Here is a 62,996-nt window from a genome sequence, read left to right on the forward strand (position 1 = left end):
AATTGATCACATCTAGAACGGAAAGCGTCGCCATGTTATCAACCCAAAAACGCAGCTGCTTCTACTGACGTCAGGCGAACACAGTTTTGCATTTTAGCCATATATGTGTGAGTATAAGGGACGCGACATCGTGTTTTCTGGTTTGTCTAACAAGGCTTATCCCACAGCTTCGTAAGAATTCCAGATTAACATTTGGTTAGCAGAGCTACCCTGAGCACGTCAGAAAAATTGACTGTGGCGTATTAGATGCGTTTCCACTGTTCTTCCGAAAAAAGTAATTATTTGTTGTCTGAATTCTGTTTTAAGATAACTGATACAGGCTTTTACACGATCGTTGTTTGTACACTAAGTGTATTTTGCAAGAAAACAATGTGGCTACAATGACATAATCATACAGGTCGTTGGCCTAATGGTTAGAGCGCCTGCCACGAAGCCTGGGGACCTGGGATCAAACCCGGGTCGGGTCATACCAAAGACCTTAGAGATAGTACTTGTTGCTTCCTCGCTTGGCGAACAGCACTGATCTTCGACATGATACGTCTGTAACGGCAGTACTTTGGCGACATGGACCTACCTGTCGCAAGACGAAACAGTATATGTACACACACTTGTTGACTTCTCGTTGTCATATGACTGAAATGCATATGTCATGCGACTTAAAACCCCGAGCAAACAAGAACGTAAATCGATGGGGAGTTCGTATACAGGCAAACCTCTGTATTAAAAGTCAGTTTATTTCAGGACAAAAGTGTTTTGACATAATGCCATTGCAATTACCCCGCGTGCCATGAATTGACAAAGAACTGTCATAAAAAAAAATTGGCATGTAACTGGCGTGTTTTACTCAATGTGATCATAAATAAGTGGATGGAATCTCTTACAGCACGGCTATGTGTAAACTTGACCTAAACTCCACTGGGCCAGCCTCAGTGTGTGGCGTGACAATTTCAGTCAATGCCACAAGCCATTACTACAAAATCCAGTGTGTCAAGAATGTTCCATCACACGCCTTCACTACAATTTTTTTTATAAAATTTACCCAGAGTTCAGTTCTCTGGTAAGTAAATCAACGGAATATCCTTGTATGGTGCACTGTTTCATAAATTTTGTGTTGAATTTGGCTTCGGCCAGAGGACCGTATATCCATCCCCTTTTATCCAAATCGTCACGTTTGATATCAGAGCAATTGCATTTAATGCGAAACTAAGAAAAATATTTTGAGGAACGACAACTTATAGCCAACGTGGTTGGGATACTGATTACATGTATGTGTCTAAAACGTTCCATGCGTCTTTCCGGTGTCATTGAGAGCACTGAAGTGATTCACTTTATAGGAATGTCTTAATTAAAAACTGGTTTGCTGGTTTTTTTTGCGAGTATTGAACGTTGTTTTTAAAGTGTTATTAATGCTACGGAGCATCCATTATTGCTGGCGGATGTCACCTACATACGGATGTCTCTTTCGACAATTAATGAGTGGCCCGTGAACAAAGTGATTCATGACGTCTTCTAGTCGAGCTTCCACCGCGGTCAAGATATTTCACAAGCATTCGCAATCGGTTCCTCTCGGGTGAGTAAAGTTTCCTCGACCCATAAACCCGTGAGCCAAATATCCTTAAATAAGACGTAAGGCGAAGTGAAATTAACGAAGAAATGACTGATTTACGGTGCTTATCTGTCATCGTCCTAGAGCAAGCAACAACTTGACTGCTTCTCTTTTTTTTTCTAATTTCTTACTTGACATACTGTCTTGTTGACAGTTGTTCTGGAAGTAAATTTTGCTATTATTGACTCGAAAAATCCATAATTATGGACGGCTGATATACGAATACCTGTTTACACTCAGACGAGATTCCCAGAGCTTCAAACGATGACAATGGCCAGACAGAACTTAGTGTCGTAGATCATGCTACATCTCATCCTCAAAGTGTGCAGGTATCAATGTGGAGTCGCAGCATCCTGAGGGTGATCTTGGATTTGCCCCGGGCTCTGACCACTTTCCTTCCATAATAACGCTGGCCTCCGTCTCATAAGTGAATCATTCTTGAGTACGGCGTAAAAAACCTATCAAATAAATAAATAAATAAATAATGTGGCGGTATCACTGTGATGTACACGTGCTTTCCTTTGAAGCGCCACTCTGTGACTGTTTTACTGCATTGAAGTCTGATGACAGCACAGCATTTTGAGTATTTCTAGTCCAGTCACGTCTAATAAATTGCACTTGCTGCAATTAATTTGTGCTTCACTGGTTACCTCTGACCATTTGCCAACCATCACACTGTCGTCGGTGCTCTATTTTTACTTCATTTATTTATATGAGATTGTGAGGAAATAAAAAATCCAAAATATGTATCTAGAAGAATCCTGGCTTTTATTTAAGGGAAGTTTTAATTTTTAGGTGTTGCTCTTCCTTGAATTCGGCCCATGATATGAATATTTGACAACCGCATTCTTAATCTTATAACATATAGCTAATCTGCATGGGTTTAGCTTAATTTGATTTAGAATAAAGGTTTCATAATCTTGATCATCTTTCGGCGACATGTTGTAGGTGGACGTCATTGTTTGCTGATTTTAGCTTGCTTTTTACTTCTGAACATTTAATGACATGTCCGATTTCTCAGTTCCTATAAATGGTGATATGTGTACTTATTGTGGCATGCATAACGGCCTATGTAATTTTTATTTGCTTTTCACTACAGCGTGAGCAGTGTATACCGTAACTCGGTTTGCCGAAGGTCAAAGCCAATACCTGGAGTGGCCTCCTTGACTCGTTCGCACCGTGCCACGAGATTCATAAGAAGCAGACACATCCGACTTCCTGTTTGGTCATGGGCAATATCGGCACAACATCTGTTACAAATACGGTACATTGCACCAGGTAACGTCCTATCGTTATAGCCTACACAGCTGGCTTCAAACGCTCCCAGACACATTATAGCGTTAAACGCAACAGAGCGAAGTCCATTTGGGAAGATAAAATAAGGGACTGTTCTTCGTAACACTTTTTCTGAATTTCTTAACAGGATATTTTGTTCAGTCAAGGTTCTTCTTGGTGCGTTCAAAAGGCGGATTTGTCACTTATTTGCCTTTCTGTGGGCAGAAATGTAAACTGCCTATTCGTTTGCATTCTTGCAATGCTTTGGTTGTGCCTGTAAATTGCATTTGTAGCATATCAATAGCCTACCTTTTTTATACTGAACCACCTCTGTTGTTGTAATCTTACTGGTCCAGATGATGAAATCCTCCATATGCATAGATCGAAACGTCAGCCTACTCTGAGCTTGCGTTTGAGAACAGTTTGCATTTGGGCGATATGACGCCAGCTATCCATTTTCAAGGCGTTGTTTGTTCTGGGGGCTTATATAAGCCTATCTGGTTTATCTCAATGCATTTGAATCAAGGCGTCGATACAAACATTCGTATACTAGCCGTCAACCAATAAGGACGTTCCAGGTCAATGGTGGCATGGTCAATTCCCAAAAGGACGTATAACACAAACCACCAGAGAACAAAGACGTATAGAAATAGGAATATAAAGTAAGAAAATAGAAGTGGGGGTTGTAAAAGAGAAGCAGTCAACATCGACCCCACAATGTTGTTTTAAATATCATGTTTTCTCAATTTAGGATATTTCCATTTATCCTACGATTCTTCCTGTGTGTTCAGAGGACGGATTAATGGCTTATTTGCCTTTTTGATGCATAAGCAAGACAATATACAGAGATTTTTTTATTTACATAGGCATATATAAAACATATATTGCTACATGTACATGTGTAACACTTTAATACATACCTGTACTGTGCTCGTCCTACCAAGTAAATTAGATTTTCTAAATATAACCATGATAATAAACAGAGCAAAAGTAATCGAAACCATTCTGAGTATTATACAGTATATGCGCAGATGGTTGATTACCATGCATGCCGTGTCAAACAATTAACAAACTCATTCGCTGTTCTCATTCACTTGTAATACCCTCTACTATCGAAGATTTCTTTATTTTTCAAGGCGTTCTTTGTTCTGAAAGCTTATGGAAATCTGTGTGGATAAAATGATTATTTCCACTTTGGATCTGAACACATTCGACTGACTAAACCTCAACTCAAAGGCGTATTGAACGTAAAACCTCGTGATTTGTCAGTCTAACTAAAGGTAGGCTAATACCACACATTAACGTCACTGTATTATTGAGCAACCTGGATGAAATGCACAACTCATATTTCGTCCTATAACCATTTACGTAAGCCACAATCAGGTTGGGAAACATGTATCATTCTTCTAAGAAATCGTTCTTATTTCTAATATAACAAGATCGAAATATTGCTCGACAACATAAATTCTGACTATGTTATTGCACAACAAATTCCAGCTAAAGTAACAGAATGGAACATACCAGATTTAATCATTAAAAATTTGACTTAAGTCTAAGATCGCTTCGTGATCCCGAGGCCAGGAGTTGGTTTCATGAAGCTTACTTAGTGTTAAGTTGCCCTCAACCAAGTGCACTGTATATCTCTACAACATGTCAAGGGTACTCTCAAAAAACTAGTCTGGTAATTTTAACAGGAAGTTTGTTGTCTGGGTGATGCTAGAACGTAGTCTGCTGCTGCCGCACACTGTTCTATTAAATACAAAACACATATCCTATTAATTCAACATAGACTATTAGACTAACAAGATATTATGTTAAATATCACAGAATATTATGTTAAATATCACAGAGCATTTCGTTATAATAACAGAATATATTCTAGCATCACTCAGACAACAGACTTTCTGGTAAAATTAACAGATTCATTCTTTTGAGTGTCATCGCATGAGGGGCCTCCGTGGCTCAGTTGGTTGCGCGCTGGCGAGGCGTAATGACCTAGGGGCCTATCCCCAATGCGGCCGCTGTGAGTTCAAGTCCAGCTAATGCTGGCCTCCTCTCCGGCCGTACATGGGCAGGTCTGCCAACAACCTGCGGATGGTCGTGGCTTTCGGCTGGACTGTGCCCTGTTTCCTCCCACCATAATGCTGGCCGCCGTCATATGACGAAGAAACACATATAAAGGCAGGTTTACACTAAACCATGCTTGAGACTGTCTATAAATCTGATAGCCTTCCTGTGAAATAATCTTGATATTCAAAGCACTGATTTTTCAGAAACACCATGCAGCTTAGATCTCCATATTTCCAGTCTAGCTATATTTAAGATATTACAAAATAACCCCCACCTGAATGAGTGCAACCGTCGTATGTAAAACATAGAAAACATATATGGGCTTATTGAATACTAGAATTATAGAATAAAATGTTTTTATTTCTACAAATTCCGAAGATCGCAAAACAGACAGGAAAATGCTTAGTTATTAAATGTTATTAACCTCAAACATCCTTCCATTTGTCCACCCTGCCTATAGCAGTTCAGCTGTGTTTCCCCACAATGTATATACAGGAGCCTAGACGATCACATTTTCTTGTCGCACTGACCAACTATATACCCGGTGGGCATAAAAATGGGCCGTACTTTGATGCTGCATTGCTCTATTATCCTATGTTCAAACCCTTTCAAACTTTAGGCATTCAAATGGCATGATTTTGTTAATATACTGACCAATTTTCAAGGTCATAGCTTGAGCAATCTGTACACAGGGTTAATATAAAAAAATAGCCTCAAAAACGCACGTTCTGGTGACCCACCTTGCATCACCTGTCAGGTGGCATGAGTAGAGCGCGCTGCATCTGTGTGACACGGGTCAATCAAGTGTCGTTTGGAAGAATTGTCTTGCTCTAGTGTCAGAGAAAACCTTCTGCCAGATAGGCACAAGTTTTGCTGAATTAAGATGCTTTTCTCTGTGGCGGAAAAAGGAATTGATCGCCTTTTTACGTAAAACAAGGTAGAACATCATTTTAAAATGTACGGAACATGTGTTTTGGTCTGTTTACTTAGGACATGACGGCTTTTGAGAGTGTAAATTTTTAGAAGTTGACGTAAGAGGGTTTCGGAGATATTGAATGTCAAAGTACGGTCAATTTTTTAAGCCCACCCGATATATACATATACCAGAGTACAGCGAAATTTCCCAACAATGATAATTTGTTGGTTTATTCAGACTTTGCTAAACTTGAAATAACACTAATTTTTCACCAAACATATCTGTGATAAGTGCGCCTTAAAGATATGCGGGTCCAAGTCTATTGTCTATTTTTGCCTTTGCAGTGACTTTCGTGGGCAATTTTGTAACGTTGTATTCATGGGAACTAGAAAAATGCCAATGGTCACGCTTAGACCCGATTGCGTGGGAAAAGGTATACTGGGTCTATCGGGGAGGCTATATTTAGGCCTGTTTGATACAAGCCTTGCTACAATTAATCATTTTCGTATCGAACTATCGTGCCTTTTTGTATTAAAACTGTGTACACTATTAGAGAAGGTTATAGCACCTTAAGTACTGCAACTGTCGGTGTGTGATTACCAGCAAACGGCTTTACCACTGTGCAAGATCGTCTGTCATTCAAAAAGCCTGACCACTTTAGCTAAAGCTTTCATTTACAAAAGCCGTGACAGGAGTGTTTATTCAATCAGCAATAGCCGGTGAGTTGTCTATCTATCGGGATATAATTACTCTATTTCATACCGACTGACACGGGAAGGAAATGCTATCATGGTCGATTTGTTGGCGACAAATAATCGATAGGTTCCCAGGCACAGAAAGGTTTTGAATGGAAGGATTTTATGGAAATTAATCATCCACAAAGTGCATTTTAGTAAGATATGAGCGAGAAACATGTAGATATGGTGGTGATGGAGTACTAGATGAAGGTACATGCGTATGCTCACAGTTTGGTTATGCACAAACCTATAGCATCAGTACACCGTGAAGAGACACTTTTATAGACAAATTGGTTAATTGCGCATCCAAACAATTCTTCCTGCAGACAAAAAATTTACCCTTATTTTAAGGAGTTTTGAGGCTCACGACTATCGTGGCGAAAAGCAAACCTCACATAGCCACCTCACTGAGAACACCTTATTTCTAATTGCAACAATTTGGTACCCTCAAGAAATTAATCTGTCTCAAAGACGCCAGAATGTATGCTGTTATTATAACACAATATTGTGTCACATTCAGTTTAATATCCTGTTAGTCTAATAGAAAGGTTATGTTGAATTAACAGACTATGCGTGTTGTATTTAAGAAAATGATCTGCTGCAAAAACAAAATACTTTCTAGCATCACCCAGATAGCAGACTGTCTGTTGAATTTAACAGATTAATTTTTTTGAGTGTATCATCACTGTCACAGTATACATGGAGGCTTGCATCAAGGATACGCAGACCACATATGTACCTACGTTGAGTGTATTGCACATTGTAGGTCTCGTAATTTCCAAAATTAAAGACCTTGCTTGGAAGATGGAAATAACCTTTGTGTTGCAAACCAAACAACCCTTGTGTAATATTTGAACAACTCCGTCTTGTGTTGAATTAACGCAAGTTCTTGTCGGATGTTTTACACAATACTTGTGTCAAAATACAGAATGTTTTTGTTGTATTGCATAAATTACATGTACATCATTTTGGTTCAACACAAGTGTTGTTATTTTGTAACACAAACATGTGTACTTCACATTTATTTAACACATGTTTGTGCTGGGACAACACGTCTTTGTTAAATGAAAGCAACACGTTTGCGTGCGTAGTGGCATTTTTTAGCTCAGTTCTTTTGGAAATTGAGGTTTGCTCACAAGGCTTCGGCAAGCAGTGAAGTATCTGAGGTTTCTTGTGTCATTGTTCACTCCGGTTATTTTTGTTCCATCCACCGGTAAACCGGACACTGAGAATCTAATAATATACAGTATATAAATAAATTCATGTTTCTGACACCTTCACAGCCCAACGTTAGGCGACAATTATACACTTGTGCCTTCTTTGTCCACATTTTCAAAGTCCAGTTTTAAGACAATATTGATTATCATGCGGTTGCCTCCTATACTGGCGAGCCTATCTATAGACAAGTACGTGTTGCACAAACTTATCACTTTAGGAATTTAACCCAGCCTTGAGTCAGCTTGAAAAGCGTAGTTCTACTTCAAGTTCAATTTCAGGAGGTGAATTGTCTTTCATTCTGATTTATGTGTATTTGTTGCTTTGCGAAATACTCAATTTTGTATTTTATTGGTGTTTTATGACGTAAATAAAATTATCTCACTTATAGGACGCTGATTTGTACCATGGAGGAAGTAAACCAGAATGAGCGGGGGAAACCAATAACCATCAGCTGATGGTAGACCTTTCCACTAAAAACCAGAGGCACTAAACTGAAGAATTTTTCACTTAAACGATTTCGGCATGTCTTTAGGCAGGTGAAATCCCAGTACCCGGAATACACTGATCTTGGCCGAGATACGGGCGATCTTTTCTTTCAGTTTGGCAAATACTTGCAGCAGTTTTAAAAAAGTAAATCATTAGAGATTTGCATGTTTAGGGGTTTACGATATAGACGCACATGGTGGGTGGAGGAAACATTGGAAAAATACAAACACATACTGTGTCACTGTAAGGTATGTAGGACATTATAAGATGTTTACCGACCAACTAAAGAGTATTTCACTTGTATGTCAGGGTTATGGTTGGAGAAATGAGAAGAATGCTGTGCAAATCATGGCCCTTTGCAAAAAATCCGACCAAAGATTCTGGCTAACACCAAAAGTGGACCAGGAAAGCCGGATTTGAATCTTCGAACCAATTGGTCTGATGCGTGGAAGCCATCGAGGTCTTCCGGCACCAATTACGCCGTGTTCAATTACATTTAACTTACAAGACAACGACCAGCATTGAAGAGGGAGGCAACCGGTGAGACCCAAGACCACTCGCAGGTTACTAGAAGACCATCCCACAAACGACCGAAGAGGACGATTGTCTGACGGAAACATTTTGATAGACAGCGGTATTGTGGTAATCATTAACTGATCATATAAAACTCATTATTTTTCAGAGCAATGATTTTATTTACACATATCAAATAGACCGGTTGTATGCTGACGCCATTATCTATAAACGCTGTGTGTTGTGACATTAGAAGCTAGGTAAAAGTTAATTACAGGCTGAAGTGCTTTACACAGAGACTAAGTTGACAATGTTGTCGCTAACCCACTGTTCCGCCTTGAAACTTCCCTTCTGGATTCCATATAGGCAGAATATATTTCCTTCTACTTCGGAAGTACAGCTTTAACAGTTTGTCTGAAATGATTCTTCCAATGATGTGCTTCCAGTACGCAATATCCACGCATTCCTGGGTTCACTGCCCTTGGAAAATCGCTTGCACTCTTTATCCAAACAATGAAGGAACTGTGCAATTGAAGTCCTAATGAACTGAAAAAGCTATCTGTAAACACCTGTCGGAAGTTATTTTTATTACAGTTCGCTGAAAAAATCAATATGATGGCTCTTGCCCCTCTTGTCGGTGCATTGTCGGTGTAGGTAGTGACGTCATCATGTAACAGGATTAAATTTTCTATTTCACAAGGAAAGATATCACCTACATACAAACATTTGGGATGTACAAAACGCTAAATATGATGATATAAATGTAAATCCAGATTTTTAACGACTTCATTGGTTGTTGATTTAAAGGAATGCATCAATTAAAAAAAGTTAAATATGTACATATTTATAGTGATAAATAGAATATTTACACATCATTCCACGCTCAGTACCATATTATGTGAGCAAACACACATATTAATAAAGGAAATATGTTTCACTTGGAGAAAATAACAGCTTTGGAACAGTTACCTTGAGCAGTAATACTTTGGTGTGTAAAGAGGTCCGTTGAGGGAGCATTTTGTCTAAACATATGCAATATGGCTCAACAGCTTATCAAAGTTACAGGAATTCAAACATATACTTGGCTCAAAATTACACAGCAGGCTGATACTATGCTGGTGGATGACACTGATTTCCACATTCTCTTCAATTACATGTACACGTTACCGTCCTGTATACAGGTAAATCTGTACCTGTGCAAACACAGCTGCCCTCAACGTGGATACCCATTGACAAAAAGCTCCAAGAAGCACTCTTCATTACAACATGTGTGACATTTGACACCTGCGGGTAATACCGTCTGATTAATCTGGACCTTCAGATCAATATATTTATCCACTTCACACAGACAACACCAGACGGGGATGGTGTCGCTTGCTTCTGTCTCTGTCACTGATAACAGTAATTCTTCTCAATGCATTTACCCATTTTATACACCAGACCAGCATTGGATGGATAGGGTATAGGTTGCTTCTGTTTCACCCTAATGATCACAGTAATTCTGGTCATTGCCTTTATCCATTTCACACACCTTAAGCGTAACACCAGACCAGTATGATATGGATAGGGTATAGGTTGCTTCTGTTTCACGCTGATGATCACAGTAATTCTTGTCATTGCCTTTATCCATTTCACACACCTTACGTCTAACACCAGACCAGTATCAGATTGGTTACAGGGTATATTTTGGTTTTATTTTGGTCATTGACAACTGTAATTCGGTTCAATGCGTTCATTCATGTTGCACACCAAACACCTGGCCAGCATCAGAAGTGACATTTCGCTTGACTCCATCTCACTGCATTGTTGGTGACTGTGTAATTACTTCTGCATAAAATATTTCACGCAGAGAAAAAGCCAGAGAGGGATGTGAATGAATACCCATTCACATCTTAAACAGTAATGTATCTTTGGTCACTGTAACTGTACGTTGTACGCAATTATTCCTACAACTAAGAACCTGTCCACCTGCTCCTGTCTACACACCTTCAGTGTTCAACAGTTAATCAGGTTCCAAGACAAGCCAACCGATAAATGTGTTACAGAACTGTAAAGCTATGTCAATTTGAAGTCGACAGGACACTTCACTGAATTTGCTACTGAGCAAACAGTTTGAGCATTTCGATTCATGATTAAAGTTTGACCAAATTGGAACAATCTTGACAAGCCAACACAAGACTATGAAAACGCCTTGATAATCCAACAAAAGGCCATAAAACAGCCTTTTCAACCCAATGAAAGGCTATAAAACAGTCTTTTCAACCCAACGAAAGGCTATATAACAGCCTTGACAATTCAATACGACCATTAAATAGTCTTGATAATCCAATGCAAGACCATGAATTCAAACAGCCTTGACAAGCCAACACAAGACTACTAAATGGCCTTGACAATGCAAGATTATGAATCCAAACAGCATTAACAATCCACCATGTGACCATACCGAACAGCCTTGACAATCCACCATGTGACTATGTGAAACATGGCTATAAAACAGCCCTGACAAGCCAACACAAGGCTATAACACAGCCTTGACAATCCAACAAGACTACTAAATAGCCTTGACAATGCGAGACTATCAATTCACACAGCCCTGACAATCCACCATGGGACTATATGGAATAGCCTGGACAATGGAACATGGCTATGAAACAGCCCTGACAAGCCAACACAAGACTAGAAAACAGTCTTGACAAGCCAACATAAGACTACAAAACAGCCTTGACAAGCCAACATAAGACTACAAAACAGCCTTGACAAGCCAACACAAGACTATAAAACAGCCTTGACAAGCCAACATAAGACTACAAAACAGCCTTGACAAGCCAACACAAGACTATAAAACAGCCTTGACAAGCCAACATAAGACTATAAAACAGCCTTGACAAGCCAACATAAGGCAATAGAACAGCCTTGACAAGCCAACACATGACTATAAAACAGCCTTGATAATCCAACACAAGACTATGAAAAAGCCTTGATAATCCAACACAAGACTATGAAAAAGTCTTGATAATCCAGTAGACCTATGAGCTTGCATGTATGTAAATCTCCTCTCTTCACACTTCTCTTCATAGTCCCTCCCCAGGCCATGACTTCTGTGACGGTACGGGAACATTTGGTAGTTGTCGCTTGACTCGTAACTGACTAGGTAAGGCTAGAGCAGCCCTTGATGTGGGTACTCTGCTGGTTACACCTGAAACTCCAGATGCCGGTCTCAATGGTTCATGGACACTTGGTCTGTAAAATCCAAGAGAAAAATGTATACACTTCAAAAGGAACAGCAACATGTTTAATGTTGGTACTGTTACTCTAGATACTGTAGTGCATATGCAGCTTAAATTGCAAATGATTGACTGACTGAATAACTGGTGTTTCTACCCCTCTTGCACTAGGCACGACAAACAATACACACTTGGAAAAAAAATGCTGATGGGTATCTTCATTTCTCTTATTTTGCACTCTTTAAGAAGTCAATGATTTATTTTATTCGGGCTTTTGCAAAAATATTTCAGAATATAACAACTAAATCGCTGTATTTAAAACTGAAGGTGATGCAGCAAGACTGCATCTGCACACATGACCTCACTGGTTTAGGGACAATCATGTGCAGCAAAATCGAGTGACAAGTTGTACTGTTTACTCGAGGATTTTTTCACTTTATCTAATGACGGTCAATTTTATGCGTGGAGAAAATTTGAGTGCACAGAGTAAACCACTGACCTATGGCCACTTACTGACCAACTTTGTGACATGTAACATACATGCACATCATTTTAGTGGAAGACAGGTGGTCTTCAATGTACATCGTAGATCAATTATTGTCACCAAGGTCCCTCACGCAGCGACAGTGAGGGAATGTACAAATTCCCTGTCCAAGATAAAGTCTGAGCCTGCACCATAAGCATATTAGTGATTGAAAGGCAAGCGCCTGCATCCAGTAGACCACAGCCTGTATCCAGTAGACCACAGCCTGTATCCAGTAGACCACAGCCTGCCCCAAATCTGCCGATAGCACAGAGTTACATATATTGCTCAGCGGTCAGCGGAAACAGTGATCAGCCAACTGATCATTCTTTCAGTCTTCCATATTCATTTCATAGACCAAAAAAAAAACCAAAAAAAAAACCAAAGGTCTGTCACTGGGTTGCCTGCATGTTAAACCTGGTTTTCACAAACTACTAGTTACATGTAGTTTGTAAAGCTACATGTACTAGTGTACCACATACCTTTCTCTGGTAGAGTTCTTTGGGATGGAAGGCACTGGAGGCTTGGTTGGTATGACTGATGGGATAGGGCTTTGATGGTTTACCCCTACAGAACGGACACTGCAAGGTGACGGTTGCCTCAATGTTCTCAGGTCAGCTGATACTCCGTCACCATCCTCAAATGATGGCCCCTGTCTGCCCTGGGGACGAGGCGCTGCAGAAGCCGTAGGTTGGTGAGTGTCTGTCTGGTGGGTGGGGGTGTGGTATCTACGAGAACGGAATTCTGGAGTTCTTGGTCTTCCTGCACATTTAAGAGTTAAGAGAAAGGAATGAATTTGTAATGCATACAAAACAAAATGACATTTATGCTTGTTGTTTGAAATTTTATTTAATATAAGCAGCAAATGAAGGAGCTCACTGTATTCCCATGAGCCTGTTTTAGACCAACCACACTGTGCCAATTTTTAACCTTGCTCCTATTATTAGATCATAGTGCTGCATTAAGTGTTTGAACCAAACCGGTAAGAGCATATTGTATCATTACAAAGACAACCTCTTTCACACCAAATAAACAAAAGTCTGATAGCATAATTTATGAAAAACACTTGCTTCTGAACTTTTTTGTACACCAAATCATTAATATTGGTTGTCTATTTTAATACACTAAAACTTTTGCTATATGTGCATGGAGTCAGAACTACTGCCTTCTTTTTGAATGGAAGTGCATTTTTTCTTTTGACTTAAAGGAGAAGAAAATTTAAATATCAGTCAAATACCATTGAAGAGAGTATGTAATTCCTCGCAGGTGCATACCATAAAAAATTCTAACATGTACCTCAAGTTGATAAATTATAAATAAAGTCAGCACCAAAATCCGCTGTGGGCGACTCCATTTTGCCTAAGAACTAGTCCTGAAGTCTTCTGTGTTAGGAGGAGAATTGCTGTCGGAACCCGGAAGTGCAGTTCGTACATTTCCGGAAGAACTCTTCTTCCCAGAAGGTAGCGTACAGTACAGTTCGTTTTCAGCTTGACGACCGGGAAGCCAGAATGTTAGACCTAGGTTCTGAGTTTACACGAACACTTTGACAGTTTTAACGACTCCCATTGGCTGAGAGGCAACACACCCCCAGCATAAATTACAGGGTGTTAAAGATGGAGGACGCCATGGACTCAGCGATTTATGCCAGTTTTCCCTTTTCCAGGTTTTTACTTGTATGGCGAGGAAAAATCGCAAAATTATGCAGCTGGCACCACCAGATCTTTGCAGCCTATAGTGTCCTGTTTTTAAGTTTTCTTCTCCTTTAAGTATAATAAATATACAACTGAGTGTAAAACTATAGCTATTGTTTTTCTTTGTATCTGTATTCTCTTTATTCTTTGCTACAACTGACATTAATTCAAACCTTCAATTCACAGACCCTGTCAAATACATGTGACTTGTCACAGACAATGCAACAGTCTGCTTGAGGGAAAGCACCATCGCATTCCACTCTCAACATATTATACTTGGGTGTATGAAGTGAGACGCCCTTTGTGCCTTCGATCAGTTCAAGAAATCCCTTCTCAAAGAATGTTGTGATCGAAGGAGATATTTAATGGACAGTAGTTTATGATTAAACAGAATGATCAGGTTTAATTATTTGTTCAGCTTCTTAATGAAGCCAATTTACACTTGACTATGGTCAGGATGATAGACAGGCCTCGTGTGGGGAGATGAAGTATTTGTAGACACTGATGCTTTCATTTTTGGATTTTTACGCCTTTATTTTTTGGGTGGGTGCAAGTGGACGCAGTGCAAAAAGCTTTCAACTATAGTCTTCTTTTTCTCGTTGTTTTTACACTGTAACTATTGTGAATGCCATTGTAAGCTGGACCACAGCACTTGTCCATTAATCAGTACTTTGAAAAGGAGAGAGTTCAAAGTAAACATAACAAATGTCTATAATTAACTCATCAATAGATTCACTATCCAGTACTTATAATAATTAGATTGGGGGATCTGATGTTAACTCAAAAGCACAGCAGGAAAATTATGGAGAGAGAACTAACCGCATGAAATGACTCAATTACACGGTGCTGTATGTTGGCATTAAATGAAGCTGACATTGGTACATGCATGTACATGAATGAATCTGACTCACCATAAGTTTGTGCCTTTAAATAGCATTATAAATAATGCATGTGAACTCATGGAATTTGATTAGTCTAATGAAAATAGAATAAATGCTGTATAAATTTCATACAATTTGTTGAATTTCGACAAAACGCACTGTATTAATGTGGCATTTGGAATGCAGCTTGTCGTATTTTTATTCGACCAGAATTCTAGAATTCTATGAGTTTATATGACTAGTTGCACTGTTTGAAGGCAGCTTTATCACAAAGTACTGGTGTGAAAGTAAAGAGGGCCTTCACTTTTCAAATTCATTACAACATTGCCTTGGTCAAAGAGAGAAGTTCATGACCAGCTGAGGATGTGTTTGGCTATGGCTTCAAGTGAGGAGGTTTGCTAGGATAAGGCAAGCTGTGATAGTTTCCTCTGAGCTCGACCTTTTTTCCCTTCACACATATTATGTTCTGAACAAAGTCAAGTACCCATCAAGTGATTGAATTATCCTTGAGTTAAAAAGCACCCAAAATAGTCAAATTGAATAAATCAACAAGTGAAAGTGAAAAAATGAAAAACATCTGTACTTTTTTGTTAAACTATCATCATTTACATGCCATTAGACTTTGACATACATACATACATAAAAAAAAAAATCATTATGAATGTAATAAAACATAGCGAAGTATACCCATAACTTGTGTCAATAATTCATTCTGTCCATGTACAAACTTACTTTTAACCAACTGTGCCAGAACCACATTCATTTATCTCATAAATATGGAAACTGTCACTCATGAAAGGCAAATTGTTTTACAAAAATCTGTACAAATAACAAATAGGTAAAAACTTTGGTCATAATGAATTGTTTTGTGAAAAAGTCTCTTAAGTGTGATGATTGAGGGATGTACAAAAACATATCAGTTTCCACTGACTTTGGCTTTCACCAAAGAACTGAGAGAGCTGTGATTTACAACTGCTTGAGCCGTGAGGAGACATGCTGACCATCAATCATCTGTATTTACCACACAATCTCTTTGTCTCATGTTATTTAAGTGCAAAATCAAAAAGGGTTATTGTAATCAGTCTTGCATGTCTTTGAAGAACAAAAACAACTGAGTCAGATACACGCATTGACAACAGACATGATCATCCCTGTTACAGTAAAGCCAAGCCTGGACTAGAGCTTATACAGTGTGTGCATGTATACTTACTTACCAGAATTTAGTGTTAAATCACAAGAATGAAATCCTTTTCTACTCAGTATTTCAGCATTTTGTGGTGCCATTGTGCGCAGTAATAAATGGATAGCAGTGACAAGTGACACTGTGCATTACTATTGAACTTTAAACAGTTTACTTCAATGCCCACTTGTCATTGGCCATATCCACACAATAGAGATTTATAAATATTCACGCCATTGTTATCCATTTACTATTCCTGCTAACGCTAGAGTATAAAATGATTCATTCTACAGATTATTATGAACACTATTTGCTTTAATTTATATATTTCATTGGTGTTCTATGATGTACTCAAGAATATTTCACTTTATACTTGATGGTAGCCTGCATCATGGTGGGAGACACCTATGACATTCCGCAGGATGCTACCAGACCAAGAGAGGAAGTTGGCCTAAACTGGACCTGAACTCACAGCCACGGCTCTTGAGTCATCGTGCTGCACTACCATGCTAACCATTTGGCCACAGAGGTTCCAAGACACTATTTCTTTTTTACACAAAAATTCTTTCATTGTTGAACAACTAGATTTTGTTCTTACCTAAGTCAGTTGTGGGTTGAGTAGGGGGTTTGACATGTCCTGTAGCCACTGGCTGTTGGGTGGTATCTATAGTGCTGGAGAGGACCTGGATACCTGACTCCTCCTCAGACTCCACATCTTCATCAGAGTCTGTCAGATCCTCACTATCAGACCAGTCAGCTGTCTCATTGGGCACTATCCTCAGCACCTGAGGAGCTTTCTCCTTCTGGATCTTTTTTATCACCCTGTTCACATCGAAACCAAAAATTGAAGTTTCCTCTTTTGCCACTCTTACAACCTTCACGCAGGTGGTTAAGAAATCGGCATACATGTAGGTGCAAATCAAGATGCCCCTATTGTATTCGAAAAGTGGCATCAAAAACTTTTTCTGATATAAAACCTGATCTGAAAATGCATGTTGTTTTTGTCAAAATCTCAACAGAAATCTGTTACAATAAAATAAGGCACAGTACTTACTCGTCATGGTGCTCTCTCCATGCTTTCAGGTCTTCCAGTAATTCTTCACTGTTCTGCCCTTCTAATGGCGCTGGGTCGTATGTGTGTTCAGCTTTATGACGGTACTGCGGTCAAGGAACCAAGAAGGGTGAAATATGATATAAATTGTATGTACAGCATTTCATGACAGAAAAGATACTGTGTACAAAACTGGATCTCAAACTGCCTTTGTACATGTACCTTAACTCAACCTTTTCAACCACCTCTACAACCAATATTTTGAAACATTCTGAGAGAACTATGAAGTGTAGAGCAATAATTTGCACATTTTATGAAGCTTGCATCTTTACAGTGACAAAAGCAAGTAATTTTTAGTGTCACTGTCATAATAAATTTCACTGAACAAATGCTTTTGTCGATGAAAAGGTTGAAGATTTACTGTACATCTGATTTCACTGACTGATTGGTTTTGCTGAAAAATGTTCACTGCTCGCATATTATGTTGCACAAAATTCAGGCCTGGGAAAGGCGTTCTGAGGTTTGTTTAGAGTGTTGGATGAACTGTAAATTACAGCACCATAAGTAATACTTTATCACATTTATTTGCATTTTGGGGGCAAACGTTGAGGTCATTTACCGTATAGATGTATTTCTGCTAGACAACGTCAGGTTGATGATTAGAGGAAACCCGAACTGGTCATGGCAGATAACAACAACAACTTACCTGTACAAACAGCTTTGGTGTGGTCTCTTTAGCTGGAGGAGTAAAGCTGTCCCCTCTGCGACTGCGCAGGGCTCGGCATGGATTACCACAGATCACGCTCCCTGTTGTAAGGGCACTGGACGCCTCACTCACCTCATTTTCCTCTGCAGTACACAATACAGTGTATATTAAATATGGATTTGACAACTGAAGATTTAAACAATCTTGAAGCAAAATTTACAACCAAATGGAAAGCACAAACAAAAAGCAGTCATGTACTGATAGGATTATAAGCACGCGTCTATAACATCTCGTTTCAGTTTGGCTTTTGGTGTATACTGTCATGAATGTCTTATACCAATGTCAGTCTTTTTTGGATTACTTCTCCCTGAAGAGAAGTCAGATTCAATGGTCAAAGAAATGAGAATTATAGATATTAAAGAACCATGCCGAATCATTAGCAGAATCTTGATAATGAGGTTGCAGACTTAAATCTACAATGGTCGGCTGCAGCGTGAAGCCTGGAGGTTTAATTGTCACGTATCTGCGGAAGGGTGTTGGGATAATCTTGTCACTCTGAGCTCCTCCACACCTAAGCCTGACCACCAGTTAATAAGTGAGGATATGAGCCTCACTTACTTAATACTACTTGTCATCCATTATGTCATTTGAGCTCTATTTGCTAATGATAAATTTACTTTCATCACATTTTGAAAAAAACAAGAAAATAAAAAAAACTTGACAAGAACTAAAAGACAACACCAGTTATCTTTTCACCTACTGATCTATAAACTGAAGATACATTTACCACGAAATACTGGTGCTTTATTTCTCACAAAATACATGACTGGATAGTAAATCTTTTGCCATAATTATACATACATGTACATTGTATCTGTATCAAACAAAATGAAAATCTGAAAAAAATATGATATTCCGAAAAATTTCGAAGGTACAAAACTTTTTTGAGTCCTTGGCTACACCACTAACCTGAAGACAGTGGTCGAGCTGCTGTGCCTGGCCTCCCAGCACTACTACCGGGACTCTGACTACCACGTGTCTTGGGTCGGACAATACTAGGGGAGGTCTGGGGAACAGCAGTTAGAGGCCTCATGCCAGATGAGGGTCTCAGGGCTGACCCTGGGCGGAAGTTGGTCAGTGCTGGCACTGTTCCCACAGAAATACCTGTGAATACCAATCAATGATTAGTAACATGTAATGTGCAAGATTAAATAGTGACTTGATGTGATTACATGTACAGCATGATCTGTAACTTATTACTGAATGTTGTTGCACTGTTCAAAAAAGTGCAGTAATTAGCCACTAAAAATGGGACAATGAGTGGTTAAATACTTTATATATACATTTATATATAAACCCATCAGAGCCCACTGTATCCATTAAATGGATACATGTACATATACCGTGGCTAAAAAGCTAGGGAGGGTGTGTGTGTGTGTGGGTGGGTGTGTGTGTGTGGGTGTGTGTGTGTGGGTGTGTGTAGGTGTGTGTGTGTGTGTAAGGGGGGTGGGGGGGGGGGGGGGCTCCATGGGTCCTGGTTAAAGCACTTGTTAAATGAGTATAATATTCTTTCATATTAATGTAAATTTCTTTATCCTCTGTAACATCAAATTACAAAAAAAAAAAACAAAAAAAAAAAACAATCTAACATTTGATCCAATACATGTGTATTGTGAGGCATGCTTGTGATGAATCAAGCTGCATAATTTCATAAGAATTAAACAATTGCCTGTATGATAAAAACAGTGGAATAAAACATCAGACATACCACATATATGCATGAGACATAAGTACCTTTGGAATTCTCAATTTCACCAATCGCTATTAGAATATTCATAAAATTCTATAACGTACTGTCTAGAAGAAATGATGTTAGTACTGTACACCATTTTTGCTAGGGAACTCATGACAGCCCCTGGAATTTATGTGACCTGTAATGAGACGAAATCAGTATTGCGAAAAACGATTATGTTCCATTATCACTTCTGTTAATAAGCAAGTTGCATTTTTTGGAGAGGGTGGAAGAGATGTCTCTCACCTGCACTATCATCATCAGTACTGTCAAGGGAATTCAAGTTCTGAAGCGATAAATCTTTCTGCAAGTTGTCTAAAAACGCCCAGTCCTCATCGAACACGTTGGCTTTTTTACTGGACTCTACGTTCACAATCGGCTCATCGTCTAATGATTTTAGCTGTGGTAACATGCTTTTGATGGTTGCCCTGTAGTCATAGTCCTTCTGTGTAAAGGAAAAAGAACAAAAAAAAAGAAACTGTTTGGCTGATTTTCTTGTAAAAAAGCATAAATGACACAAGTAACAATGTATTGCAGAAGTTGCAGCTGAGAGTTAGTTCCCCTTGTGCACAGCACCAAGACAGCATGAAGATGATGAAGAAAGAGTGAGTGAGTGCTTGGGGTTCTCAACAATTTTTCAGTCATATGATGACGAAGGAATCATTAGGGTGCATGTACGTGTAATGTGCCTCCTTGTTGCAGGACGGATTTCCACCGCTCATTTATTTAGTGCTGCCTCACTGAGACGACTTACCAAAGGCAAGCAAGCCGCCCCGCCCGAGCCATTATACTGATACGGGTCAACCAGTCGTTGCACTATCCTCTTCATGCTGAATGCCAAGCGAGGAAGTTACAACTTCCTCTTTTAAAGTCTTAGGTGTGACTCGATCAAGGATTGATCCTGACCGGTCCCGAAGCGGACGCTCTACCGACTATGCTATCCGGGCCGGTCGATGAAGAAAGAAGTGCATGCATTGGTGTACCTACATACATGGTCTACATACTTGATTTGACAGGCTACAATAACCGAAAGATATTTCCACAACATAATTTCACAAAATTAAAATTGTCGCAATGAACTGCAACTGGTATTTGTACTATAGGATATTCTAGTGCAGGTGAACATGAATATTTTAAATAATATTGCATATTTATTTATTTCTTGTTTAATGCCATAACTCTCTCACTTTCAGAAGCAATGGCAGTCAGTGTTACTGGTATAGAGGAAATCAAATTTCCCATGGGTGATGTAGAGATATGCAGGTCATATAATATAAAATAAAATAAAAGGACCAGTGAAGAGAGCGTGCTAGTTGCCAAATGTCCCCGCGTAAGCATTATGGCTTAAACTGATATACGTGCAGATGTTAGGGTACTTGCAAGCTATTATAAATGCGATTAGTCTAGAAATACTCAAAATCCTGTGTTGTTATCAGATTTCAAAAATTATGTGTAACAGAAAGACAGTATGTGTGGTCTGCCATTTTTCTTTTATTTCAAGATTTGCGGAAATATGTGTGATGAAATGGTAGCACACCACATGTAGCATAGGCTACTGTGAATAACAAGTTGCCTTCTTGTTCACATTGGAGTTTATTAACTCATGGACTATATTTCACAATATGAATTTGTGTTATAGCCAATATGTAGCTATGTCATTGCGTCTGAAGTATCAGTAGTGCTTGTTTTTTCGCTTGATTGATACAACGTGAAATGATTACTAAACAGGTAAAAAAACCAATTACCTCATGTATTACAAAATTATTACATAGCAAATCAACTTCAATTTTTTTGCTTTTTATTTAAATTATATATTTAATTCTTTAATTTAGTACAACATAAGTAAAATCTGTACATTCCACGGGATATCTCGCTTGTGAGTACCCGTACCTAATTTATAACCAATCTGAGCACAGGGATTAATAAGCTTGCAGTGTTATATGACTAAACAGTCGAATTTCTCATTTGAATTTAAAAAAGATTTTGACACTAAATGCATTGTTTTACCAGAATCATTCTTTAAAAATGCTTCACTGTTGACTGAGTGTTATTTTACATAACTGGGAACAAGGCATTGTGGACGTTTTGAGATGGAGAATGGCGATATATTTTCATGAGGCTAACATTTTTGTTTTCCTAAATGTCCAATACACAGCAAATACCAGTATAACTAGAAAGCACACGTATCAGAAGGCCTGCTTTTTAAAACTCTTCCACTAGCGTCTGAACTGAGACAACTTAGTGAGTTGCCTTGTACAAATTGTCTGGAAAGACTGGGCATGTAGGTCAAGGCATGAGTGCCCCCTCCCTTGCTCTACTCGCATGCTGATATGTCGCCTGCTGTGAGCGTTTGCAGGAGACTTCTTAGATCTTCTTGCTTACTTTCAGGGAGGCTCAATTATCAAGTGTCTGTAATTATTGAGATGATATGATAAGTCAAGACTAACTGTGACGGGAGGGCTGGTTAGGTCAGTGAATCTGCATGAACAGTTTTACACCAAATTAAAATGTCTTTAGATATCAAATATATATATAGGACATATATTTACAATTCACTCACACCTCAGCTACATGTACCTGTAAAATTCCAACATCATGGGATCATGATGGGTTCACATGGTGGAACAATTTGTAAATTAGAACCAATATTTTGAAGGCTTGCGGTACATCAAAGAAATTGAGACATGTCCGAATTTACATGTATAAGATATGTGCTATTCATCTAATATTAAAAATGACACTGCTGTTCACATAGTGAAAAATAAGCCATAACAAAAGATATCTAAGGTTTTCTCAATACTATCTAACACTTGCCAGTAGCATGTGTGTGATGAATCATTAGCTCACCTTTGGTGAAGTTAATGACTTACCAGTGGTGAACATGTGGAATGGTTACATAAAGGTGTAGTGGAGGCAGGTATACCCTCACACCATTGGTAATTTACAGTAACTTTACACCATCAACACATGAAAGCTCACAGGATGTTAGGGGCTGGCTTAGATGTGCAAGTGGTAAGATACATCAAATTCGCCTGACCTATGAAACACCTAAAATTTCATCCATGACTACGTTGCTCATATTCCCTGATTTGGAGAGTTCTTTTGAGGTTTGTTTGGACAGAATGATGATATCCCATGAATGGAAATGTAAGTTTCAGTAATATTCTAATGACATTTATTTGATAACATTTAAGAAATTTTAGGCCATTACTTGAACAAATGCTGAAATTCATACCTCTTGGCTATCTGGGGTGGGCATAACACACACAGGGTTAGCCTCTAGTGTTAGAATCTGTAACTGTGAACACAATTCCAAATACTGGATCTGGCTGATGTCTTCTATATTATTGCTGTAATCAATTAAAAAAAACAACAACTTGTCATCAGTGTTTTGTTTTAATAAATATAACTATCTCGACAATCAAAGTCGTTCTTTGGAAGACTTACATGTAAAATAATAAGAGCATTGATATACCAAAATGTATTATACATTGGTGAATGCTCTTTTAATCAACAACAACAATAAATTTAAAAAAAGCCTATTCAAACATGGTACTGGGATCTCTAAGGAATATCAACAATATATAAACAATATTAATGCATGCTCGATTGATATGAAAGATTTCTACATAATAAACACTTCAACCAAAATGGTTTGCAGTTTAAATGGTGTTTTACACGTTGAAGTAATTTCATTACAAGTTTATATTTATCATGTTTATGTGTAGAAAAAGATACATTTACAATTTTTCACTTGTACATGTAATGTTCATTTAATCCACTGATAAGTTCCTATACATTTCCAAGTCCGTAAACAAGTATTTGAATGATGTTTACTGATGCCGTAAAACTGTACTTACCCTTCTAAATCCAGGATCTGTAACTTTTCCAACATGCTAACAGGGCTTAAATCCGAAATTTCATTGTATGACAAATATAGTTCAGTCAGTTGACTAATTGCAGACAAACCATCCAACTCCTGTAACCCACACCTTGACATCCACAAAACTTTCAAATTTCGCAATGATGACCCAACATCTCTGTAAAGAAACAGAAGTCATTATGTGAAATGTACACTAAATATTTATGATGTTTCCAATGGTAACATCAGAGAAAAATGTGAGATTACACGTATTTTTAACCATTTCAATTCAAAAATATTTTACATGCAATTAGTATGATTTACAGATAAAGAAAAGTTCATGTAAGTAGGTCAATGCTGCATGGAAATTCCCATTTAGAAAGAGAGGGCTTTCACAACCAGAGGTCACCGAAAGTGATGTTCAGAGGATGGTGATACGGAAAAATATCGCACGGTTCTGTACCAGATGGGTAACCCGCATAGGTATATGATAAATGTAGCTATCCTATTGGACACCTTGAATTTTCAGCAGTTGTATACAGTTATCCTGAAAATGATCTGACTGAACACTTGGAATGAAACCGACATCGACAAATGGCTATATAGGTGATCTAATAAACCATTAAGTGGCAATCACACTCTCTATCATGTACCTTATTATAGCTCTACCTTGTACCTGAAAATGAAACATGAATGCCATGAAAAGACAAACTGTGACTTACAGGCACCCTCATATATTAAAATTGTTTGCCCTTTGCACACAAACTGCTTAATATATTGATGATTTATAAGAAGACATTTTTTTCTAACATTATGACACCATGTTTCTCTCTTGTTTTTTTTTTTAGAAAATCTAGCCTAAACCTTACAAGGACTGATCCAAGACCATGTCATATGCACCATACCTGTCAATTCTAAGTCTCAGTGTATTAAATCTCACATTTTGTAGCTCAAAAATGTTACATTAATATTGTTGTGTGATGTTTTCATCTAGTATCATGTCGAAATATGTGTATTAAACAGCAAAAGTGTCCAAAAATAGGAGACAGAAAAACTACACAAAATATTTTCTCCAAAGCCACCTGGAGCCCCATCAGGAATTTGCCCTGGATCCCGGATACTTGGATTTCCCATTTCCTTGTCCTTGTCTGGGGTGACAACTCTGCATGCACTCACCTGACACATCTGATCATGCTATTGGACAGCCTCAACTGGGTCAGGTTTGGCAACATGGTCCCAAAGTTGCCAAGGCTTGTATCACAGGTGTTTACAGTCATTTCCAAAGAATGAACACTCTCTAAATTATCAACACCAGCAAGTAATCTCTGGAAAGAGATAGGGGATATTGTATAGTGAAGTTTGAATACCATAAATATTTGTTCATCTGAAAGTTGAAAGTGTAACTCACAAGATGTTGGCACTCTATTTAATTATTGGTATGGCATAAAACACCACTCAAATAAATAAATAAAATTTAATTATTATTTATATTTTCATGACATGAGGTTCTATGGGCTCAGGTTAATTTGGTTAAGCAATCATTTTTAGCTGTAGGCCTACACAAACTAAAATAACGTCAAGTTGTATTTTTCATCTTGTACATTCTACGACGTGTTTCAATTCTCCAGTAACTTAGGAGTGTTAATTTAAAGTTTACTATTGGCACATCTGAACTCAACCCACTCAAACGTGGAACATCGTGAAACAATATGTTCCCTTTCAGATGGCTTTTGGATGGGAAATACATGCATTAATATACAATGACAAAGTGGTATCTAACTACATGCACATGCATGTGAAATTGAACTTTTATCACTGAATTAATTCCTGACATTTCATCTTCATATAAAATTAATAATAAACATTATCATCAGTCACTCTAACTTCAAAGAGCACATCTACCATATATATGCTAACCAATCTGTGTGTACTGCTCACCCAGCTGACAGATAAGACATGTTGAAATTATGAAATTTACTTAATTTTAATTACATATATACCATGTTATCAACTGCCAATTAAAATGAGTATGACAGCATTTTTAAGGCTATGAAGTGCTTAATTGCTTACCAGTTTTGTTGGAGAGAGATAACCTTCCATAAGAACATCACTCTCTTCCAAAACTATAGGCTGCGGGTTCACCCTTGAATCTTTGAACTCTGTTATCTGAACCCCTCTTAAGAGGGCACTCTGTGGTCTCTCTAAGCCTTCTTCCATCATTTTAAAACTGAAACATCCAGGACACAAGAAATTCAAGCAATCCAAATTAATAAAGGGTCAGACTGCATGCATTTACATACTGTATTTGAATTAGACAGCAGCACCACATGTTAGTTGGAGATGGAGTTGGTGACAATCTTCCTTTTTTTTGTGGAGCATGTATTCAGTATTACTTTACATGTCACTTACAATCAACCATAACAAGGTCTTTACTTTTAACCCAGTGATTTGAACATTTCTCACCTGTGCTGATGGATGTGACTTTGTGTAACAGCCATTTGAGACTGTATCAGGGGTCTTCTCCCCCTACTGGAAGCACCAGACAAGCTGCCGCCCTTGTACGAAATTTGCCTGAAGAAAAAAACACTACTGAATGCTGTTTTGCGTCTAACTCAGACACAAACCATTTAGTCCACAAATAAAGTATTAAATAATCCAAACTTTCTTTTCTTTCTATTTCCTTACCTAGATGCAATGGCACATATGACAATTAACTATTGAAAAACTCATACAGAAAATATATGGTCTTATGTACACATTGTCAGACACACCCACTGGCAACCATGTACCATCCTTCACCAGTTACCTGTCATCAAAAGCTGGATTTGAACTCAGCACATCGACTTCCTTAGTCAAGGGCTAAAGAACACCCGTAGAAGCAATATATTCCCTGCTAGCAGTATAAACTGTGTACATTTAACATTTTACTCATTTCTTGCAATATACTAAGGGTGAGGAAGGGTGGATGGGGCACCACATAATGCAATTAAAATCTTTTACATACGGATGCAATTTTTGAGTAGCTGAAGGGTATGAGTAATCTGACAAAGTGAGTAATCAATGCGGATCATTTCAACAGAGCTTAATTCACCAAGCCAAAAGTTCTTCCATATTTAACATTCAGATATTTACCTTTAATGTACAGAAATATAAAATATAGAGGCAGTTGTTGAATTACACAAAGACGAGGCTTGGTAAAGTTACATGGTGTCGAAATCATACAGTGCTTTATGTAGAATGTACTATTCATCCGTTGATTGAAGATAAATACATGCATCAAAAATTGTTAAATATATAGACCAGGTTTATAGTCTCATTTAACTGAAATTACGACACGCACGGATAGTCTGGCAATGACTTCGTGTTTCTTGGAATGTTGTCAATGCATTCACATTGTAAACATTACAATGTAACTTTAATAAGTCACATAATGAACCTTCGAGTTATGTCACCTTAAGCTTTGGGATTCCGACAAGGACACAAATAAAATGCAAACAAGTGAAAGCTGTGCAAAAGATGTTATATAAGTTCCTAAAAAGAATGGAAACTGCTTACGCCCAGACCACAACACAGACAAACCTTAGTAATAAAAATCCAGTCTCTTTTTTCCAGTCCAGTAATCACAGTGTCGCCTCGATTCAAATGTCAATCAGTAGGACAGCACACACGAAAATGGCTTGTGTCACTGATATTATCAGCCTATGTGCGGTTTTCGTCATTGGCAACAGGCAATCAATAATTCAGTCTCCGCCGTTGTCAGTGTTGGGGATGATTTCTCCGAGACCTTTCCATGAACACCGGTAAGCGGCAGGGCGTTGATTTGTGCGACATGGTACAAGTACTTTCAGACACCCATCTTTTGATAAAATACTTTTAACAAGTCTGTCTGCCTCGTCGCACAGGACGCGAATTTCGCCATGACGGTATTTTGTTTAATGCGCATGCTCAAGCGTTACATCCGCTTAATCAGGCGGCGCAGTGGGAGCCTCGTAGCTTGTTGAAACAAGTTCAGTCCTATCAACTGCACATTTCAGTTGTCCATACCATGTTAAGTTATGGACACATGCAGAAACACATCAGAATAGAATGCATAGGGATTAAAACTGCAGTCGACGCATCGGAGTAAATTACTTGATCTTTTAGGACCAAAATAGGCTATTCTTGCTAATCCGATCAGACGACAATATGTCGGATTACAGATGACCTGCAAGCGTGTAGAATTAGTCCTTCGATGTATGTTTGTATGTACGTGGAACTAGTTTGCAACTGCGATAATTTTGCGTAGATATAAGGTAAAGAATCATCGTGCAAACTCTACAATTTAATTTTAAGATTACAAGAAAATGAAACAAATCCCCGTAAATCCGGACTTCAGACTATCGATTATCGTTTCATTACAACTTTATGAGAGTTGTCCATGACCCAACAGTACTCGTCAGCCTACATCCACGAGGGGAACAGAAGTACATCCACCAGGAGAACGGACAAGTTACATGTTCCGTTCTGCTCATGGATGTCCGTTCTCCTCGTGGACGTTCTGCTCATGGATGGCGGCTGCCCAGTGCTACTCCCCATGACCGGTTTTTTTATCCTATAAATGTACGAGTCCAAAATATTTACATCGAAATGGCGGGAAAGAACTTCTGGAGGACGAGGAGATTAGACGAACATAACCGCATTGTATATTGATGAAATGGCCCCAAAACGGAAAAGACAGTTAGATAATGGTAAAGTTTTTTGACCTACCAATACGGAACGCAAGCTAAAGACTCCAAATGGTAACTTAATTGGATTTGTCGGTTGATTTGTGCAGGTTGTTGAAGCTGTCATTGGACTGTGGACGCCATGATACATGTAGCCAAGGATTTCGGCTCTGATCTCATAATATGGGGTTAGGCGTAGATCACAGCCGAGGAGTCTCCAGGTTAAAGTAGTGGTATGTAACAACAAAAATCCGCGCAAAATGAACACCCTCTGTTCCTCTGCCAAGTTTTTCTGCCTTCTATAGCCTTTACAGCCAGTAAATCCATGATAATTCACAGCTGTGACTTACGCTCACATGCCGTGTCGACATTCTGACCTATTAAACCGTGTTATTGCTCCCCGCCAATGCGCATTCGTGGTTGACCTTTCATTACATCACTATGTTTTGATCAGCTGGTTGTTAGTTTTGACAGACAGAAAGCCATGTGAGTGAGGAGGTGCAAATTTGACAGAAGGCTATGGCGCAAAATGACGGACTGTGCAAACTGTCAGATTAAATTCACAGTGGAAAAGGGGGGTTACCTTCGACATCTGTTCCACTCAAAATTGGGTGTCACAGACATTACATGCGTGAAGGCCTTGATAGTTTTTTGCTGAAGGATGTGGCATGTATGCCAGAAGTCCAGAAATGACATCATACAGGACGATCCATGTGCCCTGACTGTTACCATTTGCTGTTGAAAGCAACAATTGATAAGTCGTCAGAATGTCAATTTCTGGAAAGGATGGAATGTGGGAAATACGTTGAATTAAAAAGAAAGACAATCAGTACTTTGTCGACTCCAGCGATGAGCCCCTGCATGCAGGAAAAGAAGAAAGGCTCATACAGCATGAAAAACAAAAAAAAAACCAAAAAGAAAAAAAAGTTGCATATTATTTTTTATTATCCTGTGGTAAGGGCGGATCCACTATTCAGGCGTGCTTAAATTATGATGGATAAAATCATACTTATTTTAAACATGGGATTTGTAGGTTCCTGCACTCACTGATCAAAGGGCCTAAATTGGTGACAATAATGGGACAATGATGTTAATATATAGGGCCGTTCGTGCAGTCAGTGTTTGCTAAAGACTAATATCATTCATGTGTTGGGGACATGAATTTGTACATGGGAAAGATTGTCATTAACCATGGTTTACTGAGTGAAATATTTTTGCGTAATGTGAAGAAAGAATCGTAAATTGAGAAAGTCGTATGGAAATATGGGTTGAAAACAGTGTTTTGGGAGTGACCTTTATCAGAAAATTTCCAAAACCTACCCACACAAAGAGAGAAAATCACTAACAACGTGTATTTTTTGTGGGTTCGGAACATTCAGTTAAATCCAAAACTTCAGGTCCAAATGTAAATCACTCATGGTTGATCCTGAGTGCAGGTGTAGGTCTCAATGTTTCCATCGCTGATTGAACACACATGTTTAAAGCACCCAGGTATGTGACATTATTTTCTTTTCTTCCACTCTGTCGACACGTCGGATGAAAACAATCTTCCAATTGTTGAACCCAAAATATTGATGGCTATGATATGAATGAAAAGAGTATGAGGTTCAAACATCCATCATATAAATGAATAAATAAATAGGTCCAACAGGTAAACGTATGGTGGCACTGATACATTAGTGTTGACTTGTCATACTTTCAGGTAGTGGAGATGCAGTGGTGCCAAATACAAAACGGCAGAAGAAGAGCACTCAGACTGATAAAGAAAAGAAAGTCACAGCAGCAAAAAGGGATTTGAACAAGACTGAAAAGAATACTATCCAGTATTGTCACTGGCTGATGAAGTCAGAACCTGATAGTAGATATGAGAACGGTGTTGATGTTAAGGTACTTTATTTTCGCATGACAGACTGTGTTTATATCAGTCAGTTTAAGAGATACTGTATATACTGTATATTCTGAGACATTCAAAGAGAGTTATCAGGTATAGAGAAATAATTTCCACAATTTTATGAAGTTTGCATCTTTAGTGACACAAAAGAAACATGTTGACGTCATTTTCATAATAGGGGCCTCTGTGGCGTATTGACCCAGGAGCCTCTCACCAGTGCGGTCGCTGTGAGTTCAAGTCCAGCTCATGCTGGCTTCCTCTCTGGCGTACGTGGGAAGATCTGTCAGCAACCTGCGGATGGTCGTGGGTTTCCCACCCGCTCTGCCCGGTTTCCTCCCACCATAATGCTGGCTGCCGTCATATAAGTGAAATATTCTTGATTACAGCATAAAACACCAATCAAATAAGTAAATAAAAACATTTTCACAATGATTGTAAGCAAGATTTACAGTATGTATACATGTCACTCAATAGAATGTTTGATAGTAATGGTTTACCTCCAACACTCAATTTCCTCAACTCGCCAAACTCACCACCATTTTGTAAATGGAAATGTACTGGGTATGGTATTAAACAACAAATAAAAAAAAAGTAAGACTGGAGGACGTCAGATAATTGAAATGTTTTCAAGTAGGCCATTGCAGTAACACCCCAATCCAGTAATTGACAGTAATGTACAGTGATTTGTACAGTATTTGGGTTGGTATGCAATGAATTCGCTAATCTCAAGATCAATAGATACGTTGAATAGGGAGGCACTGACTATTGAAAAAAAGACGGTGGTGTTATTCTAAAATGTGGAGAGAAAAAAAAGAACATACAAATGTTGTATCTGTTGTTAAATGGCATACTCTTCAGCAGATCTTATTCGATGCTTAACACCTGTATATGCTTACTTAGACATATTTGTTTGATTTTCAGTTTGGTATTGAAGATCTGAAGAATTGTCCTAATCAGACAGACTGCTGGGATGGAGTTCGCAATTATCAGGTACTTTTATTTACAAACACTTAATATTGTACCTTGAACAAGATGATATTCTTTACAACACCAAACAAACTCGAGATGATAATGGCATAAAAATTCAAGGCATTGGAACGGTGTGTGAGGAACTGCTACTAAAGGAACATCACTTGTGAAAGCTCCAAGGGATCGAATGAATTGCACCCACATATAGCATGCTGGCTTAGGCTATCATCTTATATATATATATATATATATATATATATATATATATATATATATATACATAGCATATTTTTTTTTTTATTTGATTAATGTTTTACGTCTTACTCAAGAATATTTCACTCATGCAATGGCGGCTAGCATGATTATGGGAGAAAGCCAGGCAAGACTGAAAGAAACCCATGAGAATACTCCGATGCAGGCCTTTTCACTTATGACTGGAGAAGAGGCCAGCATGAGCTGTACCTGAACTTACTACGAACACTTTGGTGAGGCTCCTGGATCATTGCACTGCACAAGCATGCTAAACACGAGGCTGCGGAGGACCCCATTATGGAAAATTAGGGTAGTATGATTGGCCAAAGGTATGACATGTTTGTTATTAACATTTGTGGTATATACTGTACCTGAAGTTATTTTTAAAAATGGTGGTGATCTTTATAATTAGGAATTGCAAGTAATACTGAGGCAAAATCATTGTCGTTGTTCCAGTAAGATATCATGAACAACTACCATGTAACAAACACCTTTAAAGACTGTCGGAGCCCTGAACAAAGTTTTAGGTCTTTAATATGTAACATAACTGTGTTGAGCCTTTAACAGTTTCTATCAATTTTACCATTTAGGGGTACTTAAAATAGGTATAATCTTGAACCTAACCTCTGTGAAATGGATAAATATTAAACTTGTACTTTTGCAGGTAAAATAAGAAAGTAACCATCTCTTATCATTAACAGGAGACATAATTTTTTAAATATATTTTTGGGTGAAAAGATGCTAGGGTATTTATCACTAATTGTGGGTTGTACATGAAGATTTTTATGCATACAAGCTGTGTACAAATGTATCCCGATGTATTGTCATTTTTGAATAATTATAGCATATGTCTGTTATCCATTTTCACATACCTGTCAGATTACTAACAACATGTAGTTTGGTTTCCTTTTGCTAATTCCTTGCTTGACACAAAATTGTGACGCCAGGTGTCTGTAAGGCGTTATGCAACACATGAGTTGATAAAAAACAGATTGAATTGAATCATGGTATATATACAAAATAAGCACAGATGGGATTTGCTTGGTCTGTCTAGCGATCTGAGGTTTTCTGAAGTATGCTGACGGATTTTATTTATTTATTTATTTATTTATTTGATTGGTGTTTTACGCCGTATTCAAGAATATTTCACTTATACGACGGCGGCCAGCATTATGGTGGGAGAAAACTGGGCAGAGCGCATGGGAAACCCAAGACCATCCACAGGTTCTGACGCATTTAGTAGGTTGTAAGACTTGCATGTTTCAGATAAATGGCTTTAAAGGGAGATAATTCTGTCTAGCTTGTTTGGTTGTGGTTCAGTCATTTGATCACTTTGGATATTGTATCAGGCTGTATATTGACTTATACTGAAATCTTGTAATGCTGACAAAAAAGATGTTCTATTGATCGAAGTGTCGTTGGTTCAAACAGCCAATGCGGTCCTGTGAGTTAAGGCTCAGCTGATGCTGTCTTCCTCTTCAGGCATATGGGGAAAGGTCTTGGAGGAACCTGCGAATGGTTGTGCCTCGTTTCCTCCCCCATAATGCTGGCTTCTGTCGTATATGTGAAATATTGTTGAGTATGACATAAATCACCAATCAAATAAATTAATACAGGTAAATGAAAGCCAACCAGTATCGCTGGCACATTAGTACAGAGAACAATAGCTCTGATGTCCCTTTGTGCCATTATGTTATCATTGTCTACTTACCTATATGTATCTTGCACCACTCAATTTGGTGTACTTTGTTTAGACTGATAAAATTTAATTTGTGTGAAACACTGAAGTTGAGTAACTGATATAGTGGAGTTTTGTCGCAAAACTTGAAGTAAACACATGCATAAAATGCATTTAATATTGACTTTGTGTTTGCGAAAATATTGAAGAATAAGGGTATGTATATGAACATGTAAGTTGTAGATTAAGGAAAACAGTGAACACAAATTTGACGTGCTGAATTTGATATGTACTGAATTCGCATCACTCATTATTGGAGGCAATAATTCAGGTAATCACTAGGATTGTTTTTATGTACCAGTAATGAAAACATGGAACAGAATTTCAAAGATAGACGTTAATGTGCAGTAAAGTTTGGAGATCACACCACAGTCCAGCATAAAAAACACTGCTGTAATAACTCCTAATCTCAGTGCGTCAAGTGTTTCAGCTTTGCCTACTTTGGCACGATATTGTTAAAACTTGAGCCATCCTTAATAAATCCTTTGTTGAGCTTAACCCAAACCTAACTTAAAAAAACTAGGCTTGGTCCTTGGCAAGTGTTTCTTTTCTTTTTATTCTGGGTAAAGAAAAAGATAGGGATTTTATAGAAATAAATATGAAGAGAAAAAAAAAATCTGCCCCATGAATAAAACTTAAGAATGAGGCCCTTTTCAGAGGGTCATTTGGGTTGTGCCCTTGGCAATTTATCAGTTCATGTACATTTAGCATCTCATTTTAAATAGATTATTGACGATGGATTGGTATGAAATATAGCCTAGCTGGCCATCTGACCATGGGTCAGTTGGGTGTTAAGAACTTAGAATTCCCCCGTTTGGTTTATGCTTGTGGGTGTGACATCGGAAGCAGATGTAGATGTCGCACATTTGCACGTGTATGCATCACGGTACTGCATGAATCTGATACCTCTACATGTAGGAATTCACTGCCTTTGGCGGCGGTGTTATGAGCCGAGATCAGATTTAGGGCAACTACCTATATAATTTCAGACAGCTATGGTGCTGTTGAGCGTGGATGGTTTACAACTTGTTAAGCAATTTAAATCTTGATTTAGATCACAGGCTGGTGTAAATTGGTCTGATAAACGCAGGCTTTGTTGTTCTCAGTGTGAGGATCAGTACACAATAAAACACCAGAGGTGTTCACTGAGAGTTGCTAACACCAGACGGGTTCACTAAAAGGTGCTAACACCAGAGGTGTTCACTGAGAGGTGCTAACACCAGACGTGTTCGCTGAGAGGTGCTAACACCAGACGTGTTCGCTGAGAGGTGCTATCACCAGACATGTTCAGTGAGAGGTGCTGCATCAGTGGAATGTTTACATAGCTGTCAGGTTAGGATGGCATTAAGTAACCGCTGGATAAGTAAATAAATAAAAGGTGTTGTTGATATCCCATTTGTACGTATGATCACTGACCAGTTTTTAAAGATAATCTTGAAGATGAACATTGTTGTTAAGAGGTCTCAAAGGCACTGTTGGGATCGTGAAATTGTTTCAAAACAAATTTGAGCAGTCGCTGAATACGTTCAGTTCAGCATGTTGAATCTTTCAAACTTTATTGACTGCTGAGAGGATATATGTGAGGTATGACGGTAACATAACAATAAATTGACCTGTGGGAATCATCGCATTCTGACCACACCTCTAATGTTGCAGCTGTCAGCTGTATCCTATCAGGTCAGAGGGAAGCTCTCTACATGTTCACCCTCCTGATACTGTAGCTATTCCCACTCTCATCATTGATGAAATGGCACCCTAGTCATGTCTGCGTGGAATTGTGTGATATTATCTCCACTCTTTCATATCCCAAGAGACAGCCAACTAAAAGGCCGACAGACAAATTATGTGCGGGAAAATCTTGTACACAGCCCTCTTGTTTTGATAGACTTGAAGAGAAATTTTCCCCAGCTGCCCAGTTTTGTCCCTCCCTTTGTACAGTCACTAGGGTGGATTTAACGTATCTGCTCAATGATTTTCTTATCTATAGATACATATATACATGTACATATATGTATCTTATTCTAGGTTCTGTCATTTCATGCAAGCCTAAGTTTAGTGGGGAAAAGAGTATCAATTTTTATTTCCAAATCTTGGAAGGCTTGTGCCTCAACTGTATTGGGTGTAATAGACCTGTAACCTGGAGTTTTGGGGAGGGAGTGGCTCAGTACATATAAATCTCTGAAAAATCTCATCTGACATCCATGATTTGTTAAAAGTTTGGAACAAAATAACACTGCACACTTAAAAAACTTGATAATTTATAATTCATATTTCCAGAATTCATTGCTTCTTAAAATTAATAGTTGAAGATTATTGGTTGTAATTGAAGTTTATGGCAAAACAAGAGATACCTTGTGTTGATACATGTATATTGTTTTCCGGAGTTGCTAAATCTTTATACAGCATTGTTATGTGTTCAAAGTTTTTGCACATGTGCCTTATACCCACTGTAGGGCCTCTCTGTGGCCTAGGCAGTAAGTGTGCAAGGGTGGTACAGTGGCCCAGGGGTCTCTCACCAATGCGGTCGCAATGAGTTCAAGTTCAGCTCAAGTTATGCCGGCTTCCTCTCCAACCCTGTGTGTGGGAAGATTTTCCAACAATCTGCAGATGGTTGAGGGTTTCCCCAGTCAGGTTTCCTCCACCATAATGCTGGTTGTTTTTATATAAATGAAATATTCTGCAGTACTGTGTGATTCACCAATGAAATAAATAAATACACTCACTGTAATGGCTGGGATAGGTGAGGTACTTGAAATAGAAGGAAATTAACTCCCAAGTATTACGGCAACTATGAAGGGTAAAGGATGTACATAGACTAAATATAGCAACGTAGGTTTAAAACACATGCAGGTTTTTAATACAAAGCAGATCATTGCAATTTAAGTTTCCTGCTTCCCTGCTAACTTACCTTGCGTAATTGTTGTAAACTGATACGTATAGAAGTGTAGGTATTCTTTACTGTATGTATACCTATTTCCTGATGATGGCACAAACACAGTGTCTGAACTAACAGATTGAGCAGTTACTTTACTTTAAATTTATGCTGAGCTGATCTTTGGAACGACTGAGGTACTTGTGCGTGTGTGTATAGAGTACTGGTTATACAGCACATGGTACTTGTTCCTGAAGGGGATAATGCGACTGGTTGACCCGTATCAGTATAATGGCTCGGGCGTGGCGGCTTACTTGCCTTCGGTAAGTCGTCTCAGTGAAGCAGCACTAGATAAAAGAGTTGTGGAAATCCGTCCTGCGACAAGGAGGCACTTTACATACACCATAAGGATTCCTTCGTCTTCATATGACTGAAAAATTGTTGAGTACGACGTTAAACCCCAAGCACTCACTCACTCATGGTACATGGTTTGTATATACAGGTACTTCATGAATAGGTAGTTCATATAGGCCCATATGTACATGTGCATCTATATTTGTGTGTATAGGCTTTTAATGCAGCTTCATGATTTTGCTGTAACATGTCTAATAAATTCTGATGAAATTAACTTTTTACCTGTAGAATTAAAAAAAATTGTGAAAGTTGTGTTAGACATTTTTGCAACTTGAATGCATTAATACAGAAAAGTGTAATCATGAAAAACAAGGTTTCATCTGTTTGGTTTATGTGGGTGTTTTCAATACACGTAAAAAAAGAAGCATTTTGTGTTTTTGTTTTCTTTTTCTATTTAAATGCATGTATTGTGGATAACACATGTAAGTAGCAGTGGATGTAGGATTGGAATTTTTATGCATCAACAACCCCAAAAAGATTTAAAAATCCTTTCATTTACATGATAGTATGAATTTATGAAAAGACCACAGGATAGATTAGAGAGTAAATAGAGCAGGGGCACAGCGCATAGTTATGCGAGACACACATTGTTGATTGTGAATTTGCGTAGTTTTGTTCTAACTGTTCTTGCACCCAGGTGCGTAAATAATAGCTCACCTCATAGCACCAAGTCTTTAAGCACAGTTGTAGGTTAAATATAATATGCTTTCATGTTAATTGCAATGTACATGTATTAGATGTCACTGGTCTAGAATTAAATGCCTCAGGCAGGGATTGAACTTGTAATGACAGGATTTATGTATAATCCTAGTCTGTAACGAGCCACGTGTGAATCAATAAAACAGTATACAACCACTTTTAAAGACATGAGGTTACTAAGCCGAGCACATACATGTATGAGCAGCATGGAATGGAAATCCCTTGACAGTGACTTTCCCTTTTAACATTAAGCTGTACAAGGCCTGCAGCCAATAGTCACATGTGGTTCATATGCTGGATGTTTTTACAGTAAGAAGGACTATCAGGAGGTATTTCTGTGGGCATTGCTCGGGTGTTTATACTCATACTGGTCCAGGTGTTTGTAGGTAATATGATTATGTAACAAATCTCTGGCATATCTGCAGGCCTAAATACAAATCTGACTTTAGTTTTTCACCTGGGAAGTTTAGGGATCTTAGCACCCCTTTGCCTGTACATGTAGACTGCAGTACTGGGGTCCATCGGCTGTGTGTACCCACCCGTCAGGTGCACCTGTCAAAGGTGAAAACACTGTCTGACATTTGTTACCCAGGCAGTCTAGTAGTAACCTTTAAGTAACACATCCAACGTACGCCTATTGAGTCGCTTTCGCCCAAAATCGCAGTGTGATGAATTTTGTTGTAATCCATTGCAAGCAAACCTGTCCAACCAGTCCACATTGAAAAGGAGTTGTTTTTTCATTTTCAAATACATGTTATTGTAAACCTTTGACATCTTCTGTTCTGAAAGATTGTGATTTGAGATAAATTTTGAAGGTTGCTTTAGAAAAAAGGAAATAAGAAGGTAAACAAGATATTGTGAAGAAAAAAATGCTTTATATTTGTGCGGAATATTATTATTGTCTTTTTAAGCGATGACACAAGTGTAATATATATATATATATATATATATATATATACATACATGTAGCTGACTCAAAAGAAGGGTGGATGGTTTTAATTAAGATCTGTGATCACTTGACACCTGAAAGTTGCATTTAGAAAAATTAGGAAGAAGAAAACTGTGTGTTCAGCACACACCGAGTACAAATACAGTTAGACTAGTGTAAAGCAGTTTTCAGGCTAAATATCTTCCCAAAGGAGCATTTAACGTCAGTGAAATAAATACATGTAGAGTGCACGTGTACATGTACTGTTTGCATTAACTGAAAAATCTTGGACATCATCGCATTGCTATATTAGATGTAATTACCAAGAGGCACAGACTTATTGAATAAGTAAATTGCTCATGCTGCCTTATGCCCTGGTTTTAATTATAAATTAAAAATGGTGTAAATACATGTAATAAAATAAAAATGTGAACAATTTTGCATTTGAATTTTAAAATACTTTTGTACTGAGTTAAAACTGGAGTGCAAGCCAAAGCTTAATTTAGTCTTTTTTGCATTTCTTAATTAGGACCTTTATGAAAATGAACTGTTTTCATGTAGTGTTACATGCATTTTTGAGAAGTTCTAATGCATGTACTTTTTCAGGTTTTACGGTTGTGTGTAGGTTGCCCTTATAGATTGCATGAAAAGCTGTAGAGACCTGTGGGTATAAGAACTATCATTGGTGCATACATGCCCCGAGAGCTAGCTGGCATGTAGTCATGACCTCTAGCTTATCTTCTAGTCCCACTTCAATACAAAGGCAGACATCTCTAAATACTTGCCACAAAAATGCAATTTCCATTATGTGCTGAGTAAGGGTGCATAAGAGAGTGCTATTTGTGGCTGGGTCAATAGACATGATAGAGGTAGTGTGACGCACTAATGTTTATGTTTGGATGCTACCCCAGTATGTAGGCCTGGCAGTACTCTCTTATGACTGTATATGTAACAGGGACTGGAGATTAAACCCTGAGATTTTACACACTGTTAGCTTTACCATTATCCCTAGAGGATAACAACCTGGATAGAGGGGATTTAAAGGGATTCTATTCATGTATATAAATGTATATGGTACCTGTACATGCTCATGCTTCAACATACGAGGGGGGCCTCTGTGGCTCAGTTGGTTAGTGCGCTAGCACACCATAATGACCCAGGAGTCTCTCACCAATGCGGTCGCTGTGAGTTCAAGTCCAGCTCATGCTGGCTTCCTCTCCGGTTGTAAGTGGGAAGGTCTGCAGCAACCTGTGGATGGTCTTGGGGTTTCTCCCGGGCTCTGCCCGGTTTCCTCCCACCATAATGCTGACCGCCGTTGTATAAGTGAAATATTCTTGAGTATGGCGTAAAACACCAATCAAATAAATAAATAAATAAAATAAATTCAACATACGAAGCGTTAGAAGATTACATTTATTCATTTTCAGCCATTACTTGTGTGATTTGGGGGGCGGGGGGTGGCTTAGGATGTAGGGTTCAACACCAAAGGTAATATCTGACAGTTGAAAATATCTGAAAGTTGCGGAAGTTTAAGGCAAAACAGGTTAACAAGTGGAAGAAAAAAATGGCTGTGGTGTTTGAAGGTCATATACTATAGTACAGCAGCATTCCAGTCGAACATCTTTCGCCCATTATGGCTCGGCGATTGGGGTATGGGGGACCTTCCATGGTCGGATCGTGCTCCTTTGTATGTTTATGATGGGCGTACAATCCGATCAGGATTTGCGTATCATGGCACCTCAATGGTAACCATCATGGCCTGCCAGTCCGAGCATGATTTTACGACATTCCTCAGCGCATGATTTTATGACCTCACCATAACTGCAACATGTGTATGTTCTTGAGTTGATTCAGTGAGAAAACTCAAGAACAGTGTAACTATTTAGATGTCTGCAGATTATTAACTGACGTCACAACATCATCTGCCTGTGTTCCCAATCTGTACAAGTGTGTAAGTTTAAAATCTACATTGTATTGTATATGCGTGGTGTATACATGCACAATAGTCCCCGTTAGTAGGCTAAAAACCTCAGTGCTATAGACTCGAATTTTGCCGGGAAGTGTCAAGCAGGAAAACATACTATACAGGAAGACACAACGGGTTTGCCTTAAGTAAGTTCCTAACGGACACAGCATTAACATTGGCAAATTGTCATCAGAATGGTACGCCCATGATAGTACTATGGTGGGCCCACCGTGTGTGTACGGTCACGTGGGGGTGGTTGTAGGGAGTGGATTAGGGTCTGCGTATGATGACCAGACTGTCCGTGTATGGTCTGGCTAGGATGGGCGGAGGAAATCTGGGCACTGGATCTATCTGTTCTAGCCATTTGCTTCCATGCATCATATTTCCTTCAAATGAATTTAAGCATATTATATTATATTATAATAATATTATTATACACATTGTAGTATTATTATATTACCACATTGAAGGAAATACATTGATCACTAACGTTAGACCTGGTTGTGACTGTCACACCAGTCATGTGTCAGTGACTTGAAGCAAGAGACTGAGGTGGAGTGGATTTTTGGAGTAGAATGAACATGGTATTGGAGCATTAATTCCTCTATAAATTAGTTGTGGTCATTATTTCCCTATAATTCCTACTCTTTTCATTGTTATTTCCTTTTTAGAACTCAACACACAAGGCCATTGGAACAGAATAACCTAGACCTCTACCCATGACCCTGACGTGTATTTCTTCATGCCCTTATGTCACAATACTTCTGATGAGTTTGGTTGTGTCTGACTCCAGATAGCTTACTGTAATAGGCACGTGTTGAAGGATATGATGACTCTGTTTAGATAACTTCACTGGGGTGCTTATAGGGCCAGTTAGGACCTTGTGTTTTATTGCAGGAACATATGAAGTAGACTACATCAAACAGGAAGTGTCTGTAACTTAAATGCCGGCTGACTCCCTGAGGGGTTTTGAGGCCGCACACTCTGGTTGAATTAACAGCCATGTTAAGCCCTAATCATGTCATAATTGTTGATGGGTTAAATTATGATACATAGATTTAGCATCGGAGTCATTTGGGAGTGTGGGAATGAACTGCTGAATGAGTTTGTTGCATGGAAATTATATGACGGCTGCAATGAAGTGCAATCATTTAATGACACGGGAGATTGTTATCTTTCTGCATCCGTAGCTTTTTAAAGGCGTTCTTGTTAAATGATTTTGACATGTCAGTAATACACATATAGTAATTGCGAAATCTTTAAAGTCACTTTGACATTATGAACTGAACCTCTCAGTTGAAGTGTGAATGTCTGCATAGATTGATCTTGGGGCGCTGAGCAGCTGTTTTTTTTTTTAGCGACCAAAAGCATCTTGTGTCAACTGGAAGCTACCGTTAAAGCACAGGTTTAAGTCAATCTATACAGGCTTGTGATCACCAACAACTGCTGTCTCAGAAGTTGCTTCCAGTTGAATAATTTATACTTTTCTGTGACTCAAACCTTAATTTGTATACAGATTTGTAGACCTATACCCATAGATGGGGCCCAGTTAGCACATAGCTTTGTGATGCATTGTAAGCATCATCTCCTGTGACAGTCATGTGGCTACATCAGAGCTGACAGTTGCTGCCATCCATAGTTGACCTATGACAAAATGAGTCTGAATAGGAATCTCCTGCGATGCTTACTATTGCAAGGTTTTCTCAAACTTATTGACATATTTGAAGTGTTATGCAGTGTTGGACCCAGTTTGCTTGGAAGTGTAAACTGACCTATGCCTGGCTTTTAAGTCATCTCGAATAGTGCTAAGAACCAATAGTGAATATATGCATAACATTATTTTCTTGCATTAAACTAATTTTGTCTGCCTTTTTTGCATACAGCTTGAAGAGATAACTAGGACTTCCCCACAACAGTAAACAAACAAACTTAACTTTTTATACCGGAACATATATATATACAGGTCCAGTAGCGTTGCCTGGAATTTGGAGTTGGATTTCGTGTTGTTCGTATATTTCTTAGCATATTTATGGCAGGCAATTCATATAAATTGTTGGTATTTTGACATCTCCAATTACTGTATGACAGTTTCTGGATGATTACATGGTGAAGCTGGTAGTATGAAAATGAGAAGAGTACTTATAGTGTGGGAGGTAAGGATCTAAATGGTGTGCGAGGTAGTGGTCTACATGCATATATGTGATTATATATACAGTTTTCTGTTAAATTGCTTTGTTGTGTAAGCATGTCTACTGAAATGGCAGGAAAAAGACAAGGGTTATATTGGAGGATGTTTTTTTCTTTGTCACATGGAATATAAACTAATATGAGCCAATTTCATAGTACATGTGTGTCTCTAAATGCCAGTTGCAGAATTGCGAATTACAAGTATTTATCAAGTTGAGAAAATGTCATTCACTGCCCCATTTTCACCTGACATGATTTTATTGTATTTTTTTCTGGGTTGATCTGTCAGTCAGTCAAATGTTTTTTGACATCCCGTCTTTTACATGGGTACCAATTTCACTTATCTCTGAGCTTTAGTGCATGATTGCATTAGATGAAACAATACGCTTATCCAAACCAGGTGATTAACGATTGGGGTCATAGACAGGGTTGTGAATCAATTAATACCTTTGGGGTCTGACAGGTAACTTACTTAAGCTGGACCTGAACAAGGGGGTCAGGAAAGCAGTTTGTATTTATATGTGTTCATTACAGGATGTCTCAGGTACTGCGAATTTGCACTTTACTCTTATGTCTTTAGTGTCCATAAATTACATTCTAATTTTCTGCTATGGAAGAGAACATCCTTGCGTTACACAGGTAGATGATTTGGTTTATTTGATTTGGTTGATGTTTTACATCCTACTTGGGAATATTTTGACTTATACGACGACTGCCAGCATTATGATGGGAAGAACTCACGACCATGTGACCTTCCCACGTACGGCCGGAGAGGAAGCCAGCATGAGCTGGACTTGTACTCACAGCGACATGAGAATTTCTGGTTAAACTTTCGACATGATAAAAATGGCGCAAATATCAGATATCTTAATTTTTTTGGGGTATATTATATTTATCAATTTTCTAGTTTCAATTCTGACATTATAAAAGTCTGACTCAAATATTAGGCGTTAACTTTTTGATTTATGGACTGTATCAGTTGATTGTGTGGAAATTAAATCAAAGCCTTGGCACAATCAAGAAATTAGAATTCCAGATTGTGAAGATTTCCAATTTGATGGGAGTGGAAATTTGGATTCTCTTATCTGGAATTCAGGTTTCATGCCTGTTTCCACTATGTTTTTTACACTTTAAAAATAAAACAGTGGGTTTTGTGGCTGATTTGGCTGTGGCTTTATACAGTCAGGGAGTTCATCAAGTGCATGGAACAGGGTATTGGATGCTGCAACTCTTATCGGAATAAAGTAAACTTCCTCTTAGCACCCTGGTGTCCTCCACCCACAATCCCAGGGAACAAAATTAGGAATGCACATATGCACCCACATTTTTGCCCATGCACTAAAAAATTCAAAGGAAAAATTGAATGAAAATATCTTTCTTCATCTGGTAAAAATAATCAAAATTGGAGGTGTTTGGCATTCTTGCCCCACACATGACACAAACAAAGAAACTAGACTGACCAGATTCCTTCGTCTACTTGATGAGTATATGTCTATATTCTGTGTTGCATGTCTACATGTATGAAACATTAACTGTAGTATCACCGTTCAACAAGTCTTACTCCTTACTTATACATGTGCGTTACATCTGCATGATTGCTGTGTTAATCAACTCAAATTTCCAAATTTGAATCAAAGTTGTGAATTACAATCAATTTAGAATTTCAGTCGTATAAACTTTAGATATGAACTCAACATGAGTGATGAGTGTCACTCAATCACTAAGTAGGTTGTTAACATTTAGTGTCTTGCCTATATGCAAGGAAAGCCAAATTAAGCCTTGTAATATATGCCTACAAGTTGTCGTTAATAACTGAGTAGATTTCAGTCACTGGGCCTGACACTGTCTTCACTTTTGAGATGGAACTCTTTTGACATCAAAAAATAGCTAACATTTTTGACAGGTCAGATTATACAGTTGGGTTTTTTCTACCTTCAACGATGAAAGAGTCCAAACTCTTATTGTGAGTTACATGTACATCACCTGGCTAATGAAGTGAATATGTAACAGAAGTTTTATGATTGGAGGAAACCGAGCAGAGCCAGGGGAATATCCACAACCATCCATAGGTTGCTGACAGACCTTCCCACTTACGGCCAGAGGAGAACTAAGTAGATGACTGTAAAATAATCTGGTCTGAGTATAAAATATAAAGATATATTAAGCACATATAATAACCATTTGGGCTAGAATAAGTTGAAAATTTCAGATACATGTATGAAGCACTGTGTATGTGAAATCTACAAGAAATGATTTTAATTCTCGTGAATACTGTTCTGACACAAATGTACTTGGAACTTAACCATGGGTTTGGCAGGTCATTTGTTATGGCATTTCTGTACATGACTTGAAATTCTTTTAAGGTAAGGACTACATGTGCAGGATACATGTATTATATGTTTTTTTCTCCCAAGCTTGTTCCACTCATACAGTCCTCTCCCCATGTCAGTGAGCCACTAAGACCAGCTCACTCAGTATGTGATATCTCAATCTCCGTGATTGAATTCTCTGATTTCCCTCTGGTGTAACTTCGGGCTTCTGTGGCTTGAGTTCTGTACTCTTAACTTGACTAAATGTGGAACAGCATTGGTAAGGTTCAGCTAATTCATTACTGTGTGTGACGGGAGGAATTAGATTAGAAAGTTCTGGGCCTTTTATCTTCGTGTGTTGTAAAGCTTGCGTGGGACGTGCTCCCATTTCTCACCCCATCACTTAACAAGTGGGCCCATGCCAGCGGGACTTGGCTCTCTCCATCCAGGATTACTGACTGGCCCCATCTCATTAATAGTCTGCGCCATGATCAATGGTCAGTCCAGCAACTAGCTGCAGCTCAAACACAATTGATCGAATCAATGAATTGAGCAAATAATGACCATTAGGCTGATCCCAAGGACTACTTGGAGCTTGTAAAAAATGAGTAGAAGGATGTGTCCAGAGTTCTGGTATCAGTATATACCCATCCTGCACATAGCACTATGATTAGTTGACTAGGGGCCAGACTGTTCCTGTACTTTCTCTGTGCTAAAAATCTGTTTTCTGACTGTTTTAAGACCAGAGTTCAAATCCATGTATGATCATGCCTATAACATTTTAAAATGGGCAATACCTTGTACATCTTTGGCTTGATTGTTATGGTAGGGTTGAAATATTGCCGATGCAGTGTAAAGACATAATCCTTAATTCATTCATTCTTTGGCTTGGTGCACAGTATAAAGAGGTATAGGCCAAGCTAATGCTGTTCAGTGAGATGTTAATTAGCATCTGTACTGCTCTATTACAGGATAGGATGTCAAAGGAATCTATTGACTTTGACATTTATGGCATTCCATTGGGCAGTCCATAATAATATTTGTGTTTGCCGTAACCCGACCAACCTAAAAAAATCCCAAATAATAAAAATGTTTGGGTCGGCTTTTTGTTTTTTTACGCCTTGCGTGGGCAAAAATTGATCTGGACAAACTGCCCATAGGCCTTAAACTTAGCCGTGAATGCTCATATAGGTTACGCATTGGTCGCCGATATGCTGAATGTTGAGAATGATTCCCCGTTCCCCATAAAAATAAATAAATATGTTTAAAAAATCTGTTAAAAGATGGCATCTACAAATTTCGCGCATTCTTGTATCACTGGCGACTGATTGAAACTACCTCCAAAGACAAGAGTGACCGGTGCAACATTCACGTTTTACTTGTCAAGATGGCAGAAATCAGCGTGACAGAGACTGCTTAATGACTTGAATATGCCACTAACAGATATCACCAGTGATGTCAGTACATGGCGAAACGGTCACAATTAACACATTCAAATTGTATAAATTATTGTATTTTATGATACAGTCTTTTGATGCCTCTCAAACAAATCGTCTTTTTTTTATTCCATTTTGGATTGAATTTGCCAAAGCTCAATTGCATTTCAAACCCAGAAGTAGGCCATGCGACACTTCAAAAAGGCTGTAGACAGCGAGGTTGGTACTATATAGTACCGAGTACCTTGAGTACTACAGTATCCTAGATCTAGCTGTCATGGTGACCACCACGCCACAAGTTAGGTTCATAAGTGAGAATAGTAAATGTAGAGGCTATAATTATAAAACAACGCTGACACAAACATTTCCTTAGAAATAATATGTTAGTTAAATAGTGAGTACATATCATTATGAACAAATGATCAATTTTACTTTGTTTTTGACAAATAATAGGCCTACTTATCTAACTCATAAGAAAACGAAAAACAGTTTATTTTTTATAAGAGTTTTATGCCTTGTCAGTGAAATGTGAAGCAAAAAATCAAGTCATGTATATTCACAGAATAAAAAAAAGAAACATTACACAAAGGGAAAAGTTGTTTCAAATTTTTATGGGATTTCACATCTGGACAGGGAGCACAGGGTTGAGCGTAAGTGGTGAATTATAATACAGAATACAAAATATGATGCACCAATTTTTGATTGTGATCAGCCACTGGCAATAAACTTTTGTTTTCCTATTTGGCTGCATGGACGAATACGTGTGGTAACTTATTTTTAAATGTATTTCAAGCTATGATGGCGACATCAGTGAGCAGTCATGGCCATATCTGCCCCCTGCAAAAACAGCCAATGAGGGAGGCAGGTTTTACAACAACAACAAGTTGTTTAACAGAGTGCTGGAGGAAATGAAGAGCAGCGATGTGTCTTCCCCCGGGTTGGTGTCTTGCACGGACAGCGCATACGTAGTTCAAATTTAGGATCCCAAAGAAGGATTTTTACATTTATTTTTGTACTTTGCCTATAATGAGACAAAATTATGATTTCAAGTTAAAATCGTTTCCCAAACTTTTTAGCTAGATTAGACCCTGCATTTAACCCTGTATTCATGGTGGAAAGAAATTGATAGGGCTTTCTAGTACTTAAGAGAAAAAAAAATTTTACCCAACTACCCATTTTTTCAGGGCCTTGTTACGGGAAACACATTTTTTTTATACGGATGGCCTTGTGTCTGAAGCATAACTGTAAGTACAAGTATATCAGTCATTGGAACTCACTGTTGTGACGGGACGGAATTAATGTAAAATTTAAGCAAATCTTGTTGCGTTTTCAGGTAACATTGATGAGGTTATCAAAAGCAGTTGTTTATCATCACATTTGTTGCCTTAATTAGTACTCCATGCAAATTGAGCACATAAACTTTGGTTACCTGTGTTTTTTTTAATTATAGGCACACATACATGTACATGTAAATACAGTGTATTTGTAATGGATACAAGCCAATGCTTTCAATGTTCTATCAAAATTGGCCAGATCGAGTTATGTTTGAATGTGTTTGCACGAAATACCTTGGCGTATGCATATCTATATATGAGCAGCTGAAATATCCGGGACTCGTTTTCTGACTCGTAAAACTGACACGATCAAGTAAATTGTTGAGTCTGTGTTGGAGGTTTATGGGAAATGGGTAGGTGATAAACTGTTAAATAATTTCCTTGGAGGACAAAGAAGCTGTACTGTGTTGCATCATTGCAGACAAGCCATCTGTGAAGCAGTTTATCTTGATGACGTAACCTTTCAAATCATCACCAGTTTCCTAAACGCCCTCACATCTTTGCCATAACCCCTGCAGACTGGCTCATGGTAATTCCCAGCTAAGGATGGGTCTAGTGTGAAGAGCGGGTGTTTGTACATTTTGGTTAAATCCTGTGAAGGAATGGTGAAGGGGGTGGGGGAGGTGGGGGGAGAGGGTTTGAATCACATCAGTGATATCCTCTGAACATTAGTAACACCCATATAACTGATCACCATCTTATTAGTGGGAAAAAACTTATCTGCAGTCAGATAGGGAGGATTTTGTGATTGTTGTTCATTGTAAATACTCAAAAATTTTCACTTAAACAATGACATTTGTTATTTCATTTAGGGATGAAATTGCATGATCAGTAAACCATTGACAAGTTGCATGTGTGGAAAGCCTTGGTTTTAGTTTCTTTTTATCTTTTTTTGTGCATGAAGGCAACTTTTTGTATGTCTCCAGTAAACTTCATGTAAGACTCCCCCGTATTTCCATTAACTGCCCGTATTTCCATTAACAAAAGATGCAGTATAAGCAAGTATTGGGAACTTAAAGGCACTCCTTGTTTTGTCTCTATAATCACTCAAGGTGAGCATGAGTCAGTGGATCTCTGAGTGGTATTTAAAGTATGATATGCAGAGTCCTGTGTCTTTGGCATGTCATTCTAGTGAGGTAGCACAAGAAATATGTTGGCATTGAATTCTGCCTGTTACAAGGATTCTGCTTCAAGAAATGACCGAAATAACGAGTAATAACTGGAAATATTCTGTAGATTGGTATTACCAGCGGTTGGTTTTTGGCTTTTGCATTCTGCTCAAGTGTTATATCTGCCAAACTTTGTGAAGTGTTTGGCAGTGAACCAGGATTATATAGGTGTGTAAGTAGACTTTAATACTTTTCTTTTGCTGTTTCTTTCTGAAATTATTTGCTGTTAATATATAACCTACATGTACCTGGCAGGCTTCTTGTTGGACGTGTAAACAGTCTGCACTTTACCTTTCTAGAAGTGAACATTTTATGAAATCATACAGAAACTTTTACGATTGTGGTAGCCCATATCATGATCATGCCTGCACATGTGGAGACTATGTTGTTATGTGCAGTCAAAACAAAACATGTCATGCCCTGTAATGTAGTTCTTGCATACAGCGATGATGTGAACATGAAGGCGTTACTCTCACCTGGAAGTGAGGGTATACCAGGTCTGCTTTGCTTCAGGTATAAAAATGAAGATGGCGGCTGTCAGCAGCTGTCAAAATCACTACATCAGCACTTATTATTTGGAGACCAGTTTCACAAACTTCATGTAGTGGTACATAAACGTGTAAGTAATTACCATGGAAGTAAATTTAACCGAGGAATGTTGGCAAGGTGGTCCTAAGAGGATGAACATGTAAATCTGTGTACAGGCCCGTGGGTTGCTGGAGCGGGAGGGGGGGGGGGGGGTGGTGGTGATGCATGCTTACCCTAGTTGTAGTCGCTGTAAAGCCGACCCATTGACATAATGGATGCATTGAGTTTCATACATATTTACATATTTTTTGCAAAGAATTTTGCAAAGGTGCAGCTTTCATGATGGTCAAAATGCCTCCAACAGGATGTTTACAGTAATGGAATAGACACATGCATGCAAGCATCATAAATGGTAGGATTTCACAAAGGTGCAGCTTCCAGGATGTTCTAAATACCTCCAAAGTGATGTTTGCGGTAATGGAATAGACACATGCATGCAAGCATCATAAATCGTATGATTTCACAAGGGTGCAGCTTTCATGATGATCAAAATGCCTGTGTTGTGATATTTACAACACATGCATGCAAGCATCATAAATCCTAGGATTTCACAAAGACAGCAGAGTTGTTCTCAGAGACAGTATCTGCTAACATGTCATTTTCATATCTCCATACATGTGTATTGTTTCAAGGGTACATTTACCCATACATGTGTATTGTTTCAAGGGTACATTTACCATACATGTGTATTGCTCCAAGGGTACATTTACCCATACATGTGTATTGCTTCAAGGGTGCATTTACCCATACATGTGTATTGTTTCAAGGGTACATTTACCCATACATGTGTATTGTTTCAAGGGTACATTTACCCATACATGTGTATTGTTTCAAGGGTGCATTTACATTTACTCCAATGTCATATGTCCCTGTGTATTTATTGATATGATCACTGTGTTACGCCATACTCACAATGGTAGCCTGCATTATGGCAGAAGGAAACTGAGCAAAGCTTGAGGGAAACCCACAGCCATCCACAGATTTGCTGGCAGATCTTTATATCCCAGTGTATTAAAACATGTCATGTACATGTACTTATGTGTGTATATATATATATATATATATGTATATGTGCACCATGTAACACCCTGCCCTGGCCTATGTTGTGTAATAGTGCTTGGATGTGATCCATCATGTTCTTCAGTACTTGGCATTCATCCCTGACCAGACAGTTTCTTAATTTGCTGCTTTTTTGCTGTTTCGCTGTTTTTTCTTTGCCCTGGCTAGGTCAGATTGTCCCTACAGACTTTGTTAGAAGACAATCTTATCCATTTTTGAAACTTTATCTTTTTGTAGTAGTGTACATGCAGGTGTGTAAATTGTGGATTTCCTGGATAGCAGATGTAGTGTTGGTCTTCCTTATGCTTGAGTATCAGTTGTCCTGAGATTGTCCTGCTATATACTGCTTATGCTTACAATTTGTTGGGATATAAATTTATCTAATTTTTTCTTTTGGGTAATTTCCTTTTTTAGGTAGTGCAGACAAATATTCTGAAGCATGTCTTGTTTTCAGATGTACACTTAGTTCTCTGTCTTTAATGTATGTCATTATGTAACTATGCAGTAAGACAAGGTCATAAACACGAAGGTGTGGTGATCTGTGTGTCACCGCTTTTGCAGTGTGGTTCTCTTGTCTGCTGCCTATACACAGGATCAGCTTGTTTACTCTGATGATTGAACAGAATCTGAACCTAACTCAGAATAACGCTGGGCAATACAAACCTTTTGTTTTAACAGGATGTAACATCTGGTTGCGGTTCTTCCTGGCACAACCATCAATGTGTTTGCAGTCAAGGTGTCTTATATGTTCATACTTCTTGAAGTCCTTATATATATATATATGATTCTTGGTGCTCATCTTGAATTGTATTTTTTTTTTTATTATTATTAATCATTATAATTCTATCCATGTTTTGCACTATATGCAATATTGCATGGACTAGCATATATATATATATATATATGTTTATATATATATAAACATATATATATATATATATGTGTGTGTGTGTTTATATATATATGTATAGGCCTATATATATATATATATATATATATATATATATATATATATATATATATATATATACACACAATTCTTGGTGTTCATCTTGAATTATTATTATTAATTATTATAATTCTATCTATGTTTTGCACTATATGCAATATTGCATGCACTAGCATCTACTGTATGAATACAATTGTTCCTTTTAGAATATTCTAATTATGCAATGATGTATGGTCAAGTGATAAAGAGATTCTTACCTTTCAATGGCAAAACAGAGCACAACGGCCTTGGACAGGAATTTCCATGCTCTAACTGCTTGTGGGTGACAAGGAATGGTCAACAAGTGTAGCTCTTCATCCTACTTATGTTCCGCCAGTATGCTGTGCATATCCCTAAATCACATGTGCAAAAGTTCGCCAGTGACTTGCCAAAGGTCTGTGGTTTACACCAGGCTCTCCTGTTTGCACTGCCCATTAAACTGACAACTAATGGATAGGTGAAAAATTCTTGAGTATGACAAGTAAAAATAAATACATCCAGGATACCCTATTTCTTCTAAAATTTACCTGCCCGGATAGCACAGTTGGTAGAGCGTCTGCTTCGGGAGGGATAGATCCGGGATCAATCTTGGGTCCAGTCACACCTAAGACTTTAAAAGAGGAAGTCGTAACTTCCTCGCTTGGCATTCAGCCTTCAAGGGATAGTGAAACAACTGGTATCAGTATGATAGCTCAGGTGGGGCAGCTTACTCGCCCTCGGTAAGGCGTCTCAGTGAAGCAGCACTAGATAAAAGAGCGGTGGAAATCTGTCCTGCAACAAGGAGGCAAATTACATGCACCCTAAGGATTCCTTCTTCGTCTTATGAATGATAAATTTGTTCAGTACCATGTTACACTCCAAGCACTCACTCACTCTTCTAAAGTTTGGGACACCTGGCCTATTATATTAGCTATTATATATGTAATTCTTTGAGTTTCTTTTTTCTCGCATGGTTAGACCATCTAATGAACAACATACTCATATGTTTACTTATGTAATATTCAGCTTTCAACACTACTAATATCTCTCCCAGATTTTAAAACAATTAGGATTTGCATGTATAAAGTCTGGTGCTTGTAACTCTGTTTTGGCAGTATGTACATTAATGGTTTATTCACATAAGTATGTGTATGTTGGAAGTAGTGCTGTTTCAAGATGTTTGTTTTTGACATCTACGATTGTCTGTATTACAGGCTTGTCTGTAATAGTTATTGACACTAATTGGTATAAGAAAGGACAGAAATGAGCAGTTACCAGGTTGAGCAAGTCAGGCTGTAAACAATAGAATAACACTTGAAGAATGCAAAGTTAGGGATTCCTGATATGTTTTTGTAGGTGTGGGGTATTTAGTGAGCATCACAATGTTAAAGTGGACCTGTCATTAGAATTAGTACCCAGATGCCTTACTAACATACATCACCTGCTTAAGGGGAGATAGGATTTTATCAGTGTACTCTAACATGGCCTTTTCTCTTCACCCTAGGCGAGAAACTTCATGAGGGACCAGATGAAGATAGGACACGATGTGTTTTTTTACCACAGCAACTGTAAAGAACCGGGCATAGCTGGAATATGCAAGGTATGAGCAAGATTTGTGTGTGAGGTTTGAGGACCAGGAGTCAGGGAGATGCTGTTAAAGTTTGTGGTACATATATGATAACACAGACACCTACACGGACAACATTATGACACATGCACTGTACACTGAGGAACAAGAATTCGTCAGAAAGAGCATACCTTCAGTGTTTTCTTCCATTTTTTTCTTTTGTGTATAATCTTTGGAGATGTGCCTTTTTTTTTCATGTTTGTTTATGAATTTGTTTGACGGTTACCAAGAGCTATATCAGGTGGACTAGTTGATAACTCAGTGGTGTTGGCATTGAGAAATATATATATAAAAAATGAATGATCTCTTAGGTCAGATGTTACTTCATGTGACACACTATTTATAGTGTCACAGAGACTTCAGAGTTGGAGTCAAAGTCCTTATCTCGCTTTGGTTGAAGGCAAATGCCTGAATGAGTATGGCTTTACGCCACATTGGCAATATTTCAGTCATGTCGTGGTGACAACAATTTGAGAACAGGTGGCCGTTCAGGTTTTCGATATGGTAATGAGAACATCCAAATTTAGAGAAAAATGTTCAGACATGTTTAAAGAAGAACCAGAACAGTTAAAAATCAAAAACCACTTTCAGGCAAAGAATCCCCTGTGACCATTGAGGTAATTGCCTGCATCCATTATAAACCCATTAGTAAATATCATCAACCATATGTGGGAATTGGAAACAGTTCTCACCAAAAATAGGTTCAATATTCATTATTAACTTTGTGGTGACAATTCATTGGTAAACTGTTAAGGTAATAACTTTCAGTCCATCCTAGACTGGAGTTGTCTCATGCATATAGTGCATAGAAAGGCACCTCATTGGATTGATCAAGGTCCAAGAGCGATAACTGACCTGGACCGTTTATTCTGGGTTAATGGCTGGTCCACAAATGTCTCTTTCAGTGCATAGATTCTGATATATTGCGCAGTGTACAGCACAACTCAGCCTAAAAGTCAATTGCTTACTGTTTGTATCCAGCTTGGAAATACTGAATAATGCTCCACTAGGACTTGACAAACCCTCTACTGGGCTGTGTCAGAAACGTGCTAAGGTGCAAAGGATTGTGGTAGGAAGGTGTGAATATGGTTCTGTTTTGCAGACATATCCTAGTTTGCAAGTGTAGGTGCAGTCTCCTTGTTTCAGCTATTTGAACATATACTCGCCATGAAAAGCGTAAAGTTTGTCTTGCAATGTGTAACCTACATCTGCACAAACAAAATCAACTTCATTTAAGGAGTACATACATGTATGGGATTCAAGTCTCTGAATGGTTTCGATGGTCGCCGTACTAATTTTGATATACATTTATAGTATTCCACATAGAACCATGCAACAGATATTTTATCATAAACTGGCCAAATCTTTGCATAGATGTCACACACCAAAGCGACTTTCTTATGAATAGCACGTGCAATAGCATGCGCTCACCGCCGAGGACATCGCCCTATCACAGGCAGACAGCAGTCTTGTGTGGCCGTGCCTCCACGTGATTTTTCACGCCCATGTCTTATCATTTGTCACGTTCGTATAACCTAGCCACAGCAATCAGTTTTTTTTAGTCTTGTCTGGAGTGTTGACGAAGTTTTCAAGATTAGCCTACGTCAGTAATCCTCTATACAGACATGCTCAGTTACTGACCGAATTGTTACCCGGAAAGTTATACAGAAGAGGGATTTATACAGAAACAGTGAATTCAGCCCCAGCAGCCAGATTTGAGAGATTAATTTATTCCTATTGTTTATGATTGTCAAGACCATACAGTGTGTGTCAGTTAATAAAGTTTGACACTCGTGAGTATTATTTACCTATTCCAATACAACATGCCTGTTCTTCTTCAATTTTGGCAAAGTGTCAGTGCTGGACACTAAGTCTGCCTGAGTTCTTCAAGGTCTATGCATGACACTTTCGAATATTTTAATTAAGCCTGGGGTTAAGATAAGGATTATTCAAATTCACAAATAAAATTTGATATCTAAATTCATCTGGGTGTTGGTCCAAATCGTGTATAAATTTAACACAGAGTCAGAATAGAAAATATTTAAGGGACTTTGTGCCTGCTAAGCCAGAAATTTGAATAATGTGTAAATTGGTGCAGATTGGAAAGTATTATTTCTTTTTCTGTGAGAAAAAACCTTTCGAATGAATAATTTTTTTGGCCTTCATGCATTTACTATATGGTTTTGTACAAATTACAAACCCTCCAGTGACATATAGATAAAATTTATCCTGCCCTGTATGTTTTTTTTTTTTTACTACATGTACTCCTGTACATGAAATTCCTATTGTAATACTGCATTGTTGTTGTACATTGTTGCTCACATGGCGTGTCAGCATCAAAGTCTCAATTTGGTCTGCTAAATCACTGAGTGGCAGATAATTTTTCACTGGCAAATTTCACTCCCACAACGAGGAAAACCTACAGAAGAAACGAAAGATATTTATCCCTCTTTTAATTTGTTATGGGAGGTGAAGAATGAGCTAATTTTAGCAGTCGCATTTACATGTAGCCCGTCGCATTACAAATTTAGCGTAGACTCGTTGGTAAATCATTATTTAAAAGAACTATATTTTCTGTCGTCAACTTTCCAGAGCCAGCGCATAGGCCTACCTAATTACTGACTCTGCAGGTAACTGTCTGTCTACAGGCCCTGTACAAACTCTCTACAAGACCACTAGGATCGCGCTAATCTCCTGCTTGGTTTTGACTTTTAGCCCGAGCTATGCTGTATTGGCATACAAGCTGGTACACAAGTATTATACTGATATTATATATTATAGTATTATACTGACAAGAAAATACCAGGTGTTTTCAGCTTTATTTACATGGCCATTTCTATAATTATGATAGAGGTGAGATAGGGGAAAAGGGAAAACAAATTCAAAATTGTAGCATAGGTTAACTCAGCTGAATCCCAGCACTGCATAGCTGTTCATTATCAGTGTTTTGAAGGTGACACTTTTGGTGACTGGTGAATGACATGAACCAGTGAGTCAGCATGGAATCAGTGCAAACTACAACATTATGAATATATGGGCAGTATTAGGTAGTACATAAAGTAGTATTTTCTGAATATATCTGAAAAGAAAGTACATGTAGTATACCAAGACTTTGGTGAAGCCAGTGTAGGGTTAATGAGTTCAGTGTTATTTTAGTCTGGGAAAAGTGGTAGGATCTAATTTCACTTCCCCATTGGGGCCGAGATATGTAATTAACAGCATAGGACTGTGTCATGAAAAGTGGACTTTTGAACTGTGAGAGTACACGTCTTGCGATACACTAAAGATACACAGTCTAGGCCTCAAGGATCATTCTGATTGTTTCACCAAACTGAAATTAGTTAGTCGGGCACCCAGATCAAAAGTTTAATTACTGTAAAGGGTATCCACCCCCCACCACCCAAAAAAAAAACAACAAAAAAAAAACAAAACTAATTCATTGACTTTGTTATTTTCAATCAGTACAGGAATTATGTATGCAACTAGCTGGGCAGTCTTTGAAATTATACTTGTATGCAACACCCTGCTAATAGTTCCTTGTGATTGAGTCTGTTGGGGTATCATTTGTTCCATTTCATGTATTATTAAATATTTCATTATTTTATCAATGGAAAGAAGCTGAATGTGTTTTAAAGTTAGAAATTCAGGTCTGAGTATTGATTTCTGACCTGGTCACTTGCATCCTAGTGAAAAAGAAGTAGATATTATTTGTTTGGGATATTTGAGAAAGTCAGTGTTATATTGAGGAATGGCAAGCACTTGAGCTTTGAAGGCAGCTTTAAGACAGCACAACTGTAATGGTCCCTTAATTCAAGCCATTGAAGCTCAATTGAAAGGCCGTTATTTACCATGGGGAGTAAAATAAACCAGTATTACCCAGCAGGCATGTTAATTAGTGAGCTATGCTGAGTGGAGTATTACCAAAATATATACAAGCTGGGCTCTTTGTCAGCAATCCTTTTGGTAGAGTTATGTGGACCATGCACAGTTTGACAGGAAAACACCAAGTTCTTGTGACTTCTGGGAAGATATTGGCAAGTGTGTGGGACAACTATTCGTGATGAGAAGCATCAGATTACACTGATTTAATAAAGAAAACCAAGAACACTGTAACTTATCTGCAATTACATAAATGCCAAAATAATTCGGAAGAAACCAGATGTGTGTATATGTTCTTGAAAAATCGTCCATGCTGTGGTGAGTACGTGCTTGCACATCAGTTGTCTATGATGACTAACTGCAGGAGGAACTGTTCATTCCCCTTTGTTAAAATCAATAGTGTTTCAACCATGAAAATGCTAATTTACTATTCGGTATGATATTTACATTCACATCTTATTTTAAGGTCAGAAGTATAAGTGAATTTGTCTTTATTACAGATAGTCAAGGAGAGCTATGTAGACCATACGCAGTTTGACAGGAAAGATCCTCACTATGACAGGTATGTTCCGTCTATAACAGAAATTTAGGCTGAACAGGTTTTCCAAGCCATCTCATATTTAGCATGGTAATGCAGTCAGGCAGCACTATATTGGGATGAGCCTGCAACTAGGAGATGCCATTGAGATGTATGACTGAAAAGTGAAATATTCTTGAGTACGGCATAAAACACCAATCAAATAAATACATTAATGAGGGCTAGTCTTGAACATCTAATTATCCTTTATGTTTTGCAGTTAAAAGGGACCTCCCGTTATGCTCTAGCTTTGTTGTGTGAGCATGTGTGCACATGCCCCGATATAAAATGCATGTACATTGTAGTCTGCATGCATCTCATGTTTTTTTGTAGATCTGCAAAACCGGACAACCCCCGCTGGTTTATGGTGGATGTTCAGTATGTGCGCATGCTGAAGAGGTTCATCCCATTATCTGAGCTCAAGCAATATCACCTGAGGCACAAGACGGAGGGCGGGCCCCTGAAGGGTGTGGCACTGTTTACCAGGGCCAGACTCTCTGTACAGCCACTTACACAAGGTTTGTACATGTACCATCATCTGCCCAGTCCGTTAAGTATGGGCTTGTTCAGTATCAGATAAAGCCTCTGCGCCTTAAGCAAGCTGCTTGCTCTATATCTGAATACATTTCTTAGTTATCATCAGCAGTGATATGGCGTTAAACAACAATCAAATAAATATCATCAGTTTTTTGTCATCTGTTCTTATTTGGAAGGATATTTATTTTGGGGATTTTGTTGTCACATTCTAATAATGTAATAACAGTTTTTGTCATTTAAATATTATCAGAGCAAAAAAACCTCTCCGAACAGAAATGACTACTCCACTTGTGTGGCCAAGTGTCTGATATATTTTCATCACTGTCAGATGACAAAGAAGAAGTTGTTTCAGTGTTGAACGTTTTCCTGCCCAAAATTACAATTTAATTAAGTACCCTAAATGACCTAAAATTTAGCCAACAAAAGGGCATTTTCAGAGGCAAATAAATGTCGCAAAATATTATTTTTGGTGGTGAAACTTACCATTTTTGCAGTAGAATATCATCCCATGCTCCAAGCAAACCTCAAAACACCTTTCTAAAATCAACAGAATTCTCAGAATCGGGAAAAATGGGCAAGGTAGTCATGGACGATTTTGGTCATTAAGGGTAGTTATATTGACAGGCTGGGGAAAGTCTCATTTGTGAAGTTTGTATTCAGTTCGAGAAACTTTGTCACCGTTGAAGGTGCCATTCTTTGCGTGTGTGTCGCTACGATAATTCGTCTGTAATTTTTTTGAATTTTTCACAAATCACACCCTGCTGTATGAGCTGTAGAATGAAAAATCATATGAAGTTTTATCAGAATTACTGCATCATCACATACATCTTCATTTGATTTTTCACCAAATTTGTACAACAGATTGGTTAGTTTGTGAAAAATGCATTTATTTTGTTAAATTATGAAAGACCTATTGTAACTGTCTACATGTATTGCTTATGGTGTGAGTGGCAAGTGTTTCCAATGTAGGCTGCACTACAGGTAAATACATGCTGACACATCAGTACAACCGTTTTTGATATCATTACCTAAAGTGTAACTGCTACTAAAGTTGACCTGATCAGTCTGTGGCTTGTGTTTAGCACTTCTTACTGTTCATACACAAGGATTTAAAGGCCAGAGGACAAATCTGTTGTCCACACCCCTCACATAGCTTCTGACAGACTAGTACTTGGCTGACTGGGTCACCGTTTAAGGCTCATTGTTTTAGCACAGCCTATTACCTTAACTTTGACCTTATGAGAGAGTGTGTAACTTCTCCCTCAGGAAAAACTCAACTGGTTTGCTAAAACTGTGGCAGGGTGGTAACCCAGTTTCTTCTCCCAGAACCACAGGAGTTCTGTCCTGAGTGGTCGTGTGTGTATGTATATATATATATATATATATATGTATATATATATTCTCATGAACCATGGCACTAGTCATCTTACACAGTTGTCCTTCTTTCACTTTCAGAAGAGTGGGATTTTATACTATCGCTGGAGAATGAAAAGTAAGGCATGTGGAGAAAGGCCACAGATCTGGTGTAATACCTTATTGTATTATAGCCCCACCCTAGGGAAATCTCAGATTCCAGGATCCTTGGCATCCTGGACTCCTGGAGAGACCTTAACTACTGCATTGAACTGACCAACACATGCTGAATGGACTGTTCTACTTTCCAACCCAGAGAATGTATAAATATAGAAGGCAAAGTGAAAGTGGACCAAGCACTAGAGTTGTCTGCTTACCTTAGCCTAAACTTAACCCAGATGAGAAAGTGCATCAGTGATAGATGCTGACCATGTGTGAGCTGATGCTGTACAGATGGGAGTTGGATGTGAGAACTGACACTAAAACAGTTGGCTCATTCTGTCACACTATTCATCAACTGGACACCTATTGTAAACCTCTTTACCACCACTATACTTTATCACTAGTGAACTGTTCCCCATCAGCAGCCCAATCCATTGCATGAGTTTTTAACTGAATGCGAGTACATGCACCCTACACCACGATAGAGAATATATACTCAAAATTATAACCTCCCAGAAGACGACTTGTATTTACCTGCATTTTCACACATGTGACTTTTAATTTCAACCATTGTGTGGTGTGCGTATCTTACCAGTGAAATTAGGGAAGTAAAGTTTTTGAAAGTTTTAATTTTGATTTTAATTTTTGAGTGAGTGATTGGGGTTTAACGTCGTACTTAACAATTTTTCAGTCATATGACGCCGAGGGAATCCCTAGATGTGCCTCCTTGTTGCAGGACGGATTTCCACTGCTCTTTAATCTAGTGCTGCTTCACTGAGACGCCTTGCCTTACCAGTAGATCTCAAATGATAGTGGTGCTAATGGCCACAGAGATTTTACAGTTAATTAGTGCCCTCATTTTACTGTGGGCCAGATGTAATAGTAGGAATCTTCAGCATGACATTCCAGTGAGGCAGCATCAAGTGTGCATTATGACCATCTCCTGCAAGAATACATTGTCCTGGTAATACCAACTTGTTAAAAACAGCGTTGGACTGAAATAAGCACACAGCTGGATAACTGTTTTTTTTTAACATGATTTTATAAAATGTGATAAGAAAATCGTTAGCTTTTTCCCTCTACTATTAAATATAACTGTATACTTAAACTCTTGAGCTGTGTAAAAAGTTTGTGTTTGCCTCCGTGTGTGTAAACACAGCTGTGCTGTGAAATCTTTTTTCGTCACTGCAGTATTTACGATAATTGATAAGATAGCTACATCCCAAACAATCTCCTGGGTGTGGAGGGCAGGCTAGTGTTCACACTCCCACACAGATCACTCGGAAAACCTATCTCACAACCACGGTAATAACACAACTATGTGGACGGTCAGAGATGGGCAAGCCTCAAACAAATGAGTCATGGTATTTCCTTGAAATTCTGCGGCAGTCCGTCTGCCCTGTAATCGATACTATATTGGCATGTTGTTATCAGTAAGTATACAGGTCTTTGCAACCTTTTTTTCTGAAGTCTAGGGACGTTTTAGGTACACTAAACCATGTTAAATCATGCAGTGACCATGCAGGCGATGAATAAACGGTTTTGATAGGAAAACTCACCTGAATTATAAGGAAACATTCTGATGAACATAGTCACCTATATAATGGTCATCATGTGTTTAGAGTCTTTGCCAGTGCTGAAGTAGTATTCTAATCACCGATATCATGGTCATCGTCTGACTAGAATCTGCGGGTACTTGTATGCTATTCTGTTCAGCGATATCATGGTCATCATGTGCCTATAGAATCGTTGCAGGTACTTGCACACTATTCTAATCACTGATATCTTGGTAATTGTGTGCTTAGAATCTTTGCAGGTACTTGTATTCTATTCTATTCACCGATACCATGGTCATCATGTGGTTAGAATCTGCGAGGGTACTTGTGTACTATTCGCCTCTGTTTACCTTTAATCTGTTCATTCTGAATTTGGTAAGATGGCGCCTGAATATGCTTGTACTTTGAACAGGAAAATAGGGCCAATAGCTGTAGCCGGAGCATTGAATGGATTTTTCTGGAAGATGGTTTGCCTTAGACTGATGGGACGGGAAGTTCGAATCCAACTCTTATGTACAAATTCGGTTGCCGTTTAATGGAAATTTGCCATGAAGTAATGACATCTCACCATAAACTTGATCGCCCTGTCGATGAGTAAAATGCACATATTCAAGAATACAGCGTGAATTAATAATAATAATTATTAAAAATAAAATCATAAATCGAACGAAAAGAACAGAATATTGTGGCGAAGTATATATCATATATGGATAATCACAGAACCCCACAATGTTATAAGTGAAAAAAAGAAACATGGTTTGTTATAATATTGTTTTTTTTATTTTTTTTATGTCAAGACCGATTCTGAAACAAATCATTTTCCAAGGTACTGCGTTAAATAAACAATGTATATCGGATGCTTTTTCAACGGATACTGAATGATGGTGACAAATGTTGGTGTCGGAAAGCTGATTAGAGTCACAGTTTCATGGTATGGTACACGGCATGTATCACTTTGATTATTGTGATATCAGTTTTGCGTGGTTTAATCCATCCGGGATGAGCTTATGTTTCTCTTGGCGCCGATCTTGCATGTTTTCAAGTCTCATTCTCAGTCTTCCGACATCAAGCCGCTAATCTTTGCTCTGAGCTCAGCATCTAACATTCCTAGTTCAACAGTGTGATACACAGTAGTAAATACCTCTAACGCTGGATCGTTAATGGTATTTTTGAACGAGCTGACACTCTATGAACTGTAATCCTTTAAATTGAACACCTTTTGAATGATATCATGTTATTGCAACATAATACGATATAGACAACACAATAACCCGTTACACCCATAAACAACCCGGGCAGAGCCCAGGTGAAGCCACGACCATCCTCGGGTAGCTTCAGACCTTCCTACGTACGCCCAGAGAGAAAGCCAGTAGGAGTTTAATGGGTTACACCAAGCAAAGAGGAAGAAACAGTATTCTGTTACTTTAACAGATACTTGTAAAGTGATGCAACGCGTGTGCAAGGTGGGCATTTTATTTCCCACATTCTCCATCTAGCTCGCACCTATACCAGATGTATAATGCAAAGCATGTTTATCGGCAGTTTTCAGCATCATGCTAATTAACTCTTGACCTTATACTACAATCACTTTGTTTGCTAGCATGAATAATTCAACAACAGATTAGTTTTAATAATATATATATAAACACGAAAAAATGCCAGATTCTTGATCGATCTTTTATATTAGTGTGGGTCCTTTGTAACATTGATCATCTGGACAAATATGTCCACATTATGTCAAAAAGTAGACTCGATGCAGGTCTGCGCATGTTCCAGAATAAATTGGTAAAGCATAACAGCAAGGTGGTATTTAGTTCCATTGTGTTGACACCTTTTAGTAGATACCAAGCGCGGATCTCAGTGAATGCATACACACATGTTGTTAATATGCCATAATTCAACCAAATGACGCTTATCTTTCATGATTGAAGTAGGCCTACCCTTCGTAAAGGTGTCCACGGTCTGGACATATAAACCTTTGCCTAATATCTTATTATATGGGCCACTTGAAGAACAGTTATATACACTCTACATTGTCGCTATCAAAATAGTCTTAAGTACATGTGCCGGTTTAATTCACGTCCAAATCCCCA

At 38.3% G+C, this 62,996-nt stretch overlaps 2 protein-coding genes across 2 annotated transcripts; one reads left to right on the forward strand and one right to left on the reverse strand.

The window, feature by feature from the left end:
* Positions 1 to 8,992: 8,992 nt before the first annotated feature.
* On the reverse strand, positions 8,993 to 27,657 carry LOC135467656 (leucine-rich repeat-containing protein 56-like). Its single transcript, XM_064745449.1, has 13 exons — positions 27,311 to 27,657; positions 26,195 to 26,302; positions 25,802 to 25,958; positions 24,908 to 25,056; positions 23,730 to 23,909; positions 23,105 to 23,219; positions 20,116 to 20,314; positions 19,047 to 19,241; positions 18,078 to 18,220; positions 17,375 to 17,478; positions 16,919 to 17,142; positions 13,051 to 13,330; positions 8,993 to 12,061 (listed from the first exon to the last, which is right to left on the reverse strand). Exons 2-13 carry the CDS (start codon positions 26,227 to 26,229, stop codon positions 11,893 to 11,895), a joined length of 1,950 nt encoding a protein of 649 aa, XP_064601519.1. The 5' UTR covers positions 26,230 to 26,302; positions 27,311 to 27,657; the 3' UTR covers positions 8,993 to 11,892.
* Positions 27,658 to 28,333: 676 nt separating this feature from the next.
* On the forward strand, positions 28,334 to 60,001 carry LOC135468585 (thymocyte nuclear protein 1-like). The gene is made up of 7 exons (XM_064746923.1): positions 28,334 to 28,458; positions 30,137 to 30,321; positions 31,247 to 31,315; positions 52,717 to 52,812; positions 57,219 to 57,280; positions 57,629 to 57,813; positions 59,288 to 60,001. Exons 1-7 carry the CDS (start codon positions 28,425 to 28,427, stop codon positions 59,326 to 59,328), a joined length of 672 nt encoding a protein of 223 aa, XP_064602993.1. The 5' UTR covers positions 28,334 to 28,424; the 3' UTR covers positions 59,329 to 60,001.
* The last annotated feature ends 2,995 nt before the right edge of the window (positions 60,002 to 62,996 follow it).

Source organism: Liolophura sinensis, chromosome 6, assembly GCF_032854445.1.
Source record: "Liolophura sinensis isolate JHLJ2023 chromosome 6, CUHK_Ljap_v2, whole genome shotgun sequence".
Taxonomy (NCBI): domain Eukaryota; kingdom Metazoa; phylum Mollusca; class Polyplacophora; order Chitonida; family Chitonidae; genus Liolophura; species Liolophura sinensis.

Bases quoted from the DNA above. Each gene is read 5' to 3' on its own strand.
- LOC135467656 (XM_064745449.1), bottom strand. From the start codon at position 26,229: ATGGCTGTTACACAAAGTCACATCCATCAGCACAG. The intron at 25,057-25,801 runs GTAAGCAATTAA...ATCTCTTTCCAG, and splicing joins ATCTCTCTCCAACAAAACTG to AGATTACTTGCTGGTGTTGA. The intron at 23,220-23,729 runs GTAAGTACAGTT...AATTGATTACAG, and splicing joins CAGATCCTGGATTTAGAAGG to CAATAATATAGAAGACATCA.
- LOC135468585 (XM_064746923.1), top strand. From the start codon at position 28,425: ATGGCCCCAAAACGGAAAAGACAGTTAGATAATG. The intron at 30,322-31,246 runs GTACTTTATTTT...TTTGATTTTCAG, and splicing joins AGAACGGTGTTGATGTTAAG to TTTGGTATTGAAGATCTGAA. The intron at 57,281-57,628 runs GTATGTTCCGTC...GTTTTTTTGTAG, and splicing joins AAAGATCCTCACTATGACAG to ATCTGCAAAACCGGACAACC.